This window comes from Medicago truncatula, chromosome 6 (assembly GCF_003473485.1).
Source record: "Medicago truncatula cultivar Jemalong A17 chromosome 6, MtrunA17r5.0-ANR, whole genome shotgun sequence".
Taxonomy (NCBI): Eukaryota; Viridiplantae; Streptophyta; class Magnoliopsida; order Fabales; family Fabaceae; genus Medicago; species Medicago truncatula.
This window is the reverse complement of record NC_053047.1, coordinates 1,406,707-1,466,461: the sequence shown is the minus strand read 5'-3', so window position 1 is coordinate 1,466,461 and position 59,755 is coordinate 1,406,707. Positions and strand designations below refer to the sequence as shown.

At 30.8% G+C, this 59,755-nt stretch overlaps 6 protein-coding genes across 7 annotated transcripts; 1 reads left to right on the top strand and 5 right to left on the bottom strand.

Annotated features, from left to right (window-relative positions):
* Nucleotides 1-7,160: 7,160 nt before the first annotated feature.
* LOC25495164 (protein KINESIN LIGHT CHAIN-RELATED 2) lies at nucleotides 7,161-11,117 on the top strand. Of its 2 annotated transcripts, none has more exons than XM_013595343.3 (3): nucleotides 7,161-7,308; nucleotides 8,520-10,426; nucleotides 10,689-11,112. In XM_013595343.3, the coding sequence occupies exons 2-3, from the start codon at nucleotides 8,541-8,543 to the stop codon at nucleotides 10,903-10,905; spliced, it is 2,103 nt and encodes a 700-aa protein (XP_013450797.1). In that variant the 5' UTR covers nucleotides 7,161-7,308; nucleotides 8,520-8,540; the 3' UTR covers nucleotides 10,906-11,112. The 2 variants fall into 2 exon arrangements, with proteins under 2 accessions (XP_013450797.1, XP_039691151.1); XM_039835217.1 differs by lacking the exon at nucleotides 7,161-7,308 and adding an exon at nucleotides 7,882-8,187 and having other exon boundaries at nucleotides 10,689-11,117.
* Nucleotides 11,118-17,977: 6,860 nt separating this feature from the next.
* On the bottom strand, nucleotides 17,978-20,768 carry LOC25495163 (GDSL esterase/lipase At5g14450). Its single transcript, XM_013595341.2, has 5 exons — nucleotides 20,466-20,768; nucleotides 19,641-19,832; nucleotides 19,223-19,395; nucleotides 18,793-19,063; nucleotides 17,978-18,323 (listed from the first exon to the last, which is right to left on the bottom strand). Exons 1-5 carry the CDS (start codon nucleotides 20,701-20,703, stop codon nucleotides 18,109-18,111), a joined length of 1,089 nt encoding a protein of 362 aa, XP_013450795.1. The 5' UTR covers nucleotides 20,704-20,768; the 3' UTR covers nucleotides 17,978-18,108.
* Nucleotides 20,769-22,628: 1,860 nt separating this feature from the next.
* LOC25495162 (GDSL esterase/lipase At3g27950) lies at nucleotides 22,629-26,229 on the bottom strand. Its single transcript, XM_039835304.1, has 6 exons — nucleotides 26,208-26,229; nucleotides 26,011-26,124; nucleotides 24,062-24,262; nucleotides 23,682-23,854; nucleotides 23,281-23,545; nucleotides 22,629-22,831 (listed from the first exon to the last, which is right to left on the bottom strand). The coding sequence occupies exons 1-6, from the start codon at nucleotides 26,227-26,229 to the stop codon at nucleotides 22,629-22,631; spliced, it is 978 nt and encodes a 325-aa protein (XP_039691238.1).
* Nucleotides 26,230-27,146: 917 nt separating this feature from the next.
* Nucleotides 27,147-29,798, bottom strand: LOC112422510 (GDSL esterase/lipase At3g27950). The gene is made up of 5 exons (XM_024785489.2): nucleotides 29,387-29,798; nucleotides 28,997-29,197; nucleotides 28,531-28,703; nucleotides 27,915-28,185; nucleotides 27,147-27,576 (listed from the first exon to the last, which is right to left on the bottom strand). The coding sequence occupies exons 1-5, from the start codon at nucleotides 29,649-29,651 to the stop codon at nucleotides 27,341-27,343; spliced, it is 1,146 nt and encodes a 381-aa protein (XP_024641257.1). The 5' UTR covers nucleotides 29,652-29,798; the 3' UTR covers nucleotides 27,147-27,340.
* Nucleotides 29,799-30,185: 387 nt separating this feature from the next.
* Nucleotides 30,186-32,636, bottom strand: LOC11428434 (GDSL esterase/lipase At3g27950). Its single transcript, XM_003618248.4, has 5 exons — nucleotides 32,269-32,636; nucleotides 31,949-32,149; nucleotides 31,667-31,839; nucleotides 30,961-31,231; nucleotides 30,186-30,678 (listed from the first exon to the last, which is right to left on the bottom strand). Exons 1-5 carry the CDS (start codon nucleotides 32,525-32,527, stop codon nucleotides 30,446-30,448), a joined length of 1,137 nt encoding a protein of 378 aa, XP_003618296.1. The 5' UTR covers nucleotides 32,528-32,636; the 3' UTR covers nucleotides 30,186-30,445.
* A 3,345-nt stretch (nucleotides 32,637-35,981) lies between these two features.
* LOC11421070 (L-aspartate oxidase, chloroplastic) lies at nucleotides 35,982-41,585 on the bottom strand. Its single transcript, XM_003618245.4, has 8 exons — nucleotides 41,421-41,585; nucleotides 40,184-40,327; nucleotides 39,607-39,952; nucleotides 38,868-39,110; nucleotides 38,656-38,712; nucleotides 38,481-38,561; nucleotides 37,707-37,768; nucleotides 35,982-37,320 (listed from the first exon to the last, which is right to left on the bottom strand). The coding sequence occupies exons 1-8, from the start codon at nucleotides 41,579-41,581 to the stop codon at nucleotides 36,306-36,308; spliced, it is 2,109 nt and encodes a 702-aa protein (XP_003618293.3). The 5' UTR covers nucleotides 41,582-41,585; the 3' UTR covers nucleotides 35,982-36,305.
* Nucleotides 41,586-59,755: the final 18,170 nt, after the last annotated feature.

Sequence of the window (59,755 nt, the reverse complement as noted above, 5' to 3'; positions counted from 1 at the left end):
ATTCAACGCGCATGTTTCGGATTTTGAACTCTCCTGTTTGGCTAATAGAATTCTGATGTCCTATACTTTAGCCAGAACAGAAACATAAACCATAAAGGTAAATATAAAAAACAACAAACATGTCTCGTAAGTGATTTATTACTACACAATCACACAAACAAACTTTCAAAAGCCATAGGAATTGATGTGCCTGATTAATCAAGCTCATGAAATGATTTGTGTACAACTATTTTCCCAATAGCTCTATTAGTACTGAGATATGAAAATGCTTCCACTGTCTGAGGAAATGGAAATGGACTCTTATTGAAATAAAATGGAAATGGACTCTTATTTTCCCAATAGCTCTATATTAGTATTGAGATAAAGCTCATGTTGAGATAAAAATTAAAGAATGACGCTCACCTCTACATTTTACATGAGCCGTCTATTTTGCCATCATATAAACTAAAATCCTTCACATCTTTTACTTTTTTCCTTAGATTTTTTCAAAGTTGCCTCTTTTCCAGGAAAAACATAAGGATGAAAGTTAATACTTCAACATTATGGTCCTCGGTTTGAGAATTGGCATCGATGTTTGTTTAAGGTGTCCGAGAGAACACAGAGTGAGTAAGTGTTTGCATACAAGTTTTTCGATACACAATTTCCGCTTTGTCTTTTTTTTATTTATTACTTTTTATTATTCTTTTCAAACCGGAAACATTTTCCAAAAAATTTCAAATCGAGAAGCTTTTAAATACCAGAAAACTCGAACTTATGTGAAAATATGAGGGTGTAAAATGTTAAATTGTAAAAAAGATAACATTGGTTTACTAATTTGTAAGGTTTAAGGTATAAGTATAGGGATACAAGGTAAAATTTTTCTAACTGGTAAAAAAATTCAACTATTACTTTTCTCATTTTATTACCATCTTATACGCCCTATTTTATTACAAAAATGTATGAAGTTTCAAATTATATAATTCAAACACAGTTTGAATGTATTCGAATATGTAATCTGAAATATGCTTCTACATAAGTAGCAATCAGAATCTCTCTCATTAATGTAAAAAACGATAAAACATGTCAAATAAAATCATAAACATATACAAATACCACCAATAAATATTATAAATCAAATAGAAATAATGCAAATTTTTTCGGATTTTTCTAAAAATAAATTTCAAAAAAAAAATTAAAAATGGGTCTAAACAATTGAATTTTGTATTTTGAGGGACGGATTCCATAAGAGAGTCTTCATCCTTCATTTTTTTCCCAGATTTTCTGGGAAAGTTTCGGAGCAATATGATCAAATATCCCGAAAATCGGGTTTTTTTACTGAAAACAACTAACAATGATCTGATACATAAGGATGAGAGTTAGGAAGATTAATATGGTCGTTAAACTAGTTATTCATGCTACATGTTCATAATTTATGCTGAAATAATTTAGATTATATAATCCAAATTGTTTTTTCCTGAATAAGCTTGTTTAATGAGTGTTTGGATTCTATAATTCGAAAAAAAAAAAAAAAAAAAAAAAAACAAAGAAGGCGCCCTATTTTCTGGGGCGTTCGGACTTTTACAATCTTAATTGGTGAAAAACTCATTTTTCCACCCAAAACAAAGGGATAACTCAATTCGGATTATAAAATCTTAAAATCGCATACACATTTTCGCAAAAATAAAATAGGACGCGCGAGAAATGCATAGGATTGAAATAGTAATAGTAAAAATTTCTCAATGATATCTTAGTGATCCACAAAATTTTCCCACCATTTGGGCCTCTCAACAACTCTCTTGGAAAGGCTCACATTTCAGTGTTGTTTCTACCCTCTTGGCCCTATTTCTTAAAAAAAAAAAAATATATATTAAAAATTTATCTTTAATTATATGGTTAATAGGTTTTTACCCCTCTGTAATATAAGTCACTTTTTGTTTTGCCCTCTAAAAAAAAAAATTGGATTTGGTCCTGGTAAAATTTTTTTTGTTTTAGAATACCCCCTTAGGCCAGTTGACTGTACATTTTCACTGAGGTGGCAAGCTAAGTCACCTTTTTCTGATAACGTGGCATGCTGACTGTATAATTATTATTTTTTATGGGGTACACGTGGCATTTTTTATTTTTTAAATAAAAAAAAATCTGTAAAAATTCAATAAAAATGAAAAAAGATTTAAAAAATTAATAAAAATGAAAAAAAAATCTTGCAAAATGAAAAATAATGAAATAAATCTGGAAAAATTTTGAAATATGAAAAAATTCTGGAAAAATTTAATATATTTCCAAATTTTCGAAAAAATTTATGAAAAAAATATGAATTAAATTAAAATTATAAAAAAATTTGAAAATACAATATTACCTAATTATTTTTATTTTGAAAATTAATTTCCAGAATTTTATTTTATTCGAAAATATTTATATTTTTTGTAATATAGGGGGGTAAAGGCCTATTAATTCTGGAAATAAATTTTCAAAATCAAAATAATTAGATAATATTGTATTTTCGAATTTTTTTAAAATTTTAATTTAATTCATATTTTTTTCATAAATTTGGATATATATTAATTTTTTTCAGAATTTTTTCATATTTTAAAATTTTTCCTGATTTATTTCATTATTTTTCATTTTGCAAGATATTTTTTTCATTTTTATTGATATTTTCCAGAATTTTTTTAAATTTTTTTATTTTTATTTAAAAAAATCACAAATGACACATGTACCCCATAAAAAAAAAAATTTGTACAGTCAGTGTATCACGTCATCAGAAAAAAGTGACTCAGCGTGCCACCTCAGCGAAAAATGTACAATCAGCTGACCTAAGAGGTATTCTAAAACAAAACAAAAAAGTTACAAGGACCAAATCCAAAAAAAAAATTTGCTGGGAGCAAAACCAAAAATATCATATATTACTGATGGATAAAGGCCTATTAACCCTTAATTATATATGGTTTGTTTTGACCAAAAAAAAGTTATACATGATTTTCTCTCAAACGTTATGAATTGACCAAAATACCTATAACAACAATTAATCACTTTTCTCTTTCAAACGTTATTTAATTGTCGTTTCAAACTTATCTATACAAAAAGGACCCAGACAGTGACCAAGCTATGCAATTTTTTATTTTTTTTTTCACTTAGAAAGAAGAAAATGAAAGTGAGTGGGAGGGAGATAAAGGAAGAGGTGGAAAAAAGATGAGAGGATAGACAAATGAAGATAAATTAAAATGAGTAATAGTTGAAAATTAATAAAGGGACTCAAATATTTTTATCAGTTAGAGGTATAACCTAATATCCATGAGGTGTAAATAGAGAATATCAATATCCTTCTATAAATACGACTTCAATTTCCTTTGGACAAAGTTAGTGGGTATGGGCATTATTGTTGTTTACTAGTGGTTAGGGATGAGACATCCCATTAATTCCAATATAGGTTTTTAGGTAAACATAACATACACAAAAGAAATGAAATTGTCGTTGGTGTATCATTTTTAAGAGATTCCCTATCATGGAATTGGTGAATCGTCTACTTCTTATATGAAAAATTATACATCACCTGATTAAGATAGTGTCTGCTTCTTTATAGGACTTGTTTATTTCTTTAAGAACACAACTCATTCAAAGAAAATATTAAACAAAAAAGTAGCTTCTTATTCCTATCAAGTCTTGTTTATATGTGTTTTCATTATCTTTAGGAAACTTCAAATAGCATTATCATCATTGATTAATTAAAGTTATACATTAATTAGATTCTTACCTACCTTTTAGTTCTAACAACTGGAGGAGGTTTGCACCGTCACACATGTACACATTTTTTTTATGCTAGAGAATACACATTTCAATGATTATATCATATAGAAAAATAATAATTTCATGTTAATTTGTCTTCTAGTGAAGGTTACAAAGTTGTTATTGTTTCCTCAACAATACTTGTGATTTGATTTGTGTCTTGATTTGGTTTCTTTGACTGATTTCATTGAATTTGTTAGGAACGAAAGAAGACTCTACATGGAATTATTTTTCCTTGCATTATAACCAACTAATTCATTGAAATAATAAATTGGTTATTGGCTGTCTATAATTGACACAAGAAGCTTGTATATTTGGTTTGAGAAGGGATAAGAGGTATACATAGAGTGAATTAGGATATACCCATTCATATTTTGGAGAGGGACATTTTATTTGGGTAATGTATAAGTAATTAGCTTCAATAACAAACAATTGTGTTTCTTTCTAAGGGAACAGTTGTCTTTTTTTTTTTCTTTCTTTTTTTTGCACAAATTGTGTAATTTTTTTTTAGTAAAAATAAACAATTGTGTTTTTTTTTTTTACAATCGCAAGATTGCGATACTTAGGGGTCAAAACTGCAATTAATCCTAATAAATAATGTGATATGGGTACCACGTATGCATTGAACAAATCAAAATTGGTTTGAGGCCAAAAGTGCAAAAGGGGTAAACTTAGGCGGCTTATTTGTTATTATTTTTTATAGGAGGTCAAAATTGCAAGATTGTGATATTTAGGGGGACAAAACTGCAATTAACCTGGTAAAAATTGTGTTATTTTTAAACATGAAAATTTATATAAACACCATATATAACATTGTTTGTGTAGAAATATGTTTATTTCTTTTTTAAGTAGTCTGGTGGCTAGAGCTCACACAATTAAATGTGGAGAAGTGGAATGTCCGGGGTTCGAACCCTGGCCCCTGCATATAATATGTAATATCCCTACCTACTGAGTTAAGCTCACGAGGATTATATTTATAATTGAAGTGAGTTATGCATGCTTCGTGTAAATTGGGCATTGTACGCAAAGATCTTCATAGATTAATCTCTTTAGTCTTGTCTGATTCAAATAGACAGTAAACTCTTCTTAAAAGTTTTAGTTGTATGTTCAAATTCTTAGACGAACTTCAAATATTGCTAAACTAAAAGCGAAATTTGTCATCTCATCTTTGATCAGTCTTTTCAAATGTTTCATTACATCCGTTTGTCAAAAAAACTAAGTGAATGCTTTATTTAAATTGTTATTAATTTTAATTTTATATGTATACATTATTTTAAACATATATCATTTTGTTTGTCAAAAATCATATTTCACATACAATACTTAGAACTCCATAAAACATTTATAAATGAAGAAAGTTTTCGCATTATCGATGTTCATAGATCTAAACACATATAGATTAAATTAAATGATGAATTTATATAAACACATATACTCTTTTTATAAGTATAAAACCAAATACTTCAAAGCATTTGAATGAGAAAATTTAAATCTCATTAAATATAACTAAAAGTCATGAGTTCAACTTCAACTTCGAAAATTTCAACATTTTTAAGTTAAACATGGAAAGAGATATAAAAAAAATTGATTCAATGTACTCATATTTAATTCGGAAAATTAGTCCCTAGTTCGAGAAGTTGGTCCCTACATTTACACACAAAAAATACTATAAGAAAAACACAAAACATATTGATCTACCTAAATCAAACCCAATCTCATGACTACCTTCATCATTTCCACAATTTCCCCATTAATATTCTTTTCCTCCTTATCTTCTTAAGCATATAAATAGAATCATATTCGTACCGATGGAGGAATATGTAATGTAACTTTTAACAAGTGGGTCCTACTACCCTAGCAGGCCCACATAAATGGCTTGGTATGAGGGGTCCATCATGTCTGCTAACCAGTTACCAGCTTCATTGCAGCTGGATGTGGCCCACTTCTTGGATAAATTCTAACCAATCATTGCTATCATTTTGTGCTACGTGGCAACTTCTTACTTGTACTTTCACATTCACCAACACGGTTATGTTGAAGATAAATGATATTTGTACAATTAATTTGTGATAATTTTTTGACAATTTTTTCTCTCATATTCATATTATTCTCTTATTTTCTCTTCCTTTTGACAACTTTTCATTGTTTTTGATCAATGAAAAGAAAAAGAAAAAAAATTGTATCAAATAGTTGTTCAAATATCACTACTCTATCTTAAAAGTGCCACCAGTCTTTTTGCTTTTTTTTTTTTTTTTTTTTTTTAGGAATAGTCTTTTTGCTTCTAAAAGCCGTTAATCCCGCCACATGATACTTCTTACGTTTCAACTGCTAGTTTGAGATTTAATTAATCTTCTCTAACTTATACAAACATTTTAATTGATACTGTATTTGTTTTTAGAGAAATTTAATTGATATTTTTGAATTATTAATTATACTATAATGCATATTTAATACAGGACTCGGTAGTTTTACTATTCATTGTTGCCATATCCCACTCGTGTCACCAATTTATGTAGTTACGCGTAGAAGATAGTCATTTACTACACAAAATGCATTGAGAGAGAGAGGGGAAGGAGGGAGGGAGAGAGTCTTGAGTCATTTAGAATCTCGCTCAACAGATTTACGATGAAACATTTTTAAAGTTGGATTTAAATCTTAGAGCTCTAGTTAAACTCTACGAGATCTCGTACCATCTCAAATACTCTTGGATAATTATGAATTTGTTTGAAATGAGGATTATTAAATGATTTTACAATTTTTTTTTGTGATAAGTTGAGTCTTGAAGCTCACTAGAATGCTTTCTGAAATATGAATCAAATAGTTTTTTAATTTTTTATTTGTGATAAAATCATCTAATACTTTTTTTGACAAAATCATCTAATATTTAACAGTTAGTTATTGTCACAAATAATATTTGGAGTTCTATCAAATAAATATATTTGAAATTCTTAAAATTTTATCAATAATATAGTCGACTTTATTGTTCTTATGATAATCGATTTTAGCTTATGAAACATGTTTATATCTTTTTTTTCCAGATAGGCTTTAGGTCCTGCTAATGTAACTACTTATTTTTAGCCATAAAAGTTTATCTAAATATGATAAAATTTCCTCAAAAAAATCCAAAATTGTTACTTAAGAAAATTCACTATTATTTTTCTTTAAAAAAATACAGTGAAAGAAGAGGAATGGAGTGGGAGAGACGTCACCTTCCTAAGTTTTTGCTTCAAAATTCCAACTCTATGCTTCCACACTCACACACATGCATATTTATCTAGAAAATCTCAATAAATCCATTAAAATTCCCATTCTACCCTTATCATTTCATCAAAATTCCATTATCTACCATAAACAAGTCTTGTAACACAGCTCACATGTGCATGTATATATATAGATAGATATAAATGAATATCAATACAAATTATACATATATATGCATTGACTCATATCTCTTCATCTAAATTCATTTTTAACATAACATATACAAAAATTATAAACAACCTTGTAAAGTTTTGAGTTTCATTCTTTGGAGAACACTAGTAAAAGGTAACATTTATTGTCTTTCTTATGTTGTTTCTGTTATTATGATTATGTTTCAGTTCATGTTTTTTTTTAGTTCAGTTTCATTTGTTTCATGTTCTTTATGAATTTATGTCTTCATTGATTTTCTTGTGTTCACATTGTTTTTTTTCTTTCTTTTCTGTTTTCAATGAGTTTGATCATGGTTTTAAATTGCGGTCCGCAATATAAATGATTTTGATGTCTCCGCAACAGCACCATAACCGCATTTTTTGCATTTTGCCGCAATATAAAGGTTTGCAACGTAACTGCGTTCGCGGCCACAGTTTGAAACCATGAGTTTGATCACTGACAAAAATGGAATTTCAGAAGAAAAGTTTTTTTGTGTTGTGTAATAGGAAAGATAGAATCTGTGAAGAAGCTATGTCAAGCAATCAAACCAGGTGGAATAATTTGCTTTTTATCTTTTTGTTTTTTGTTTGCTGTGATGAGTTATAAAGTTTGATTCATTTCTCTTTTACTTTTTGTTTTCTTTTCTGTTTCTTCTTATTGAATTTTTTGCTTTTTTTTTATTGAAATGAAATTTGCATAACAGTGAAGTTATCAATGGTTTTGAGTTTTGACTTTTATGTTTGAGGCTTGTTTCTGTAAAGTGAAATTTGGCTTTTGATTCTGTTATTGAGACAACTTATAGACATGTTCATAAGCTCTTTAGGATAACTTATAAAGCACTTATGCTATAAGCACTTAATTAAGCTAGTTATCCAAACATGGCCTAAATGTATAGTGTACTATGAATCTTTTCTTACGTGTTTGGTTCTTGTTTTCCAAGTAAGAAGAATATCAGAATCAAAATTGGCTTTTGATTTTGTTATTGAAAGTTGAGACCTTAAACAAGCATTGAATGTATGGTGTATTCTGATTCTTTGCTTAAGTTTTCAGTTCTGGTTTTCCTATTTAGAGCTTGTTTGGATTGGTTTATTTTAGCTTATCTACTCACATAAGCAATTGTTAGACTGTTTGAGAGAGTTTATAGGAATAGCTTATGATCATGTCTAGAAGTTGTTTTCGGCTTATTTCCATAATCTATACGGAATAGCTTATGAAAACAACTTATAACATGTATGAAAACAATTTGACTCTTTTTTTATCATTCATTATAGAAATTCCAAACAAGGCCTTAGAAGAATTTCAAAGTTTTTATTCCTTCTTTTTATTGTTTCCTTGATTAATTGTAGGTGACTATATTATTGAATTCAATGCCTACAATAGCTATGGAAGAATTCAACATGAATAATGCAACAGAAGAAGCTAGTGAAAGCTATACACCTCATAAGGATAACTTTACTGCTCAACAAGCATCACCAAGGAGTACGCTAAGTCCAAGAAGTATTCAAAGTGATTCAATTGATTTAGCCATCGACGGTGTTGTAGATACTTCAATTGAACAATTGTATACCAATGTTTATGAAATGAGAAGTTCTGATCAATCACCTTCAAGGGCTAGTCTTTACTCATATGGCGAAGAATCAAGGATTGATTCAGAATTGGGTCATCTTGTTGGATATATTGGTGATTTGGAGATTAGAAAAGAGATTGTGACAACAGAAAATAAAGAGGAACCGAATGTTGATGCTATTGAGAAAGTTATTGTTTCTTCAAGCACAAGGATCGGTGAAGGATCATCGAAATCAGCTGCGAAAAGTCGAAGTTTACATAAGAGGAATGAGAAGGGAACTAGAAAAGGAAATGGTTTTTACAATATGATGAGGAAGCATAAGAGGCTTGGTTTGAAGGACGGTATTGTTGACGAGTTAGATAATCCTGATCTTGGACCGTTCTTGTTGAAGATAACGAGAGATATGATATCTTCGGGTGAGAATCCGAACAAGGCTCTCAATTTTGGTCTTAGAGCTTTGAAATCATTTGAGATATGTAATGAAGATGGTAAACCAAGTTTGGAATTGGTGATGTGTCTTCATGTATTGGCCACAATATACTGTAATTTAGGACAGTACAACGAGGCTATACCGATTCTCGAGCGTTCGATCGAAGTTCCTGTGTTAGAGGATGGTCAAGATCATGCACTAGCTAAGTTTGCAGGGTGTATGCAATTAGGTGATACTTATGCAATGATGGGAAATATTGAGAATTCTCTACTGTTTTATACAGCAGGTCTTGAAATTCAAGGGCAGGTCCTAGGGGAAACCGATCCTCGATTCGGTGAGACATGTCGGTATGTAGCCGAAGCACATGTTCAAGCCCTACAATTTGATGAAGCGAAGAAGCTGTGTCAAATGGCTCTTGATATTCATAAGGGAAATGGTTTGCCTGCATCGTTTGAAGAAGCAGCTGATCGGAGATTGATGGGACTAATCTGTGACTCAAAAGGTGATTATGAAAGTGCTTTAGAGCATTATGTTCTGGCAAGCGTGGTTATGGCAGAAAACGGTCAGGAACTAGACGTTGCTTCGGTTGATTGTAGCATAGGTGATGCTTATTTATCATTGGCGCGCTATGATGAAGCGATTTTTTCTTATCAGAAAGCTTTAACTGTTTTCAAATCAACCAAAGGAGAGAATCATCCAACAGTTGCTTCTGTTTTTGTAAGGTTAGCGGATCTATACAACAAAATAGGAAAGTTCAAGGACTCAAAAACTTATTGTGAAAACGCGCTTCGGATTTTCGGGAAGAAAAAACCTGGAATCTCTCTGGAAGAGATTGCTAATGGATTGATAGATGTTGCTGCAATTTATCAATCCATGAATGATTTGGAAAAGGGTTTGAAGTTACTCAAAAAAGCATTGAAGATATACAACAATGTTCCTGGTCAACACAGTACTATTGCTGGAATTGAAGCACAAATGGGAGTTATGTATTATATGTTAGGAAACTATTCTGATTCTTATAACATCTTTAAAAGTGCTGTCACGAAATTTCGTGCTAGCGGAGAGAAAAAATCGGCTTTGTTCGGAATTGCATTGAACCAAATGGGACTTGCTTGTGTCCAAAGGTATGCTATAAATGAAGCTGCAGATTTGTTTGAAGAGGCTAGGACTATTTTGGAAAAAGAGTATGGTCCTTATCATCCAGATACCTTAGGAGTTTATAGCAATCTTGCAGGAACCTACGACGCAATGGGAAGGTAACATCGTCATTGACCCTTAAATCTCGTTACATTTTATTGTTCTGATCTCGACATAGTACAGTACTATCTCGGTCTCATGTGCAGTTTCGATTATATCGGTTCATCAGTGTTTTACCAATGCATTGTTTTATATTTATACCATGTCAAATAAAATATTACAAGCTGAATAACATCGACATACATAACATAGTTTTGTCGAGTACTAGAATTTTTGTGGTTTTAATTGCTAACATTTCTTGGTAATTATAATGATTTGCAGAGTGGATGATGCCATTGAAATGTTGGAATATGTAGTTGGAATGAGAGAAGAGAAGCTAGGAACAGCGAACCCTGATGTCGATGATGAGAAACGTAGGTTAGCCGAGCTGTTAAAAGAAGCGGGGCGAGCTAGGAACAGGAAATCAAAAAGATCATTGGAAACTCTTCTTGATTCCAACTCTCAAATTATAAAAGACAATGGCATTAAAGTTCTATGAATCTGAGTCTGTATATATAAAATACTATAACAAAGAGTGAATTTTTTTACTTTCAATATTTTTCCTTGTTTAAGGGTGTTCACAAAAGTTACCATGTCTATAGGAAATTTATATATTATTCATATTCTTATTTGTATAATTGAATGTATAAATGGTTGAAATACAATTTTCTAAGTAAATATATGGATGTTAAAAGTTGAAACTTCACTTTCTATGATGGTGCTGCTACACCAAAACACATATTGGAAAATTCAGTTGCTTATTTGTTATAGTCAAGGATGTTATGAACATTACAAGCATGAATATGACACTAACTATCTCTCTCTTTCTATGCTTACATTGTAATGCAAGATAAAAAGCAAACATCTAAGCTGCAAACAAATCAGGAAATTCATTTTGTTTTATTTGGATGTCAACATCTTCACTTGGCTTTAGATAATTATAATAGAGGAGTGCTAGAAACACAGTCTCTAGCAAACACATTCAAACATATTGTTCTATTGGTTGAAAGTTAGACGGACCCCACCAAATTTACATGGGCCCACATAATGAATTTTAGTCTATAAAAGAAAGTCTTAGCTTTATTCATTATAATATTAAGGGTTAAATAAGTTTTTCGTCTCTAAAAAATAGCAAAAAATTAAACATAATATTTTCGTCCTCACAAAAAAAAAAAAAATTGTTTTTGGTCTCTAATGACCAATTTATGTTAATATGAATGTCAAGATTATGAGTCTTTTATGTTCAAAATGTGTTTTTTTTTTTTGTGGTGGCCGGGGTTTAAACCCCAAACATTGCATATTTTATGCATTGTCCAAACCAACTGATGTGTTCATGTTATGTTCAATTTTTATATGTTCATATTATGTTCAAAAAATGTCAAGAACACGTCAAAATTATTTTCGTTAGGGACTGATGTAGTATTTTTGCATCAAACAATAGTAAGTATTTATATCGTCTCCTCAGGGACTAGTGCGATATCGCGGACCGTTCGACACCAAATATCATTTCAAGTTAAACGATAGTTGATTGTTTGTTTTAGTAACTGAATTGCAAATGATAAAATTGAGATTAATAAGGCGTAAAACTTGTTAGGATTAGAGTTCCTTGATCGAGCGTTGCACGTAACCTAATGATCATACATGGATTCTAGCTTTTCTTTGATATTATCACGTATCCCTCGACAACACCATTCGTGTCCAAACAATATTGTGAAATCAATTGTATCATTCAATGGTCGATGTCTCAAACTATTGAATGATTCAAGAGTCGATCTTATCGTTCAATCGATGATTTCTCAATCTATTAAATGATAAGAAAGCTTTAGGTTTGGATACTCAAGGTGATTATCAAAACATCGATTCCATGTCTAGAAACTATGTTTTGATAGATGGTTATTCTAAACCTAGATTCAAAAGTATTTCTCAATCACAATTAAATCAAAGATAAAGATTAAAGTGCAAGAATAACCTCAATATCAATTCAAATGCTAGAACCATATATTTATAGATCAAACGATTACATGTTAAACTATGATCAAGTACCTCTAATCCCAACAAAGGAGATTTAGCTACTCATTGTCATGGAAGCCTTGCAAGAATGAATTGAAGAAGCAAGATTCATTACAACTTGTGATGTCTCAACAAAGGATGAAGAATCCACTCTCTATCACTCTCACTCTATAAAGCACAAGCCCTATCTCTCTCTCTCTAAGAATATTACAAGTGAAAAACTCAGAGAAAAAACTAAGTAAAAAACTATGTAAAAACTATATCTCTCTGAAATGGTTGAGTGGGCTATTTATAGAATTCTGAGTCTGCCTTCACTCGCCTCGCGAGCTGCTTCATTCGCCATGGCGAGTTGAAGTTTCTTCCCCATTGGGTTTGTGCCACGTCAGCATTTATAGGCTAAACCGCCCTTACTCGCCTCGCGAGTCCTTCCATTCGCCATGGCGAGTAAGCTCGCCTTCTACTCGCCATTGCGAGTTGGTGGCGTGTGATCTTTGTTGCATTCTGGAATTGCTCGCCTTTGCTGCTTGCCATGGCGAGTTGGAGGCGAGTGATCTCCTTTTTCTGCCTTTTTGTACTTTTCTCGATTTTCTTCTCTTTGCTTGATGTCTTGAGTTCGAATCCTGCACAAATGGGTGAAGTAAGATAGATAAAGCGTAAAAGGGCAATAATCACTTATTTCTCGGCTTTTCCCTTAATAACTTGCAAAACAAGTAACAAAAGTGCCTAAAATATATCACTTAAATTACAACTTTCTAGCACTTATCAGGGACCAAAAACAAAACAAAAAAATTGTGAGGATGAAAATACCTCGTTTTATTTTACAAGGACTAAAATCAAAATTAACTATAAGGAGTATATAAATGAAATTATGGACTAACACTTCCAATTTTTCTTTCCGGTCTCTTAACCGTCTGGTTCCCAGAGGATGTAGTCCTATGTAATATGGAGTTCGTCCAGTAGATAAATAAAACTTGCCCAATGATTATTTCAGGCACAATTCGAATTTGGGTTATCCTGAACAATTCATTTTTAACTAGAGTTGATCATTAACCATTTGAGTTCAATCACTTAGTTAAACAATAATATGCAACCTAAGTTAATTGAGCTTAATTTACTATAAACTAAAAATGACTAAAGAAAGGATCACCATAGAATATCTTTCATTCATCATTGGTAGTGAAGCTAACTTATTTCACTGATTTTGTTTCCTTTTATTGACTTTCATGTTTTGAACTTGACTTACTAATTAACAAAGCATAGGATTATCCCTTTGTTGGTGTAGACACATGAAAGCCTTTTGAGGAAGACTGATTAAGCTCTCTTGGTGCTTGCAGCTCACGGTCTTTTCCAGAAGTTTATACATTATAATGCAAAAATTATGCATGCCCTACAAATAAACAATGATGATCCCGTAAACAGAAAGCTTGTATTATTATTGTCCTCGGGAGTGAGACAATGACCCAATCAGTGTCGTTTTCTCTATAAAAAAAGAAAACAAATATTAGTGTCTTAAAACTCAACTTATGTTAATTTCACTTCTTTTCGTCGAAGCAACATAGGTTAGGTCAATGTTTTAGTCGTAAAAGCATGGAGGACTCTAAACTTCTACTTGGAGGTAGTGACATCCATTATCGAAGTTTTGAATGGTTTTTAAATATCGGTCAACCATAGATCACATGAGACACTGCTCCGCCCTTGCAATTGCCCTATATTATTACCTTTAAAGCAAACATTCATTTATGTTGTTGAAAAACATGCATCTTATTTAAATGTGCCAAATGACTAGCAATTTGTAAAAATTCTGGTGCGTTTAACATTCTTTAATATTTATATTAATATTAAATAGGTATCGTTTTAAATGTATTATCGTAGCAATTTGTAAAAATTCTGGTGCGTTTTAATATTCTTTAATATTTTTAAGACATGTATTATCGTATTTATATTAATATTTGTATAATATTTGATAATTTTAAATAGGTATCGTTTTAAACGTATTTTTTTTGGAGAGTATGGTGAGCAGCTGAACTCTTTTCCTTCGTCCGGTGAATCTCAAAATGTTGTTGTAGAAATTATGTTGGCAAAAGTTAAATTGTAACACTCTAATTGTTTAAAATAATTTTTGTGGGCATTAGTTTAATTAATGTAATACAAAATTGTGATTTTTATTATTTGTATATATGTTTAAACAAATAGGATGATTTAGTTGAACCTAATATTCATAGTCGGTATGCTTCGAAAACACTTGGTCTGGAGAAAGATAATGTTGTCATGGTATTTAATGACTTTTTGAAGTTTATTTTATTTTATTTTTAAACAAATTACGGCGATTGTGATTATTATATATACTTATTTTAATCTAATTGACATTTTTTTTATGATAAAATTTAATGGATAAGTTTTCTGAAACAAGTTCTGCGACTGCACAAGGTGTGAACTCAAAAGATGTTGATTCAGATTGTGAATCATTTGCACCTCATAAAAAGAGAATGTTGTCAATAAATGAAGTTTTTGGGACATCTAACGCAATTGTTCAACCGATCAAAAAGATTGTGAGGATTGAAAAATAGTGTTTTCAAGTGACTTTGTTACATTTAAATTGTTTCTCCATTACGTCAATGTTAAGTGTCTATTTTTAATGTACCAAAATAAAGTATATGTCATAGAAAATGTAATTTCAATTTTCAATTGAACAAATCGTTTTTGTTGCATGTATTGACACTTCAATAAAAAAAAATATTCAGTTTTCATATATTCAATTTACAATTTACTTGTGTCTTAAACTTTACATAAATTCTAAAGTAAATACAAAAATTAAGTTTCCCTAAGTGTGAATAATTAGCGACAACCTATTATTATAAAAATATTGTTTTTGTGTTTTAAACTTATTTTTTGTTCACAAATATAAAACCAAACATGATTTGTTAATGCTTTTTTTTTTTATATTCAAAGTTTAACATAAAATTTCATTTTTTTTTAATGAAATACAAAATATACATATATTTATGGGGTAAATTTTATTCAAAAATGTGCTTATTTTGATAAATTAAAAAAATAATGTCAATGAATATTAATTATGAAACCAAGAAAAATAATAGATATAACTAAAATTTTGAATTTAGGTTTTTTTTTTTATAATTGCGATCATATAGATCATTGTGATTAAGTAAAAAATTAATATTTTTATTAAGAGTGAAAAATTAAAACATAGGTAATCATATCCATTTGATATATTGAATGACTGAAAAGCCAAAGCTAATACAAACTCTTACTAATTAGTTAAATTTTTTAGAAATATATTAATTATTTGTAGTGTTTTTATCTTTTGGGCTTAATTGTACTTTTGTTGATTGTTTTATCACTCTCACAAAAATAGTCATCTATAAAATTTAACTTTTTGATCTCAATAAATGATTATTTATTCTTTAATTTTAAATATGAAGATAAAATACCACATAACGCCAAAATTATGTATGAAAAGAAATAAAAACAATGATATTTAAAAAATCTGTTAAAATTTAAATAAAATATATCCCGTGCTTGGCACGGGGCGTTACATTAGTTTAACAACATGATTAAGGTCGTAAAGTGTTACGTGATACATGTGGAATATGTTTTGTTGATTTATTATAAATGATTAGATTCTTATATATAGTTCTAAATGACTTATGATCTGATTGACTTTATTAAGTTGTTTTATTGAACTTTTTAATATATTAATTGACTCTACTTTGTTGAACGTTGTGGTATTTAGGATGACTCTAATATATATTTTGATCAACTTAAAAAAGTATTATGTCAAATCATTCTTATGTGCATGTGTGAAAGTCATAATGTGAATGTGTTGTCAAATTATTTTTTTGTGAAAATAATTTTATTTTTCAATGTTACAGTTTATTTTTAGACGTTATATAATTATCTTAACGGTTGAATTAATAAAATATTTTTTTTAATATGATTCAATTATACATTATATTCTTATAATAATAAATTGCAATTTGATTGATATATTAATCTATGTTATATATGCAGATGTAATTGGAGTCATGACTGGAGTTGTTGTTGAAAGAGAGTTCGAAAGAGAAGGTGTAAAAACTAAGATGAATGTTATTGAATTGGATTCAAATGGGTAGTTTGATTTTTTTTGTAATTGTAATTTTTTAAGACATGTATTATCGTATTTATATTAATATTTGTATAATCTTTGATAATTTTAAATAGGTATCGTTTTAAATGTACTCATTTTGGAGAGTATGTTGAGGAGCTTGAGAATAGGTTTGGTTGCCATTGAAATACATTTGTGGATTTCGAAAGGAAACATAAAATACATTCGATAAACTTGTCTTTAGAAAACAAATCTAAAATAGGGTGAAAACATAGGCTTGGATTGTTAGTAATTTGTCATTACGACGAACCAATTATCCCTAGACTCTTTTATAATATAAATTTAAACCAAAATCTGTTGAACTTCTAAACTCTAATTATTTCAGCAAATCATAATTGAAAAATAAATCGGTAATTACATATAGCTCCTTATGGGCGATATTTTTAATACTCGATAAGAACCGTACGCTTGCGGTTTCGTGTCACTGAGGTCCTCCATAGTTGTTGGCCTCACATCTTTGAAGTGAAGCTCTTATTAATTTTATAGAGTTGGGTGTTGAATACATTTTTCATATATATTTGCATAATCCAATTTTTGAAATCAAACTTGTATTTGATAGCTTTTGTATGTGATTGTTGAAAGTGATAAAAGTAAACAACTAAGGTGCACAAAAATCAGTTTTTTTATTTATATTTTTTGGTAATTTTGTTCAGGGCCGTTCCTAGAGTTTTACGAGCCTTAGGCATAATATGAAAAAGGGCCCTTACATAATACATCATAACTAATTTTAACTCATTGTTGTGTTTTTTGTAGCTCGTCATTTCGTTTTTTTATTTCGCTTTTCACTACCAAATAAATATTTTTTAGACAACATCTGAAAATAAATTAAATACTCTATATACACCAAAACAAAATAAAATATCGTAGGAGTAGAGAAAAATAACACATGAGAACTAGACTGAAATTTTAGTACCCAATTTTCAACTAAAATAGAATTTGCTTTGTTATGAAAATTATCCCAATTTCTTGGATAATAAATATCATCAATATTTTTAATATTAGTGAAACACGTTATCAGGAACAAAGGGCCCAAAAAAATATCACCAATTTCTTCGATAATAAATTTTCGAGCATATTATTAAGAACAACCAAAAAAATTTATAGGAGGGTGTATATAGAAAGTTTTGTGCTGCATGGGATATATATAGCAAATCTCACTAAAAAGGCCAAAAACATTAACAGATTTCAGCCAATTCCTATATCATGTCAAAGTTTGGGCCTTTTCAGAGAATTTTGCTATATATTATCCCCAAAATCCAAATATTTCTAAATACACCCCCCACCTTAGAAAAAATAACAGTCTTTGGATTTTTTTTTTTTTGTTATTTTAATTTTTTAATTATAATACCAAAAGTGACAATGAAAAATGTTCCTTTATGCGCTTCAACACATGTGTCGCTGTCATATCAGTGTCGGATAGTGGCTATGCATTCAATAAAAATGTTGGCGAGTTAACTTGAAAATTAACCAGTATAACATCTCATATTAAGTGACAATCTAATAGCATGTATGCCCACTGGATTATACAACTTAGAAACATGCATTCCCAATTGGAACTGGTGGATCAGAGAAGGATCCATGGATGATTTTTTCAGCAATCAATTGGTTTGCCCTTTGGGAGTAGTGTATGCCATCCCAACTAATATGTTGAGAAGGATTTCTACATGGATTTGTATTCATCCCACAGTTTACGCCGTAATTACCGGTGTAACTTCCACAACAGAAGTCTATTAGACTCACAAATCCTGTCACAAATCAAGGCTAAGTATTTAATTTATATGCACAGTTAGTACGAAAAGAAAATATACCATCAACTAATCATAAATTGTCACGTCGCTAAAAATATTGACTTTAATCAGAACTAACACAAAAGTTGTGTAGATGTTCCGTGATGGCTTGAAATATTAACATTGACGGTGTATCAAAATTGAACTCGTAAGTTAACGATGCATTGGTTTATTTTAGGATTAGGGTTGTGTGTAGTCATAATTTCGTTACCGCACTAAGTCAGCCACATTTGTGGTCGTTCGATCAAGAACGGAAGATTCAAATTTCAAGCTTGTATTTTATATTATTTTTTAAAACAAAATCTGCATTGAAATTTAAACCGTCCAATCTTTGATCTAATCGTCGACATAGTTGGCTGCATGCAGTTATGCGTTACGAAATTGTGACTGCACACGACTCACATAATTTGATGATAATGAAGATCACCTTGGCTCTTTGCATTGCTGATTAGTTCATATTTAGCTTTGTACATATCAACATATGTAAATTTGGCATGTACGAGTTCTTTCCTTAGTTGACACAATTGGTCCTTTAGCTTGTTGTTCAATTCCTGAGTTATTTTGTTCTGAGATTCCACACAGCCATTGGCATCTAGGATACCCTTCTTGTTCTGATTAGTGTAATAATTGAAGGGCAAACATCCAACTGGACCGACGTTGTGTATCCAGAACACTCTTGCACCTACGTTGTATAGTTGCTAAAACATAGCCATGACAAGTATTTTAGTTCTATAGTCTCTAAACGTACAATTTTGTCCTTAAACTATCACTTGCTCTCCAATTTGGTCGCTGAACTATATAAATATGATAAATATAGTCTCTAAATGACTCTAAAATATGATAATGTTACCAATTACCTTAACTGCTTTGGAGAAATGGCCCAATATTTCAGGAAATGACATTTGAACTTGTTCTTCTGAAGCGTGTAGAAAACCAGAGGCAAGATCATTTAGTCCAATATCAATTGTGTAAAGGGCCGTACAGAAGTCCTCAGGCCTTGGAAGACCACTTTTGAGAGATGGTTCTGTCCCTGGATTATCATTCATCAGGGGAATCACCATTTATTACATTTTCATGTCTCAACTATGATATAAATTGTAGCAAATTATTAAATTCGGAGGATACTGCATAATTTTTCAATGTTTTTGTTGTAAACAGGTGATATTTTGACACATAATAGAAACAAAATTTAAATATGGTGTCAAGACTCATTAATCGTTTGTTGAAAGGCATAATAGAAACAAGCAAGAAAATGCAAAGATGCGGAAAACTAACCGTTATTAAACAGAATCCTTGTGTGTGACTTGAACTGTATGAATTGGTCTACTTGAAGTCCAAGATGGAATGGACTAAAACCACTACCAGGACGAATCGATGCACCGCCTGCAGCAAAGTTGGCACCATACCTGTAATTTGATCCAACTGAGTTCAAATATGCACTTAGATACGGTACCTTCAGTTCTTCAGCTGCATATGTCCACACAAACACACAAAATTGAACAAAGGTATGAGGTACCATATATCCACAAAAAATAATTCAACTTTTAATTAACGAGTATTACGATTGTGTGATTTTGGTCCCCACTTTCATGAGAGGAATTTTAGTCCCTAATATTTCCATCAATATTGAAAATCATCTCTCCCAATTTCCACCCCGTTTCCCCTATGTTAGAACTCGTCATTGTGTAATTTTTGTCTCTCACTTTGACATTAAGCATAATTTTTGTCTTTCAATTTTTGTTCAATTAGGACTAATCAGGAGACTAAAATTATATAAGTGAAATTAAGCAATGTATAACATTTTTTTTGACCGAATTAAGTAATGCATAACATAAGCTACAACCTTTAAGCTAAGGGTTAACGGAGTTGGAGAAAATAAAGAACCATTATTCTAACATTTTCCCATAAAAATACGTCAATACTGTCCAAATGACTTAGTTAAAGATGAGTGGAAAAAGAACCATTATTCTAACATTTTTCGATAAAAATACGTCAATACGGTCCAAATGACTTAGTTAAAGATGAGTGAAAAAATTGATTATTTCATTGATGCATGCAAAAACAATTGATAGAGGTAAGATAATGTTTCTTTCTACTTACTTATATAATCAATTATGAGACGGCCATCAGAAGCTCTCCCTGATATGTTTCCAAAGCTTATGCCATTAGGAGGTTGATTACATAAGAAAGTTGCATATGCAGTTCCAGTATCTGAATTTGAGTCACCAAAGTTATAAATTGCAGGGTACACACATTCATGACTTGAAACTTGAATAAATGTACATGTCACATACAGGTTGAAACACCAAAGTACATGAATTAACCTCATAGAATTCATGAGGCTAATTCATGAAACTTTAGGTTACAATGACAATTTTGTCACAAGTTAAATGGGATGGAGTTGAAAGACATGAAAGGAAATCTAATCTAAATAGAGTAAATGGAATTTGTTTCATGCTGTATTTACGGGTTACGATTGAATCAATGCTTTTGGACCAAACACCTGTGAGAAAAAAAAAGCCTAATAATAGCTAAAAAAATAAAACAACAAAATGTGCATATGAATATCTACCTTTATTAGTTACCACCCAAACGAACTCTAAATTATTAAGGTATCTTTCCCACTCTAAAAGTTTTTGGGTTAACACAAAATGTTTAAAGGTGGTGAATCAACGGTTCAAAGCAATTTTGCATAGACAACCAATGAAAACATCCAGAATCGCCACATCGAAATAATAAAGTATTAATAGAAAACAAATGTAACTACCTTCTCTGACTTCTAAGTGTTTTCATTAGTTATCCGTGCGAAATTGATTTGAGCCGTCGGTCACAATTTGAATTGATTTATAAGTTGCAAATATTCAATTGTTTATTTAGCAAGTTCCAACCGATAAACAAGGTGGTGTAGTGCATATACCATGAAAAAGAGATAGTAAGGAGTGCATAGAAATACAAAAGCATATTATTAGATTTCATAAAAGTGCTCTCTCTTCTCTTCTCCAAACCTAGCCGTTGCCACTTTTCTCTCTTTTTTAGTTAAATAAGTGATTTTCACATATTTTCAATATTATTTCATTTGATTTTGTTATTTACGTTTTTGGCGGTGTGTTTTTTATTCCTCGTCTCAATACGGTGTTTATTTGATTTAGATTGAAAGATTAGATTTAAGCAAGTGTAGATTCGATCAATGACTTCGGCGTCGTCAACGCTGCAAATCCGAAGACATGATTATTTCGGATACTTGAATATAGTCATATTTGTAGGCATGTATAATATATTGTTTGATGCTATTAACATTTGTGAGTTTGTTCGCAGATTCATCCTTTATTGTTTTTAGCGACTTTGAATTTATATTTTATCGATGTAGCTTATAAAATTGAAAGAAAAAAAAAAAGCATGGGCGATACTAATTTTATTCTCGTCTTCCTTCCACTTTGTATCAATTTGTTGGCCTCACTTTGTACTATTAACGCAGCTATTGTTATCTTGCTTTACAAGTAATCTTAAATGGATGAATATTGAGAATAGAAGAAGAATAGAGAATGATAGTTTGTCATGGAGAGAAAAGAAAGTGTTGGAAAGTTTGTTATGATTTTAATTGATAGATGAAAAGAGTTTACAACTTATTTATATAGATGACTTGGAGAGTAAGTCACCATGTAACAAAACTAACAAACTTACCACAAGTAAAACTAATCAAAACTAACTCTACTAAACTTGATTATGGATTAATCACAAGTAATAGTTGTATCGGTGCTACTAAACTTATCCACCTTTGACTTGAAACAATTGCTAGTTTAAAAGAGCTGGTGTTGAATACATTTTTCCTAATACATTTTCATTTATAACCCTCTAAATTTAGGAAATCAAATTTGTATTTGACAACTTTTGTATGTGATTGTTGAAATTCAATGTCAATGTTTTTGGATTTAGATAATTATAATATCAATATCAAAATTAACAAGGAGGAATATATGAAAAAAGTTTGTTTATGAACTGCTATTTTTAATGATAAAGATTATGCCGGGAAGTTGACCTTGCAATTTTCAAAGTGAAGTAACACATGTGTCGATGTCATATCAGTGATATGCATTTAATATAATCAAAAATGTTGGTGTTGTAGAGTCTGTTCTTACACAAATTTCTGGTTTATTAATTCAAATACTTGAAAATTAACAACCATAACTTATGGACATGCATCTCATATTAATCTCATATTAAGTGACAAGCTAATAAATGTATGTTCGCTGAATTATATACAACTTAGAAACATGCATTCCCAATTGGAACTTGTGGATGAGAGAAGGATCCATGGATGATTTTTTCAGCAATCAATTGGTTTGCTCTTTGGGAGTAGTGTATACCATCCCAACTAATATATTGAGAAGGATTTGTACATGGATATCTATTCACAGTTCCATTTATGCCGTAAAGGTTGTGACAGAAGTCCAAACGACTAACAAAACCTGTCACAAATCAAAGTTAAGCATTTAATTGATAACATTGTTAGTATGAAAAGAAAATATACTATCAACCAATCATAAATTGTTACGTCGTTAAAAATATTGACTGTAATCGTAACTAACCCAAATGTCGCATATGATGTTTCGAGATGTTGCTTGATATATTAAGACAGACAGTGTAGTCACAATCTCATGACTGCACTAAGTCAGCCACATTTGTGGTTGACCGATCAAGAACGGCCGATTCAAATTTCAAGCTCGTATTTTATATATTTTTTAATTGGCATTAAAATTTTAACCATTCAATCTTTAATCTAATCATCAACGAGGTTGACTGCATGCAGTTATGCGTTACGAAATTATGACTGCACACGACTTGCATTCCTAATTTAATGATAATGAGAACATTGCATTCTACTCAATGGTGTTTTCTTTTAAAGACTTAAAATCACCTTGGCTCTTTGCATTGCTGATTAGTTCATGTTTGGCTTTGTACATATCAACATATGTAAATTTGGCCTGTAGGAGTTCTTTCCTTAGTTGAGACACTTGATCCTTAAGCTTCTTGTTAAATTCCTTAGCTATTTTGTTTTGAGATTTTACACAGTCATTGGCATCTACCTTCTTGTGCTTATAAGTGTAGTAATTGAAAGGCAAACATCCAATTGGACCTGTGTTGTGTATCCAGAACACTCTTGCACCTTCATTGTATAGTTGCTAAAATATAGCCATCACAAGTGTTTTAGTTCTTGGAGTAAATAAAAAATAGTGTAATAGTTCAAGGACAGGGTATTTACTATTGATCAAATTTTTGTATGATAATGTAAATTTGAAATTGGTGGTGGCTAATTACCTTCACTGATTGGGAGAAATTGCTCAATATTTCAGGAATTGACCTTTGAACTTGTTCCTCTGAAGTGTATTGAAAACCATGAGCAAGATCATTTTGTCCAATATCAATTGTGTAAAGGGCCTTAGAGAAATCCTCAGGCCTTGGAAGACCACTTTTGAGAGATGGTTCTGTCCCTGGATCAGGAATCACCATTTATTACATTTTCATGTCTCAATTATGATATAATTCGTAGCAAAATTCAAAAAAAAAAAAACACGATAACAATTTAGATGGTTAACCAAGTTTAAATATGTGTTTAAATATAACAAGGTGTCAAAACTCATTCGCAGTTCACTGATAGGCATAATAGAAACAAGTCCAAGACGAGGAAAAAAACTAACTGTTGTTAGAGAGTTGATTAAACAGAATCTTGGTGTGTGACTTGAACAATATGAATTGAGATACTTGAAGTCCAAGATTGAATAGATGATAACCACGGGGACGAATAGATGCGCCGCTTACTGCAAAGTTGGCACCATGCCTGTAGTTTGATCCAACTGAGTTCAAATATGCACTTAGATATGGTAGTTTAAGTTCTTCAGCTGCATTTGTCCACAAAAACACACAAAATTGAACAAAGATATGAGGTAGCTTCAATTCTTCAGTTGTATATATCCACAAAAAATAAATAAACACACATAATTACATAAAGAGCATTGCTATATCTCGCGAGAGATTTTCTCACGAGAATTTCACAAATTCTACTTTTTGTTATCTTTCATTATTTATTTTTCTTTTTCGGATAGGTTATATTTCTTTCTTTCTACCCTGCACTGCACTACTAATAAATAGCAAAGGGAAAAAAAGAGACCACGTCTGCCTCAAAACAAAGCCAGTTATATGTAGTTTCAAAAGCATGAATGAAGCCTTGGATAGGAGAAAACGCGAGGTGGTACATCATTCGCGATCGCTCGGGACAAAAAATATCGCTATGTAGCATTATTCTTACATAAATAACTAGAAGGTTTAATTCACGAGTATTATGATTTTGTGATTTTGGTCCCCACTTTCATGAGAGAAATTTTAGTCCTTAATATTTTAATCGTTATTGAAAATCGCATTATCATGCTCTCCTAGTTTTCACCCCATTTTCCCCTACTTTAAGACTCACGATTGCGTAATTTGGTCTCTCTGTTAGAACAAAAACTAATAACAAAAGATTAATAAGAGAACGAAAGAGAAAAGACAATAAATACACGATACTTGTTAACGCAGTTCGGCCAATTGTGGCTACCTCTACGATTATAGAGCAGCTATAGTTCTGTTTCTATTATTGTGATAAGAATTAGGGTTTCAATGTTACAAGTTGTATATATAGTACTACTATGATTCAGTTTACAACACTCTATGTATGAGCCATACTTCAACACTCTCGTTCTTACTTCAAGCACAATTACAACGCAAACACATCGGTCTCTTGAAGTGTAACTCGTTATCATATTGGTTGTGAATCTACCAAAACTGCAAACACATTCAGAAATGTCTCTTTTAATAATAATTTTGGTCCTCAAATCTATTTTTAGATAGTTAATTTAATCGTCTAATGTCGTCGGTCGATTTAGTTCATAAACCTACTAACTAAAAAGGCACAGGAGACTATAAATGTGTTTTCAAATTTGATGCATTTAGGGGACTAGAGTTGCAACTGGCAACGCTTCCTAAATTCAAAGACCAAAAATGACTATTTGCTCTTAATCGAGCGAAAATTATACAAGAACACGATAATGATAATGATAATTTATTGATTATTAGTGAAATTAAGCAATGCATACCAATTTTTTAACTCAATTAAGTAATGCATAACATATGCTACAACCTCTAAGCTAAGGGTTAACGGAGTTCGAGAAGAAAAAGAACCATTATGCCAACATTTTCCGATAAAAATACGTCAATACGGTCCAAATGACTCAATTAAAGATTAGTGAAAAAATTGATTATTTCATGGTTAATAGTGCTTTTCACCCCTGTAATATATGTCATTTCCAGTTTTCGCCCTTATAAAATTTTCGGTTTGATTTGCATCCTCGTAAAAATTTTATTTTCCGGAAAACACCCTTAATAGGCCATTCAAAAACCAAAATTTTTTGAAAAAAAATTCCGAAAATGGCCTATTATGGGTGTTTTCCGGAATTATTATTATTTTTTTTACGAGGGTGCAAATCAAACCGAAAATTTTATAAGGACGAAAACCGGAAATGACATATATTACAGGGTGAAAAGCACTATTAACCCTTATTTCATTGATGCATGCAAAAACAGTTTAAAAAGTTGGATATTCGTTTCTACTTACTTATAGAATCAATTATGAGACGGCCATCAGAAGCTCTTCCTGATATGTTTCCAAAGAAGCTTATTCCATTAGGAGGTTGAACACTTGTATATGTTGCATATATAGTTCCAGTATCTGAATTTGAGTCACCAAAGTTATAAATTGCAGGGTACACACATTTGTCACTTGAAACTTGAATAAATTTACATGTCACATACAGGTTGAAACACCAAAGTACATGAATTAACCTCATGAAATTCATGAGGCTAATTCATAGAAATTTTAAGTTGTACACTAATATATAAACAATGACAATTTTGTCAAAACGTAAATTTGACATAATGTGTTTCATGCTGTATTTACGGATCATGCTAGAATGCTTTGGGACACCATGCTTTTGGATCAAACACTTGTGAGAAAAAAATGCCTAACAATAGCTTTGAGACACGTGTTGGATAAAAAGACAGAGAGATGGGATTGACACAAACATTAGACAATGGTAATCTTTTTTACGGTACTAATGATGTTTAGCTATATTCTAATTTGTGTGGAAAAATATGTAAATGTCACTTGTTTTGATCATTTTCATTAGTGTGAATGTTTGTTTATTATCATTTTTAGTTATGTTTATACATTGTGCACTTATATTATTAATTTTAAAATTTTAATTTTTTAATAACGTATTGAGGCCGTATCGTATCGTATCGGGAATTTTGAAAAAATTCTCGTATTGTTGTATCGATATTGTATGCGTTTGGTGTTAGGTATCGGGGTTTCATAGATAATAATATTATTATTATTTTGATAAATTGAGTTGTTAATAATATGAATGATTACTTAGTTGATTAAGAAAAATGAAACCAACAAATAAACTACCTGTGCATCAATGGTGGTTCCAGAAATATGAGGAGTCATGGCATGATCAGGCATGTAACGCCATGGATGATCTTTTGGAGCCAAACATCACCACTGTAACCTAAAGATGAAACTCAGCTGTTACATTACTTCATATAGTTTCATGTTTTGTTTAGAAACACAATATAACTGTTGGCCTCGCATCTTTCAATACATTTTTCTTAAACATTTGCATTTCTCAATTTCTGATAGCTTTTGTATGTGATTGTTGAACACATGTGTCAGATGTCGTATCAGTGTCGGATACTCGATTTGCACTCAATCAAAAATGTTGTTGTTGTAGAGTTTGTTGTTACTAATGTGCATAGTTCCATGATTCTTTCACAATTTTCTGGTTTATTGAAACAAAAACTTGAAAATTAACCACCATAACTTATGGAAATACATCATATTAAGTGACAATCTAATAGCATGTATGCCCACTGGATTATACAACTTAGAAACATGCATTCCCAATTGGAACTGGTGGATCAGAGAAGGATCCATGGATGATTTTTTCAGCAATCAATTGGTTTGCCCTTTGGGAGTAGTGTATGCCATCCCAAATAATATGTTGAGAAGGATTTGTACATGGATTTCTATTTACAGTTCCATTTATTATTTCTTTCGTCCCACAGTTTATGCGATAACCAGTGTAACTGCCGCAGCAGAAGTCCAATAGACTCACAAAACCTGTCACAAATCAAACTTAATTATTTAATTGATAGCATTGTTAGTATCAAAATAAAATATACCGTCAACCAATCATAAATTATTATGCGATCGTTAAAAATATTGACTTCATGACTGCACTAAGTCAGCCACATTTGTGGTGGACCGATCAAGAACAGCTGATTCAAATTTCAAGCTTGTATTTTATTTTATTTTTTAAAATCAAAATCTGCATTGTAATAATAACCATCCAATCTTTGATCCAATCATCAACGTGGTTGGCCGCATGCAGTTATGCGTTACGAAATTGTGACTGCACATGACTCACATTCCTAATTTAATAATAATAAAAACATCACCTCGGCTCCTTGCATTGCTGATTAGTTCATATTTGGCTTTGTACATATCAACATATGTAAATTTGGCCTGTAGGAGTTTTCTCCTTAGATAAGACACTTGGTCCTTTAGCTTCTTGTTAAATTCTTGAGCTATTTTGTTCTGAGGTTTCACACAGCCATTGGCGTCTAGGTTACCCTTCTTGTGCTCATAAGAGAAGTAATTGAAGGGCAAGCATCCAATTGGACCTGTATTGTGTATCCAGAACACTCTTGCACCTTCGTTGTATAGTTGCTAAAACATAGCCATGACAAATATTTTAGTTCCATAGTCTCTAAACGTTCAATTTTGTCCCTCTCTCCAATTTGATCCCTGAACTTTATAAATATGATAAATGACCTAAACTATTCTCAATCCATCAAATGAATCCCTAAATGGCTCTAAAATATGATAAATGAGAGTGATTGTTCAAAGACTAACTTGATAGATTAAGAATAATTGAAGTACTATTCATTACATTTTTATAGTACATGGACCAAATAGCAGATAGTCTAATACTTCAAGGACCGAGTTCAAGATTTACTCATAATCAAATTTATATATGATAATGTAAACAAGGATTTGGTGGTTACCAATTACCTTCACTGCTTGGGACAATTGGCTCAATATTTCAGGAATTGACCTTTGAACTTGTTCTTCTGAAGTGTGTCGAAAACCATAGGCAAGATCATTTTGTCCAATATCAATTGTGTAAAGGGCCTTAGAGAAGTCCTCAGGCCCTGGAAGACCACTTTTGAGAGGCGGTTCCGTCCCTGGATTATTATTTATCAGAAATTACCATTTACTCATTTTCATGTCTCAACTATGATATAAATTGTAGCAAATCCATAATGTTTCATTGTTATTGTAAACAGAAGTTTAAATGTAAAATACTTTGACACAAAATTCACAACAAAAATCAACAATAGTTAAGAAAATTTAAAATGTGATTAACTATGTTTAGTGAAGGTTAATAAATATAACAAGGTGTCAAAACTCATTTACCGTCCGCTGAAAGGCATAATAGAAACAAGTAAGGAAATGCAAAGATGCGGGAAAAACTAACTGTTATTAGAGAGTTGATTAAACAGAATCTTGGTATGTGACTTGAAAAGTATGAACTGAGATACTTGAAGTCCAAGATGGAATGGACTATAACCACCGGGACGAATAGATGCGCCGCCTACTGCAAAGTTGGCGCCATACCTGTAATTTGATCCAACTGAGTTCAAATATGCACTTAGATATGGTAGCTTCAGTTCTTCAGCTGCACATTTCCACACAAACACACAAAATTGAACAAAGATATGAGGTAGCTTCAATTAAAGATGAGTGAAAAATTTGCATATTTCATTGATGCATGCAAAAAGAACTTAAAAAATGTTTCATAAATTTTATATGTGGATGTAAATAATTGAAATAAAGTAGAGATAAGATAATGTTTATTTCTACTTACTTATAAAATCAATTATGAGACGGCCATCAGAAGCTCTTCCTGATATGTTTCCAAAGAAGCTTATTCCGTTAGGAGATTGAACACCTGTAAATGTTGCATATACAGTTCCGGTATCCGAATTTGAATCACCAAAGTTATAAATTGCAGGGTACACACATTTGCTAGAGTTACTATTGCCATTCTTCTCACTTGAGACTTGAATAAATGTACATGCCACATAAAGATTGAAACACCAAAGTATATGAATTAGCCTCATAGAATTCATGATTGAGATTGAAGCTTTCTCTCAATGTGTATGAATCTGAAATGGTATTATCAGACTTCTACCACAGTCAAGTAGAGTGACCATTTTAATTTCATAGAAACTTTAAATATCAAAGTTGTATACTAATGTGTATACACTGACAATTTTGTCACAAGTTAAATTATTTAAGGTTACATGTGATAAGATTTTGTCTTCACTCTCATTATCATGATTTATTTTTCTTGTTTTTAGTTCTATTTTTTAAATATTAGTTTTTATTAATTAAATTTGTTTATTTGTCACCGTTAAGTCTCCGACAGAGATTAGTCATTGATCAACCGAGATGGAAACTTTCATGCAGTGGTGAAAAAATTATGCTTTTTCCCATTTGGAATGGTACTTTTCACGGGGTGAGAGGGGTAAACACAGCTTCCAAAATATTTGTAAGTATTTATGTTAACAGTCTCTAAGCCTAAGGTTTTGCCTTGTTGGACCATCGAGACCCAATTCACCGAAACTTTTTATCATGAGCGTCTTTAATATAAATTCTAAAAAAAGGTCCAAATTTAGGCTCTTACCTGCCAATAAATATTTGTGTATGATAATATTGTATAATACTTCTGAAATAGAGTACACTTTTTCTAAGTGTGTTTTTAGCACATCAACATATATATGTTCTTTCTTACTCATTGAAACAAAAACTTGAAAACCTAGCTACATAATTTATGGTAATCCCTTTCAAATTAAACAAGTGACTAGCTTATATAATCCATCATATATGTCCACTTAATCATGGCATCATGCATGCTCAGAAACTAGCATGCCTTCCCAACTGAAACTGGTGGATCAGAGAAGGAACCATAGAGAATTTGTTTAGCAACCCATTGATTTGCAGCTTGAGAGTAGTGTATACCATCCCAACTAATATGTTTAGAAGGATTATCACATGGATTGCCATAAACTGTTCCATTTATTATGGCCTTCAACCCACAATTTATGTGGTAACCATAGTAACTTCCACAGCAAAATTCCAATGGATTCACAAAACCTGCCACAAATCAAGCATGAGAGTTAAAACCTAATTGTGCACTGGCTACGTTTAAGAAAAAGGTTAGCGATTGTTATACGAGCTGCAAAAACAAAGTTTTTGATGCCTTTGTGACCACAACACGATCGCAATTGAGGTCGTATCAAGTGAAGCTCAGCGCAATTTTCGGCAGTAACAAAGATCACGACGTGAACATAATCGTGACTTGATCGCAATACAAAACCTTGGCCAAGACATTATATTCTAGTCAATGATGTGTGCTTTTTGAGTCTTGAACATTACCTTGGCTCTTTGCATTGCTAATAAGTTTATATTTGGCTGTGTACACATCAACATATGTAAACTTGGCTAATGGAAACTTTCGCCTTAGCTGAAACACTTTGTCTTTTAGCTGCCTGTTATATTCTTGAGCAAGCTCATTGTGAGGTATAACACAGCCATAGACATCCAAGTTACCCTTCTTGTGTGGATAATAGATGTTATTATAGGGCAAGCATCCAATTGGACCTACATTGTGAATCCAAAACACTCTTGCCCCTTCATTGTAGAGTTGCTAAAACATAGTAATGACAAGTATTAGTTCTAAAACCAAATTGCTATATAATAGTCGGACTGAAGATTGAACGGTTAAACCTCCGAGTCTTGGTTCAATTGGTTTTATCAGTTGAACCACGATTGAACCAGATGACAAGTATTACAAAAGGAAAACAAAAAAAAGTTAGAAATTGGTTAAACCCTAGCGGTTCAACTTGGTTCAATCATACTGCAATATAATCGGAATCAAACCAGTCACCGAACTAAATCCACCCCTCAAGAGTCCTATCTATCCGATGTGGGACTAAATCCACCCCCTCAAAGCCAACACAATGAAGGTGTTGGAGGCTGCAATGAAAGCTAACCAAAGGTCGCAATTTAGGCGACAAGGGGCGGACCGCAATTAAGGCGGAATTTCCAACAAGGCTTAATATCTTTGGTGGTTACAAATTACCTGCACTGCTTGGGAGAATTGGCTCAAGATATCAGGAATTGACCTTTTAACTTGTTCCTCTGAAGTGTTCTGTAAACCAATGGCAAGATCATTTTGTCCAATATCAATTGTGTAAAGGGCCTTAGAGAATTCCTCATTCCTTGGAAGACCACTTTTGAAAGGTGATTCTGTCCCTATAAATCAAATCATATAGGTTCAATTTTCTCTATCATAGGTTCTTTTTCATGTCACAAAGATTGCAAATAATAAACAAAGAGAATGCAAATATGATGAGAAACTAACTATTGTCAGAAAGTTGATTGAAGAGAATCTTGGTGTGTGATTTGAACAAAATGAACTGAGATACTTGAAGACCAAGAAAGATTGGACTATAACCACCAGGACGAATCGATGCACCTCCTACTGCAAAGTTAGCACCATGCCTATAATTTGATCCAATTGAGTTCAAATATGCACTTAGATATGGTAGCTTCAATTCTTCACCTGCATAATTCACACACACAGCAACAAAAAAGTTAAAACAAAGATATAACAGTGCTTCACTTACATAAGTTATCATATAGAGCTTATGGAAATAAGCTGAAAACAAGTTATTAACTTACTGATAAAATCTATGATAAGACGGCCATCAGAAGCTCTTCCTGTGGTGCTTCCAAAGTAGCTTATACCATTAGGAGGCGTAACAGCTGTGTATATTGCATTTGCTGCTCCAGTATCTGAATTTGAGTCACCAAAATTGTAAATTGCAGGGTACTCACATTTCTTTGAGTTATAGACATTCTCACTTAGGACTTGAATGAATGTAAATGTCACACACAGATTGAAAAACCAAAGTACATGAATTAATCTCATAGAATTCATTGTTGAGGAGGTTGTAGAATTCAATCACTATGTGTTTTTGTTGCATAAATTTTTTGTTGATCAAAGTGGTCCTATATATTTATTACTCAATTGTAAGGATAGCAGTGACTATTTCATAGTATCTTTAGAGGATATAGTTTTGTACTTTATAATATAAATAATTTATACACCGACAATTTTGTTGCAAGTAGTTGTTTACAATTATACACTTTTATAACATTACTCATTACCTTAATTTTCTTTTTTGATTACTCATTACCTTAATTTACTTTCGAGTAGATAGACAAATTAATCATAGAAATTATGATTGTTGGTCAAAATAATCTCTAAACTTTTCTTTTTTGACAAATAATCTCTAAACTTTGTAAATTGCCAAATACACCCTTGAAATTATATTATCTATTAATTTCGACTTGTTTCCTTTAAAATGAACAACTCAGTTAAAGTGTAAAATGAATAATTTAAACCACTAATTAACAAATCAAATATAAATAATCCCTAAAAAAAATCAAATATAAATATTATAGGTACATTTTAATGAAGAAGAATGTTAACCATTGTTCTTGTAGTATCGATTAAAGTACTAAAATAAGTAAGTTTGCATCGAAAAGTGATGTAATTATTACTAAGAAAAAATAAAGACATGTATTTTTAAGACAGTTTCTAATAATGAAATCATTAACCATTGCCCTTAGGATATCGATTAGTAAAACCCTTTAATAAATCATGAATTTGTTAAACCAACTATAGTTGCTTTTCTCACTTTAATATCCAAATCCTATTAATTTCTACTATTAGAGTATAAAATTATGTATGTTAAATGAATATTTTAGTTTTTTTTTTTGAAAGACAATGTCACTTCATCATAAGTTAAATTACACATCAAATTTATAAAAGGACCATTATTTAAGTTAAGGTGTTTAAAAACTTGATTTTACTTCTAACTGATATTACAATCTTATATAGAGATTTGGACATACGATTTTACTTTTAATTGATATTACAATCTCATGTAGAAATTTGGATGAGGTAATCGAAAACTTTAGAGAAATTATAATATTAAGTAATTCAAATGATTTAATTAAATCTTCTTATATATTAAAGTTAACAAGTAAGCTTTAATTTTAACCTAAATCCTATTGCATAATTTTACTGTTTTAACCCTAATGCTCATCTTCTTATAATTAAAGTTAACATGTAAGCCCTAATTTTAACCTAAACCCTATTGCATAATTTTACTGTTTTAATCCTAATGCTCATCTTCTTATATATCTTCTTCTTCTTATATATATTAAAGTTAACATGTAAGTCCTAAGTTTAACCTAAACTCTATTGCATAATTTTACTGTTTTAACCCTAATGCTCACACCTAATCTCCTATTTTCATGATCAACCCTAATGCTCACACCTAATCTTCTTATCTTCTTATATATTAAAGTTAACATGTAAGCCCTAATTTTAACCTAAACCCTATTGCATAATTTTACTGTTTTAACCCTAATGCTCATCTTCTTATATATTAAAGTTAACATGTAAGCCCTAAGTTTAACCTAAACCCTATTGCATAATTTTACTGTTTTAACCCTAATGCTCACACCTAATCTCCTATTTTCATGAACAACCCTAATGCTCACACCTAATCTTCTTATATATTAAAGTTAACCCGTAAGCCCTAATTTTAACCTAAACCCTATTGCATAATTTTACTGTTTTAACTCTAATGCTCACACCTAATCTCCTATTTTCATGAACAACCCTAATGCTCTTACCTAATCTTCTTATCTTCTTATATATTAAAGTTAACCCGTAAGCCCTAATTTTAACCTAAACCCTTTTGCATAATTTTACTCTTTTAACCCTAATGTTCACACCTAATCTCCTATTTTCATGAACAACCCTAATGTTCATACCTAATCTCCTATTTCATGAACAAAACAAATCGGCATCGCTTTATTTCCCCTATTTCTTCAAAAAAAATCGCCCTATTTCTTCAACAAAACAAATCGCCCTATTGGAATAAAAGGGTTTTGAAATATTACATCAATATTTTTTTTTGTTAATATTACACTTTTCATCCAAATTAGAACTGAACTCTCTTTGTTAAATATCTAGCACAAAATGCACTAGAATATTGCAATCTATATAAACAGGTGGAAGAAACATTTTAACAAACAGTTAAAATGTATCATTTACGGTAAAGGCCAAATATTCGATAAAAGAAAAATTATTTAAATAAAACATTTTACATGTTGAGGTTAAGAATGAGCTATTTTTAGGTACATAAAATTATATTTAAATAATTATATATCAATGTATAACATTCTTTTGACAATGAATAACATTCCAACATCTGCATATATTTGGGATCACATATTTCATTCTCTTTAATATACATTGAGATTTGTTTTTATCTACTACATCTACAATGTATATGACCCGTGCGGCAGCACGGGTGGAAAATCTAGTTGTCTTTATTTTTGAATATTTTTTTAATTGATTAATAAATAATTTCATTGTTATTAATTTTGAGCTACTTTTATAAGTTTTGAAATTTTTGGGACAAAATTGAAATTGAATAACAGGGGTTAATTTGCACTCTAAAGTTAAACACCAGTTAATTTGGACATACGATTTCATGATAATATTTCAAGATTTTAAGCTATTTTTTTATGCAATCTTTTTTTTTTTGGTCAATTTTTTTTATGCAATCTAATCCAAAGATAATTATTCAAACGCATTCAGTTTATTGTCCCCCTATTCTTTTCATAATTTGATGATATGGCACTAAATCACAACTTAAGAGTAATGAATAATGATTGTCATTGGAGGGTCAGACATTAGCCAAGACTAATGCTCAGTGACGAAATGAGTTATAATGAGCGATAAATCAATGTAGCTTCCTTCTTAAGCTATTCACAAAAAATAATGTTGCATATGTTAGACAAACTCTTTACTACCCAACAAAATATTTTCTAAAATATTCTAAATTAATATCATCGAGTCTTGTGCAAGTGATTGGAATGCAGTGTGTGTGATTTAGAGATCACCAAATAGACCAAACAACCGCAAATGATATAGATTGGCAAGTTTCATGGTAACTTTTACCGTACACATACAAATTCTGAAATTGAAGAAAGTGATTTTTGCGGTCATTGTGCAAAATTGGAGAAATAGCCAACCATCTAAGACATGGATTTGACTCTTCTAAAATGAGAAAACCAATAATTGATATTATAGTCACTCATTATTTGTTATGCATGTGCGTATAATGACATAATATCGATCATTGATTTCCTAATCATCGGTTATTATTGACCATTTTATTCACTAAAAACTTTAGACAAGTCCTGTGACATATCCTAGACTGAGCAAGAAACATGCCTGCTTCAGAGTTAGGTTCTAACAATACTAGAGACTTGCATCAATTGGTAAAGTGCATTCAATAACTAGAATGTTGATGACATAAGTACCAATATATATAAATTTATAACTTGAGATTTGATCACAATCTGAAACTGATACATCATACAGCTGTTAGAAAGGGATACTAACCCAAATTACCTATATATATATATATTGCTATATTAGAACTATATGTCTCGAGGTTACAAGGTCGAACTCTTACCACAAAGTTGACACCTCATCGACAAAATAATCAGTTAACTATAAGGGAGAGGAAAGACAATCCGAATACATAATTCGAGCCAATGACTATTCCCTTCCCTTTTGGTATTTATTTTGCTGAATTTCATATATATTATTTGCAGAAATTGATGCCTTATTGATACATAGGCTGCTTCTGTAATTGTCTAGAACTCCATGTACTGATTAAAGGTGAACTTGGAAAAATAATTGTTGGAAGTCTCTCACTTTCTTCGAGGTTTGGAAAATCAATGGTGTAATGTAAACCGCGGCTCTCGTGCCTCGAAAGCGCACTACTAACAACCAACTTAGCACAACAAAAGAGGTTTCTCATTTCACAAATCTCAGGCACCACCATTGTTGGTTTCCATCCATGCCTAAACAAATACTCCTCCCATTTCGCCTCAAGATTGCCGATTTTTCTCTCGGCTGTCTCTAGCCACATTGTTGACCTCACAATTCCGACGTAGTTAAACATGATAGATTGCAGTTCTTTCCTCAATTCTTCGGTCGCGGATAAAATTTTGTCATTGGCATTACTTCCAAGTGAAAACGGCACCGTAGGTCTTGGCCACAAATTTGATGCATTCAGGTCGAGGCTAGAGCTCTTCATTTGATCAACTGACGGCTGAACTGCTCTTTCCGCAAAAACGAGTGCCTCGAGCAATGAGTTGCTAGCTAGTCTATTTGCTCCATGTAGACCGGTACATGCTACCTCACCCGCTACATACAGACCTTTCACATTTGTCTCTCCTTGGAGCCCGGCATGAACTCCTCCACACATGTAATGAGCAGCTGGAACAACGGGGATTGGATGACGTGTTATGTCCAAACCATACTGAAGGCACGTTGAAGCAATGTTGGGAAAATGTGAGAGAATTTCATTCTTTGGCTTGTGGCTAATGTCAAGGAGCACATACTTTTCGTTGCGCTTTTTAAGTTGGTCATCTATACTTCTTGCGACTACATCCCTAGGAGCAAGCTCTCCTCTTTTATCATACAAAGGCATAAACCTTTCCATGGCTAAATTATAAAGGATGCCACCATCACCCCTTACAGCTTCAGATATCAGAAATGCATTATCCCTAGGCTCGGTTGGTTTAACAGGAAGCCCTTCATCAGCTAAGGCAGTCGGGTGGAACTGCACAAACCTGCGCCAACAATGATTTTTAGAAAAAAGAAAAAAAATCACAACGGTCGTAAAATACGATAAACTTTATCATGAAAAACACTACAAGACTTAACACAGGTATCCTTATTCCGTCACTAATGGAATAAGCACTTGTGAGACTGTGTGGGAGAGTTTATCGAAACAACTTATGACATATCTATAAACTATATTCAGCTAATTTCTATAAGATCTCCATGATAGCTTATGAAAACAATTTATAGCTTATATGAAAATAGTTTAACTTTATTTTATCTTTTGTTATAGAAATAGCTTAAGTAAGATTTTTATCCAAACGGGGCACCTATGACTGGTAATGAGAAATTCATTGAACAGTAAATATTCGAGGTTTCAATACAATCCACTTACTCCATGTTGGAAATCACAGCTTGAGCTCGGTATGCCATTGCAATCCCATCTCCGGTAGCAACCTGTGATAGTAAAGCATGTCAAGTTAACATGCAATACAAGAGATACAGCATATACAAATCAACATATTAAGCATGCAACAACCAGAACGAGATGGTTCATTTTTCAGCACTATCATATCAAGCATATATGGTTAACAAATCGAGATTCAAATCACGAATCAAAAGACCTATGAATTGTAAGATACAATGACCAATACAAATATAGCATTTTTAAGTAAAAATAAGTGACAGAGAAATTAGAAGCATTATAAGTTAATTTATCATCTACGAACCTCTATAGTTCAAGATTCAAGCCATAAATCAAATGACAAAATAAAAGTGTTTGGCTATACAAAATTGACAACAACAAAAAAGTGGCTGGCTATACTAAGATGAGATACACACTTGAGATTAACATCGATTGAATTTAGTTTTGTATCTAAGCGAGATACGACTAGCATGTATAGTAAGATACCGACAACCATGCTACCAAGTATCGACACTACAAAGGGAAAACTAGACCACTTGATGACTATTCAATAATTCCAGAATGCAATCAAACTGCATTATAAATCATCTAGATTTTTTATTTTTTATTTTTGAGAGGAAAATCATGCTAGATTATTCTATTTTTCATCATGATTCGTGTTATTAAATACCTAAAAATAGAAAACAAACCAAGCAAAAAAATAGGAAAAAGGGATTCATTCAAACTCTAGAAAAAGAGAACTACCAACGGATTCGTAGTTTTAGGATAAATATGTCCAGCACCCCCTGACGCTAGTAAAGTCGCCTTCGAAAGAAATCTTACCACCTAAAAAAGCTAAAAAAGATTAAAGATTAGAAAATATATTCAATGATGGCCGTAATTTAGGTCTCAAACAATCACACATAATTGCTTTTCCCACCTCTAGAGTTTCAGTATTAAGTGTGTCAACACCAAGACAGGTTATATCAGATCCATCCTGCAACACCAGCAACATGTTTCAGTTAGCAAATGCATCAAAACTTTCAAAATGTTCGTCAAATTTTTCTGAGATGTCAAAACAATTTTATGCCATCAACATTATGTGCTAAGAAAATCTTAGGAATACTAAAAGGAAAGAAAAAGAGAACATACCTGACAAGTGAGAAGATCTATAGCAAAATGGTGTTCAAACACAAAAATATGAGGATTGTTGATAACTGCCTTCAAAAGAGCGCGCTCAATCTCTTTTCCTGTCATATCAGCAGCATGAACGATTCTGTTATGTGAATGACCTCCCTCCCTCGCTAGATGCAAGTTACCATCTTCCCCATGATCAAACGATGTGCCCATAGCAATCAGTTCTCTGACTCGGTCAGGTCCTTCAGTACAAACAACCTGAAAAAAGTACAAAACTTAATGCAACAGTCAAAGGTTTAGTAAGAGAAACTAGCTGTGTTGCCAATTGCGGATCACAGAAAACAAGGGTTCATCAAATTCTATCGCACTACAGCATCGTAGTGCCACTATAGCCACGTTTATTATTAAATCATGTGTCGCAAAACAGCCGCAGTTTGTCCAAATTCCGCTACATTATGGTGCTATAGCCGCTATTTAACAACATTGGAAACTAGTAGTTAATCACATATTTCCTAAAGGTACATTGACAAGTATATAACTTGTTCTCAGCTTATCTCCATAAGCTCTCCATGATAGCTTATGAAAACAGCTTATAGCTTATACTAAAGCAGTTTGATTTTATTTATCTTTTGTCATAGTAGTAACTTATACATGTAAAACTTATATGATAAGCACTTAACTACATTGTTTATACAGATAGGAACAAAGTTCTTAGAATGACTTATATGGTAAAACTAATAGGCCAAGAACATACCCGGACACTCTCTTCATCACAAAGATAAGCACCAGCTACAATGGTGTCCTTCATGTGACTCTCCACGGAATCTAAAGGGCTAAGCACAGCACTTACACCACCTTGAGCATAATTTGTATTACATTCATGAGGTTCAGCCTTTGTTATCACTGCAACGGTTCCGTATTTTGCAACTTCGAGCGCATATCGAAGGCCAGCAATTCCACTCCCAATGACGGCAAAGTCGAAGTATTTTGTAGGACCATCTTTTTTACATGAGGAAATGAAGAGTTTCCGATTCTTACGAAGTGGAGACCTAGAAAGCTCACATTTGTGTATCTGCAGTACCTTGGATACCCTTTTAGACCTAACAATATACACCCCAAAACATCCGAGAATCATACACTGAGAATACCATGTGTGAAGGTTTCAACAGAAAAATAACAATAATAACTAACAAAATCATGATATTAGACAAACAAGTAAAACTCCATTCAGAAATGACTCTTGTGAAGCAAAGAAAATTTAATTTTTAGATCAAAACAGATATTGATATACAACATAACTCTTAATATGATTCCTGGTTTAAAATGTTTACCATGAAAGATCTTTTTGTAAATATCTTTTGATAGACACGTCAGAAACACATGCAGTTTTTTTACAGCTTTGTCCCTTATAGTCTGTCACTTTGTAATGCAATGTGCCCCTTCCAGCAGGTATACAAGTTGCCATTGCTATGTCTCTGCACAAAAAGCAGAAAGAGACTAGACTTTAGAAAATAGTGATATTTGTCATTCTAAATCAATGCAAAGAAACAGGTTTTCATTCCATTCTCAAAATAGTAATAATATTAATAACAACCATGAACTATGTAGAACCAATTTCAAAGCTTAGCATAAACAACCTTTCAATCAACAAATGAGCATTATAAGTTCATTTGAAATGGATTTAGCTCTTTAAAGTGGACAGTTCACGTAATAGAGTAAAGTAAGTAATATCATTCGTTGAGCAGTTTTCAGCGAATGAGGCAGGGACTCCGACAGACACTAGACACGACGCAAATACTTCAACACTGCTAATATAAAAAAATAAAAAATAGGACACCAACACCACTGCATATATATTTTTATTTTGGCATACTTGTCTGAGTTGTTGTATGGATGTTGTACGGATGTCAGACACCGACGCATGTCAACCACAGGAACACGCCCAATCCTAGAGTTGTTGGTGCTTCATAGGTTTTTAATTACTTTGGATCAGTTTGCGGGGGGGTTTATATCGGTTTGGATCTATCTAAACACTCGTACTATGTACTATCAACACTTCAGATTGAATGCATGTGTCAGGTGTCTGACACCAACACGACACTCTTACTATATGCACTATCGACACTTCATAACATAAAACTCCAGCAAATCAAGTCATAATCATAAACATGCTAAAATTCCATATTATTCCATTCTTAGATAGTGGAGGGTTGAAAATGAAGATGAAATGTGACATAATAAGACATCAAACAAACAAGAGAATTTAAATTTTTAAACAAATCCAATACCAAGTACTACTCAAGAGTTCGAAAACATTAAAAAAAAACAAGTTTTTAAACTTTTGAACCAACCAACAAAACATAGCCACTCACCAAATAACAGAACACAAAAAAACACAACATTTAGAATTTTTTATTGTTTATTTCACAGCAGCAAGAGACAACAACTTTGAAACAAACAATTAAATACTAAAATGAAAACAACAGAAACACATGTTTCAGTTTATTTATTTTATATAGAGAAAATGGAATTGAACATAAAAATGGAGAAAAAAGAAGAGTAGCGTACCTGTTATTATGATTGTTGTATGAAGAGTGAAGAAGACGCATGAACACTACAAAAAAGTGGGAGAAAAAGAAGTAGTTACTTGGCGTTGTTTCACAGAACATGAATCTTAACGTAAAGTATGCCTGGGCCCTACTTAGAATATGTGCTCGTACCATTACCATGAAAGAAAAGTCTTCCCCTCAAAAAAAAATAAAAATGAAAGAAAAGTCTTTTTCTATTTTTTGGTAGTGATTAAAGAAAAATTCTAATAATAATGATAGCAACACATTTTTTTACACACATTAGTTAAAAGGAAAATGCTAACATGTTAAACATATTCTTTTTTATTGGTTAAAATCTTCAAGGATATATCAAATTTATATGATACTCATATGATTTATAGATTCGTTTTAATTTTAACGATAAAAAGAGGGTGACAACTAGGCTACCTATGAAAGAATGACGGGTAATTTACTCCAACCAATACATATTAGCCACATAAGCACATATTCATCAACTATCTTGACCTCACAAATAAATTGCTCATTTTCATTGGTTGGTGGGTAAATTATCCACCATTTTTCAAAGATAATTTAGAAAAAACCTAAAAAGAGTGTGTTGAAAAGAATATTAAAAATGTGTTGAAAAGTCAAAGACTAAAACAAACTAGGCTATAAATAAAATTTTAAGTATTTTTTATTTGCATGATATTTACGAATTCGGTCAACTTTATGTAAACGATCACCAAATTGAAAGGTACGTGATCGATCAATTATTGATACCTCATGCCATTTATAGCTACACAAAGTCGCAACAAATACCCGTGAGCTTTCCTAAATCTATAAAGAGGCCGTTTCTTTTTTTATCTTGTTAGGTAATTTTGTTTTATAGGTAAGTAAAAATGCTCCTATAGTATTAAACGCGGAGGTTTTCGGCCGGAAATATTTTAAAAATTAACGATCAGCTTTTATTTTACGAGATTTTATCCAATTTTGTGTTGGTTTTAGATTTAGTTGATCTAAATTTTCGTAAAGTGGTGTTTTGTCCCATTTGAAAAATTTAAATAATTTAATTATAGGTCTATTTTGCGAGTGTTTAAATAATTTTTTAACGGTTATAGTTTTTCACGATTTTAAAAGTGGCATACGTGATTTTTGTGATGCTTATACTTGACATATTGTTATGTCAACTGAAAATTCTCTCATTTAACAATCGAAATGTACAAAAAAGTTTCATAATTTATAATCGTTGTTAAATAAGTAATTTTATAAGTATTCATCCTAACTTTTTAATTAAATTCTGTCATTTCAACTTCGCACATAATACTTATTATAATTTTAATTTGTGTTTATATATTATAATTAATTTTAGTGGTCCATCCAAACTTTTTTTTTTGGCTTTGCCACCGACTAAAAAAAGCACTTTTGCAAATATACTAATATAATAAAAGAATAGAGAAACCTCGTATTTTTAAATCTACTAGTACTATTATTATAATATTTCAACAAAAAATACTAATATTATAATTAAAATTATATATATTTTTATTAACTGTTTGGTCAAGATTTCTGACAACCACTCATAGGGTAGCCACCCAATTATTTGATATATATTTTGGACACTATGTTGGTTGGTGGTGAGAAGGACCACACACACTTTTGAGCGAAAAACGCCAAGCAATTGGAAATGAAAGTGGGATTCGATGGTGAAATAGTGTCCTTTTTTTTCTCTATTCATACTCTCATGTCATAATCTGTTTTTTCATGTACTTTTCCATTAAGACAAATTATTAGTCTTCGTTTTTGGAAATTTTCATTTTTTTTATTAAACCTTTAATTAATTAATGAATCTAAAATATTAATTTTTACTTATCGTAATAACTGGAGGGTGTAATCATTATAACAGTTTTCATCTATCTTGTGTATCGTGTAAAAAATTCTACTAATGTTTTTTACAAAGTCTTGCTAAGTGCTCCATTTGCATTGATTAATGAATCCATAAATATAAATATAAATACAAATACAAATACAAATATAAATATTGTCTTTAAAATATAAGTTTGTTACTTTTGATCAAATAATAATTACATAATTTTTTTTATAAAATTTACTCGTTTTAGTTGTTTATCCAATATCTTTTTAACACTTTTTATTTATAGACGAAGTGACAAACGTCCCCGAAACTTACACATGCAATTGCGAGATTCTATATTAGAAAGTTCAAATTTAAGTAAAGGTATACATTCGAGCAATTTCTTATGGCTGGTTGAGCTTCCTGCAACTCACAAGTAAAGGTATACATTCTAGATTGTGATTTTCTTTTCCTACTAAAGTAGACCAAAGCTGTTTACAAATAAACATGATGTATCAATAAAAGAATAAGCTAAAAAAAGTGCCCATTTAATTGTGTTAAAAATGAGATTGTGATACCTACTCTAACTGAGTTAAATAGACCACATATATCATTTAATAAATAAATATGTTTTTCTATTTATAATAGTGACCGAAAGATGTACTTTTAAAAAAATGTGATTTTTTTACAAAATAAGATTTAACAAACAGATTCTTAATTAATCTAAATTTTTAGAAGTGTATAGACTCTAATTAAGTGTTGCAGTTGAATATTGTTCAATTGACATTTATTTCCTAAGGAATGAAGCTTTTGTTGATTATTGTGTTGATTGTATTAGGTTGTTGATTCAAAAAGTGTATCAATACATCGTTAAGTAAACAAACTTGAGATGTGATATGGGTGGTTAATGGTTATTGTATGATTCACACCTAGAAAATGTTTCAATTTGTGTGAAACATTATAGAGACAGAAATTGACATATATAGACGATTTGTTAGTTATGAGATTGACATCATGAGTTTCAGAAATCATAAAAATAAAAATAAAATCTTAATTATCAATTATAAAGTGAAACAAATTACCAAATTGTTACTGGCTCATTGAGATGAAAATTTAGTTATGCAGCAAAACTTGTGTGTTTTTATTGGATTAATAGAATATGCATTTCTTTATGACTATGACAAAATTTGTGTGTTTTTATGTGATCAATAGAATATGTATTTCTATGGGACAAAAATGTATTTCTTATGATTATCACATAACATGTGTTCTTTATCATATATATCTTAGTGTGAATCGATTATTCTGTGCTTTTATCATACGTATCTTTTCATCGAGCAACCATATAAATTATTTCCAATTATGTTATTCATATAATAATTCTATAACCTATTATAGCCATTTAATTGTTATTCGAGTTTGTTTATAGTGTGTTTGGATGAAGGGCTTCGGAGAGGAATGAAGGTGGGACTTTACTTTTCATTTTTAAATTACTAACACTGTAGAATGTTTTTTAAAAAATTAACATATTAGCATGATAAATGATCATGTATTATTTCAATCACACTTAATTTATTTTATAAAAAACATGTTACATAGTCCGTAATTAAAAAATAAATAAAATAGTTCAGTTGGCAAGGAGGGACATGCATTATTACATACAGGGGTCCGGGTTCGATCCCCAGATACCACACTTATTCACCTTGAAAAAGGTGAATTCTAGCCACTCACCTATTCGACAAATAATAATAATAATAATAATAATAATAATAATAAACTCTCTTTTCATTTTCCCTCAAAAATCCTCCATCTAAACACACTCATAAAAATAACACGTCACAAATCTCATTGTTTATCGCAACATAAAGGTCCTCTATAAGATACAAGTAAAAGAGGATAAATATGAATACCTAATTTTAGACAATATAAAATGTAAACTATTACAACATTAAATATAAAATGTAAACTATTACAACATTAACTACACATTTAAATAGCAGATCTGCAAGGCACCTAGGATAGCAACGAACTAAAACTATACTTTTCACCAAAAAAAAAAAAACTAAAACTATACTTTAAATTTCGAGTAAAAATATAAACAAAAATTAAAATGATGTCAACATGCATTTGATAACAGATCACCAAATACACTAACAAACTACCTTAGAAAAATATCAACTAAAAATATGAATAAACTATATAATAATAAATCAGGTTGAAGGATATTCATCATCATTCTCTTCTTAATAAGCTTTGTATCCACATAAATGAACTCTTGCAGCTTGGGAATTGTGAGAAAGCTCACATTAATCAAACCCTAATACACGTGCATAGTTCAAATTAACAATAAAAAACTTCATATTACGATAAATTAATCAAAAATCAAGAGTAGTTCAGTTAATTAAACAAGCTGTTATAATAAAAAAAAAAAAAAAAAAAACTCAAAATGAAACAATCAACAAAAACAAAATCAATAAAAACAGTCAAAGTTATCCAGCGAAGGAAGATGGGGCTACCCAAAAACTCCATTGGAAGCGCGGGTGTGTGTAGTGATTGAGGAAGAGGAAATGAAAGATTTTTGTGATTACACAGATCCATAGAAATAGGATTTTTTTGCAAAAGCTAGGGTTTGCGGTTTTCTATGATGTAATGAATCGGACTTTCTATTTGGGTCTCTAACTCGGCTGATATTCAGAGTGGGCTTTGAAAGAAGCACTTGCTTGTTTGTGTGTCTGAAGGAATTGAAATAAATATTTTAATAAGTTATTGAATATAATTTTTTGTGGTTAAGATGAAACAATTCACTCACAATTTCTCTTTTAATATATAAAATGACCTTACATGTTGAATTTACAACTAAATTTTTGACCCGTGCTCCTCTCAGGTTTATTGTAAAGGGATTGACATACGAATAATAAAATGCAATATATAATTGGTAACGGTGAAAAAAATAACACGTGATAATCCATAGTAGATAAAATAAAACACTTCATAAAATGTATGAAATCTGAAAATATTATAAAAGAAAATTCGGTAATCCTATCAATAATTCGGTAAAAGAGATATGAAATTTTTAGTATATTGGCATGTAGTTTCATAACACATTGTGAAATACTTCTTCATATATGACATTAGACGTTACATTGGTATCTTCACCATCTTCATCAGTGATCAATATATTTAGTCCTTCTCTAGATGTAACTCTTGAAACAATAACATACAACTGTCCGTGAGAAAATATAGGTGTTGGTAGATATACACCAACATGTTTAAGTGACTGCTCTTGACTTTTTGTTAATCGTTGAAACTTAAATAGGTGTAGAAAATATTGTAAAAAAAAAAAAAAAGGCAACATGATAGGAATGAAATAAAGGCATGAAATTGGTTTAAAAAAAAAGTGTACAAAATATTGTCAAAAAAATGTATGACATTAGTGCGATTAATTTTTCTAGTATTGTGTACAAAATATTGTAAAAAAAAATAAATAAATAAATAAATAAATAAAAAAAAATATAAGATTGAAGGCATCAAACGTGATCATTGATATGCTCATAGTTTCTAAAACAAACGTGCAACATCAAATAAATGTAGAAAATATTTCCTTAAAAAAAAAAATAAGAGGATAGAAAAAAAAAACATATCAATAGTTTAAATTAGTTTATAAAGCAAATGACCGAAAAAAAATTAGTTTAAATTGCTGCAGACTTAACAAAATTAATAAATGTGATAGAGAAAATGTGGGTCTTGGGTGATAAAAAAAAACATATCAATAGCATTCGTTATCTATTCGGGATGAAATCGCTCGCGATACTTCCAAACAACAAATATCTATGAAGATTGCATAGCTACCTTGTATAAAGAGATGATATATATTCAATTTCCACTGAACTTTTGGTGGAAATACTTCTACGAGATAAAACTAAAAAGAACGATTCTATGAAAAACTTAGAAATGTCAGTCCATATAAATTTAACTCGGTTTAAAAGTATAGTGCATAATATATAATGTATGTAAAGTTCGGGTTCAAAGACCGACCATAAAAAAAAAAAAAAAAAAAAAAAAAACCTAAAAAATTCAAGTTAACAAGATAAAACGGAATTAAAATGATAGAGATGCGGTGTAGGTACCACTATCCCATTTTTAACACAGTTAGTTAAATGAACACTATTTTAGCTTATTCTTGTATTTATACATGATGTTTATTTGTAAACGGCTTTGGTCTAGTTTAATAGGAAAAGAAAATCACGTTTAAATTCTTTTCCATGTTTCTCCTTGTGAGTTGCAGGAAGCTTAACCAGTTATAAGAAATTGCTAAAATGTATACTTTACTTGAATTTGAACTTTCGAATCTAGAATCTTATAATTGCATGAGTAAGTTTCTGCGATCTTTTTCACTTCGTTTACAAATAAAAAGTGTTACATGGACATCGGTTAAACAACCAAAACAACGGACTTTTATAAAATTAAAAAAAAAAAAAAAATTTGATCAAAAGAGTAATGCTAGCAACACTCTCTTTTGAACACCCTATCTAATACTCACTCTCTTATTGGTTTAAATCATTGTGGGCTACATTTTAAAAATTGAACACATACAAAGTAGTGAGACATACATTGATTTCATCCAATAAAAAATAGAGTGCTAGAGAGTGTTAAAAAGTGAGTGTTACTAACATTCTTCTTGATAAAAAATAACAACTTATATTTTTAAGATAATGTTTTTACTCTCTCTTATCACATTTATAAGCAAAAACAATTTGTTAAATACATCGAATAACTAATGTATCTGACATATAAATGTGATTGGATATATTAATTATTCAGTAAACCTAAAAAATTATTTTTTTATATAAATGTGGCCGGAAGTATTTGTGGATTCCTTAATCAATGCACATTTAAGGAACTATGTAGTGAGCGAAAGATGAAAACTTCCATAATATTATTAAATGACGTGATCTTTTTTACAACATAAGATTTAACAAAGAGGCTCTTAATTAATCTAAATTTTAGATGTGTAAAAAAGACTCTAAGGAGGGTGTATTGGATTAGGATTTTAAATGACGATTTTTGTTTAAAAAAGTCTTGAGGATTTTAAAAGACTTTGGAGTATTTTGATGATTTTAAAAGACTATTAAGGATTTCAATAGATTTAATTCATAAGATTTTAAAGGATTTGAAATGATTTTATGGATTTCAAGATATTTCAATAGATTTTATGAATTTTAAGAAACAATTGAAAAAAATATCATAACACACTCTCTTTCACAAAATCTCAATAAAGATTTTTTTATTTATTTTACTTTATTTTTTATGGAAGAGCTAGAGAGAGAAAGAGAGAAGGAAGGAGAGTGAGAGAGAGAGAGAGAGAGAGAGAGGAAGAGAGAGAGAGAGAGAGAGAGAGAGAGAGAAGAGGAAAAGAGAGAGTAAGAGATAAGGGAGGAGAGAGAGGTAGAGATAGTAAAATCTTAAAAAGAAAAAACAATCCTAAGGAATCTCATGTTTTCATGAAAGACTTTTTCATGCCAAAATTTCACTAGAAAATCCCACAAAATCCATCAAAATCTGATTTATTAAACAATCCTTCCAAATTTGAATGATTTTGAATACCACTAGACTTTTTTTAAGTGATTAAGAGTCTTGATTGAATACCACAAGACTTTATTTAAATGACAATGAATCTTGATTGAATAACACAAGACTTTTTTTAAATTGGAAAGAGTCTTGATTGAATACCACAAGACTTTTTCATGATAAAAAAGTCATTTAAAATCCTTTAGAATCATGATCCAATACACCCACCTAAGTGTTGCAGTTGAATATTCTTCGATTAACTTTTTTCTGTGGAATGAAGTTTTTGTTGAGTATTGTGTTGATTATATTTGTTTGTTGATCCAAAAAGTATATCAATAAATCGTCAAGTAAATAAACTTGTTTGCTAAAAAAGAAGGGAAATGCTAACCGGTGCTCCGGGGTACTGATTAAGGATATGAAAAAGGAAATTATATAGTAGTTAATGCATTGAAATTGTATAATTAATTTATAATAAAGTCAAAAACAGTTTTCTTTTATGATAATAATTCCCTTTTATGGTATGCTTAACCAGTGTTCCAGGAACACCGGTTAGCAGGACCCAAAAAAGAAAGTAAACAAACTTGACATGTGAAATATGTTGGGTGGTTAATGGTTATTGTATGATTCACACCTAAAAATTGTTTCAATTTATGTGAAACATTATAGAGATTGAAATTGACATATATAGACGATTTGTAAGTTATGAGATTGACATCATGAGTTTTGAATGTTCAAAAATCATTGTTTTTCAGAAAGCATAAAAAAAAAAAAAAATCTTAGTTATCAACTATACAGTGACACAAATTACCAAATTGTTACCAGCTCATTAAGATGAAAATTTAGCTATGCAGCAAAACTTGTGTGTTTTTATGGGTTCAATAGAATACATATTTTTATGACTATGACAAAATTTGTGAGTTTTTATGTGATCAATAGAATATGTACTTCTTCTGAAAAGAAAAAAAAAAACAAAGTATTTCTTATGATTATCACATAACATGTGTGTTCTTTATCATATATATCTTAGGGTGAATCGGGTATTCTTTATATGTTTTTATCATACGTATCTTTTCATAGAACAACCATATAAATTATTTCCAATTTTTAATTGTTATTCATATAATAATTTTTATAACCTACTATTATAGCCATTTAATTGTTATTTGAGTTTGTTTAAGGTGTGTTTGGATGAAGGGTTTAGGAGGGGAATGGAGGAGGGGTTTTACTTTTCATTTTTAAATTACTGACACTATGAAATATTTTTTAAAAAGTTAACATATTAACATGATAAATGATCAATAATATTTCAATCAAACTTAATTTATTTTAGAATAAACATGTTACATAGTCCGTAATTTTAAAAAGAAAATTAAATTCTCTCTGCTCTTCCCCTCATAAACCCTCCATCCAAACACACCCTTAAGGCTTTGTTTGCGAGTTTTGAGGGGAAGGAAAAGAAAGGTTGAGGAGGGGAAGGGAGGGGAGGGGAGGGGGAAAGGAGGGAAAATTATTCCCTTGTTTGGGAGTTAAGAAACCAACAAGAAAGGGAAAATGAGGGCTTATGTGATAATTTTACTATTTTACCCTTTTTTTATTCTTAAAATCAATAATTTGTGTTAAACTTTATAATTATAATATAAAAATAATTTTTTTTTTACCAATCTTATAAAAAATCTTGAAAACATTTTTTAAACAAGTGATAAATTAATTTCATTATAAATACAAAAATTATATTTCCTTTTATTTCATAATTATTAATTTTTGGTACAAATTTCATTAATAATTTAAAAAAAAATAAAACAATGATCAAATAATTGAAATTTTGAATCATTGTGAGGATAAATTAACCCCCCCCCCCCCCCAAAACCCCAAATACGGAGGAACTATGAAATTGGACCAAATAAGCCCTTCCCAACCTTTCTTTGTTTTTTGTTAACTCCCAAACAAAGGTTTATCTCCCTACAAGCCTTCTCCTCCCATCCCCTCCAAAACCCAACTCCCAAACAAAGGTTAAGGATACAACACATCACAAATCTCATTGTTTATCGCAACATAGGTGTCCTCTATAAGATATAAGTAAAAGAGGATAAATATGAATACCTAATTTTTTATGCTCATCGATTCTATCTAATTAACTCATTAATCTTTATACCATTTTTGATAAATAAATAAAAAATTATAGTTTTTCTAAGTCTCTCCCTTTGGCTCTTATAAGTTGACTACCTTTTACCTATGTAGTTGATCACCAAACATTCAAGATAAAATCTCCCATGATACTTTATAGTTCCTTACAAAGATAATTAAAATATATCTCATTCTAATATAATGACATGAAATTGGTATCTATTTACTTGTAATCTAATGTTTAAAAAGAGAAAACTCGGGTCATGCCTAGAACTTGATCGTTGATTTATTAGGCCGGAATCAGTTTTTCGAGCCCATGTGGGATGTTGTCAGAACTATGAACTGAGAAGGTGTGTTTCCTTTTCCCACCTTAATTTCAGTTTTTCAGAGTTATAGTATGGTTGGTAGGATTAATGAGGTTGTTATGAGTTTTGATGTGATGGATATCTATGACGTGGAGAAGAATGTTGTCGTGATTAATTGGTTCTACGTGGCGCTTTTCCCAACTCTTTGACACATAATATGCATTTTGAGTGCTTGGTGAATAACAAAAAAGTTCGTGAAAAAAAAGAGGTTCTTTGCCAAGATGATAAAAAATGAGTGGCTACCACCCACATCTTCTAATTGTGTTGTCGCCTGACACAACACTTGATATTTGGAGTTACATGGCTGAAACTCGTGTTGAGGTGTTTGATGTGAGTGCAAATATGTTGCTCATTGGTCATGTTGCTTGATTTGATCCATCGCTTCCTTCTACGAGAAAATGATGCACAATGAGAGTGATGATAAAATTTGCATATATATATACTTGAGAGTCAAGAAATAGAGTGAAAACATATTGTTATATCAATATTATACCTGTTTATTTTGAGTTTTAAAAAAAGAAGCTTAATTGCAATTTCGATCCCTTTTTCAAAATTTGTGTCCCTCTAATTTTCAACATCGATAAAATTATGACAAAAATCTTTAGTCAAAATATTCTATGGAAGAACCAAAACTGTTAAATTTTAAAATTGGGCAACCAATTTCGCAAAATGGTAAAACAAATCAGATTGAACAAAACTACAACTAACAAAGATTTCTTTATTATTTTATAAAAAGATGTTTTATGTTGATAAAAATAAGTATTGTGTTTAAATAAATTCTTAGTTTTTGTTTTGTGGAAGAATTTTTCCAATTTTTTTATAAACTAATGTAGACTTCCGATGATGTCCGGGTTAGAAATATATTAATTTTTGAAATCTTAGTTTCTTCTTCTTTTACATTAAATGCTTTGTGCACATGACACACATTTTTGGAGAGTTCGGGGTCACGGGTGAAACAATGGTCAATGCTTCAGGATCATAAGAGATGAAGACTCTACATCTCTATCTAAAATCTTTAAGATGTTAGGTATATGGATCACCTCTCTTTTATACATTTAAAATTTTATTCATTCATGGGTTATGTGAGACTTAACTGCTCACACATGAACTCGACAATCTTTCCCTCAAGTGTGCGTTCCCACCTCCTATATCACGATCCAACACATGACCCACTCCACCAAACTTAACCACTTACACTTAAACCCCATAATCTCTTTCTAAAGTGTGAGTTCTCACCCCAATGCAAACCAAATGTTCCACGATTGTGCGTGTTTCAAATGCTCCATGACGTGTGCGCCTAAATAAATAAATTAGATTAGCACCCGGATGATTGTACTGTTGCAAATGTAACACATAAACAATATATTGTTAAGGGAAAATATTTTCGAAGAGATAACACCTGGATGATGAGGAGTACTAACAACAAAATAGGACATTCGTACTTGATCAATTGATTTTCCTTATGGGATCTTAAGGCCTACGTTAATTTTATTGGGTTCTACGATGGACGTAAAAAAGCCACCTCCATAAGGTTAGTTTAAGAGTAAATAGTCAATTACCCCCCTGAAATTGTAACTTTCGTCAAAAACCCCCCTGAATTTTGCAAAATGTCAAAAACCCCCTTGAAATTGTCAAGCGTCTGTCAATTACCCTCCTCCGTTAATTTCCTCCATCCAACATGCTGATGTGGCCGTTAACTGCCACGTGGCACTGACACATGGTCAAAAAAGTCATGCCACGTCATAGGGGGGTAATTGACTATATTTTTTTTTTTTTGAAAAACATCTGATTTTTTATTTTTTTTAAAAATCTGATATTTTTTTTTCTTTTCATAATTAACATTTGTGCCACCCACTGAACATGCAAATACCCCCTGAAATTAAACATTTATGTGCAAATACCACCCTCAAATTTAAAATTTATGTAGCATATATCCCCTCAAATTTATAACTTATATGCAAACATCCTCTCCAAATGTAAAACTTATATGCAAATTACACCTTGAATCGTAAAACTTTAATGGTTAAGTAAAACTTATTCTTAATCTATAATATACTATATCTCTAATAACAATAAAAAAGAAAAAAAATCACATCTTTAAAATAAAACAAAGGGGGAGAGGTTATTGGTGCATGAATGGATGGTTGTGTGTAGGCTCACGTAGAATTGTTTTTTGGCCAAGAGCTTGGAAATATTTCTAGCTATGCTCCTTCAGGGGTTCCCACGGAACACACCACTAGTTCTCTATCTGTTAAGGCCTAAGGGTGTTGCTCGAAATGATGACAAATTATTGCCATTACACTTTTGCTGTTGGAGAAAATTTAACTTCCCGCTGTAATTACACTTTGCCATAACTACCAAATTTACCTTCATATATTATATATATGTCTTGGTCAAATCCTTGTTAATTTTTTTTTTCTGTAGGATTTGCATTATTTGCTCTCAAAACACAACATTTTGATGCATATGCATCTCTGTTTCCATGTTATTTTAAAGATATGATTTTTTTCCTTTTTTTATTGTTATTAGAGATATAGTAAATTATAGATTAAAAATAAGTTTTACTTAACCATTAAAGTTTTATGATTCAAGGTGTAATTTGCATATAAGTTTTACATTTGGAGAGGATGTTTGCATATAAGTTATAAATTTGAGAGGATATTTGCTACATAAATTTTAAATTTGAGGGTGGTATTTGCACATAAATGTTTAATTTCAGGGGGTATTTGCATGTTCAGTGGGTGACACAAATGTTAATTATGAAAAGAAAAAAAATCAGATTTAAAAAAAAAAAAAAATCAGATTTTTTTCAAAAAAAAAATAATATAGTCAATTACCCCCCTATGACGTGGCATGACTTTTTTGACCATGTGTCAGTGCCACGTGACAGTTAACGGCCACATCAGCATGTTGGATGGAGGAAATTAACGGAGGGGGGTAATTGACAGACGCTTGACAATTTCAGGGGGTTTTTGACATTTTGCAAAATTCAAGGGGGTTTTTGACGAAAGTTACAATTTCAGAAGGGTAATTGACTATTTACTCGTTAGTTTAATCACATCTACAAATAGTTCTGCCTCCAAAGAGTTTGAAGAGAAGGTGGTCCCATTTCTCACTTTCAAGATCTTCCAAAATGTTGCATGTCAAATTAGATTCTCGGAAAAAATGACTCATGTTCCCACCCATCTCAGTATATTATACTAAAGGATCCACACAAGACGATGCTAAATTAGACCCATCACGCTGATGAGGCTATTTATTTGAAGAGACAAAGCAAATAATCTCCAAAAAGCCAACAAAAGAGGTGTTGGTTTTAACAAAGTATGATGCCAAAAGTATGTTGAGTCTCAATTTCAAATACTTTCCTTTGCAAACTCAGAGAGGTTTGTTAAAGTCAAATTATTTGCATTTCGACGGAATGCTCACATCATTGGAAGGATTAATTATTATTTTTTAAGGAAAGAAGATTAATTATTGACTTCTTTATTTTGGAGAATGATGGTAATTATTTTTGAGAGATGATAGTAATTAAGAGTCAAAACGTAATGGTTTGTTGGCATATTATAGGCGCAATATAATATTATAGCATATATGTTAGATAATCATATTATTTGCTAAATGCATCGTTTTTTACATAAAAAAACAATTTCATTAATGAAAGTCTAGCAATAAATTAAATGTCAAGACCGTAGAAATATAAGGTGGAATTTCTTCGATCCATATGCAATATGTCATTGTGGGCTTAGCTCAGTTAGTAGAGACAATGCATAACATATGCAAAATCCGGGGTTGAAACCCCAACCACCACAAAAAACTAAAAATATGCAATCTAAATTTTTAAGAGTATATTTGCCAAATGCATCGTAGAAGAGAAGAAAGTTAATGTGAGAAAGACATTTGAAAAATTTGATTGATATTATCTCCGTTTTCAATTATGGGGTTAAATATGTTTTTGAATGGTCTCTATTAATAAAAAAAAGGTTTAATATCAGTTTTCGTCCCCTAACTTTCACGAAGTTGCGATTTTGGCCCCTAAGAAAAAAACTACAAAACTGTTCCCTAAGTTTTGCAACTGTAACAGTTTTGGCCCCCCCATAGCCAATTTTTGGTAAAAAAAATGACATGTGGCACCTCACTTAGGGTGCGACATCAGCATAGACCGAGTCAAAATAAGCCTTGAGGGCCAAAACAGCCACAAATGCAAAATTTAGGGGGCGATTTTGTAATTTTCTTCTTAGAGGGTCAAAATCACAAGGGGATTAAAACTGCTATTAAGCCTAAAAAAAATGTCATGTTTTTTGATTGAGAGAGTTAATGTGAGAAAGACTTTTAGTTCTTTAAAAAAAATTGTCTTAGTCCTTGCTTTTAAATCAGTCAATGTCTACCTTTCAAATTTTTGAATGAATTTTTCAGGAATATTTAAGATATTATAAAAATTTATCATATAAATAATTAGAATTTTTTAATAAAACATAAATTAAATCTGAATTATTAAACGCCAACAACATAAAAATTAATATTCAATTTATGTTTTGTTAAAATGTTCAATATTTTTTTTTAGAGATTCTTATAATATTTTAAACAAGAATGAGAAAAAAAATTCAAAATTGCGAACGTGTACATGAGTTGACTTAAAAGTAAAGATCAAATGTGATGATAAAATACTTTTGGGAGACCAAATGTCAAAGAAATTCTTTATAGAGGCTCAAAGAAAAGGTTGAATATTTATACGGCCAAAAATTTTATTTAACCATAAATTATAAGTCATTTTGGTGATTTTACACAAATTAAAAATAAAGAATTAATTATGTATAGTCGCAAAAAGAAAATCTATAAAATTATCATTTGTTAATGATATGGAAAAAGAAAATAAAAAAAAAGAATAATAAATAGTAAATAATATGATAGAAAGTTTAATATTATATTAATGCCTCACTGATATTGTAAAAGAGTAGTGTTATTTGAACATCAATTTGCTTGACAACTAAATGGACAACCACATTTTTACAAAGAAAAATATGTATTGACACAAATATAAAAGTAATAGAGAGAGATAAAGTAAAAATATAATGTGAGTATAAGAGAGAAAGTTGTCACAAAAGTTGTTAGAAAATGGTTGTACAAATATAATTTCTCATTGTAAAATGACTTAAGTTTGGACAATTTTTTTTTCTTGCAAAGTGACTTATGATTTGGGAACGAGGTAGAAAAATCATTCTCGTTTGTCTATTGTATATTGATACTTGGTTGTACTTAGTTCATATAATAAATAAATGAAAAATTACATTTTTGGTCCTTTAACTTAATTTCAGGTAACGATTTGATGATTTATTATTATTTTTTCAAGAAGTCAAATTCTAACCCACCAAAATTGACAGTATGGAGAATCGAGCATGAGACCTTGAGATGAGAACAGTCCAAGTTTTCAAGTCAACACCACCATGTCAACCCAAGTGGGATAGTCCTTTATTTTATTTTATTTTTTAATTTCATTTTTGCCGATTTTCTCCATTTGCATACGGATTTCAAGCTTTACATCTATGGCTTTACTTTCATGTGACCTCTCAATCTTCAAATCTATGTTCTTTCATTCATGTTTGCCTATGAACCTTAGATTTAAAACTTGAAAATACATATGCAAATATGGACCAAAATGGCAAAAATAAAAAGAATAAAAATAAATAAATGACCAAATCATTATCTTAAATTAAGTTAGAGGACGAAATATATAATTTGACCAAAACAAATTAGTTCACAAATAACATTTTTGTCATTTTATTATTTTCCTATTCGCCAAAAAATTCTAAAATAATATTCTCACAACCAAATTACTAAATTGCAATAACATAGACCAATTGTGTGGTTGTTGTTATTTAATCCATATACTATATATATAATAAAAATATAACATTTCATTAATAATATTTTGATAGGAAACCAAAGCAATATTATTTTGAATTAAAATTACAACATTGATTTTTCAACTTATTTTTTTATGAAAATCTTAAAAGACTATTTTGAAATGTCATCCAAAGCAACAACACGCTCTTAAGACTTTTAAACATCCACCACCTTGAGGATGACCCCTTGCCTTACAAGATGTTGCACACAAATCATCACTACCTGGACATGTTTCCATAGGAATGCAGAAAATATATTCGGCTACTCCTCCTGTCACATTCAATAAAATGTTGTTAGAAATGTTATCAAATTAATATGATGGAGAAATTTTTGTCATTTTTTAAACACATATACACTATTACCATGGTGGTTCCTAAAACATCAATTGAAAATTTTGAATTTCAAACACCACTGTCATATTCTATAAGTGTAATAATTAAAAATTAAACAAAGTTGTGTTACCTGGAATCACATACGAAGCAATGCACACAATTGCGAAGGTAAAAAGGAGGAGATTGACATAGGTTGCCATTCTGTTTTAAATTGTTTATCATGAGCACCATAGAAATAGGCTATTTATAAGATTATTAAGGTATCTTTCCTAATAAAATAAATTAATAATTGATTATATTATATTATGATTTCTAGCTTTGTATAATTTTGTGACATTGAACGTGATCCAAATACAAAAAAAAAAAAAAATTATTGTATGGTCAAAATGTAATAGTGGTTGCTGACATATTTGTTTACATATATTTGATATTATGGTATAAAATAAATCAATAAGGGAATGTTGAATATTATTGTAGATTAGTTAATCATATGGAATATTGATCAAATGAACTGTGGAATAGAAGAGCTAATTTGGGAAAGACATTTTTGAAAAGTTTGAATAATAAAATTGTTCATATTTGTATATTATATAAATTTGGCATAAGAATAATGTTTATTCTATCGATATTCAACGTCTTTATGATGTTATTCAAACTTCTTGTTTATGATACTGACTCAAAGAAGATGCTCGAGAAACTGAATAATGTCACCATGCTCGAGAAACTGAACTGAATAATGTAGGCATAACTTTTGCCCTTGTGTAGCAACCATTTTTACTAATTCTTCTTTTCATTTTTACTAATTCTACTTTTACCGTTAGTTAATGATTTTCAAAATATTTCTTTGCCTAATTATAGTACTTAACACCACACCAAGTTATGCCTAATGAAACTATGTTATTCATCATTAAGCATTGTTATTTCTTTTAAACCGTGACTTTAGTTTTTTTTACAAATACACATTAGTTAAGTATGATTGCTAGTTGCTACTCAATATTGAACATAGAAAATGAAAATATAACTAATGCATATTCTTTTTCAATTCTCTTTCTAAGTTTGTAGTTTTTTTTCCTTTCTAAATAAAATAGGGCTTACGTCCAAGAAAGAAAGACTACATGTAATCCTTCAATCTGCGTGACATTCCTTCCAAGTGCAACGAAGTCGCATAATAGTACTATAGTAGTATTTGTTACACATGACAATTGAAATCTAAGACATCCTTTGCTTAAAATAAATCTAAGAAATCCTTCATTCAGAATTTACCAGATACATTAATGAAAATAAGCTTTAACAAATGAGCTCTAAATTCATCTAAATTTTATAAGTGTAAAGACTCTATCGAAGTGTGCTACAAGTGAATATTCTTCAATTGACAAATTTTATTTTCGAGGAATATTTTTTTTAATATTGTATTAATTATATAGTTAGTTGAACAAAAAGTGTATTAATCCGTCTTTTTAAGTAAACAACAAACTTGAGATGTGAAATATGTTGGGTGGTTATTGTGTGATTCACACCTCAAAAATATTTCAATTTGTGTGAATATTATGCGTATTTTATAGAGATGATTTGTTAGTTATGAGACTGACATCACAAGCTTTAAATGTTTAAAAATTGATTGTGTTTCATAAAGAAGAAAAAAAATATTAGTTCTCAATTATAGAGTGACACAAATTATCAAATTGTCACCGGCTGACTAAGATGAAATGAGTTATGCAGTAAAACTTGGGGATCAATAGTTTTTTTTCTTGCAAAGTGATTTATATTTTGGGACGGAGGTAGAAAAATCATTCTCATTTGTCTATTGTATATTGATACTTGATTCTAGTTAGTTCATATAAAAATCAAATAGAAAAATTACATTTTTGATCCCTTAATTTAATTTCAGGTGACGATTTGATGATTTATTATTATTTATTCAAGAAGTCAAATTCTTTTTTTTGAACAAGCCAAAATGAAATTATATTACCATAAGCGATAGCAATCTCTTAGCACAAGGTGTGCCAAAAGACCACTAACAACAAAACAAAGAGAACACACGGTAACAAAGTCAAGAGGAAACAACCTCTGGTGATTAGAAGTCAAATTCTAACCCACCAAAATTGGCACTAGGGAGAATGAAACATAAGACCTTGAGAGAAGAACACTCCAAGTTTTCAAACCAACACCTCCATATCAACACAAGTGGGTTAGTCCCTTATTTTATATTTTTAAT

Bases quoted from the DNA above. Each gene is read 5' to 3' on its own strand.
- LOC25495164 (XM_039835217.1), top strand. From the start codon at position 8,541: ATGCCTACAATAGCTATGGAAGAATTCAACATGAATAATGCAACAGAA. The intron at 10,427-10,688 runs GTAACATCGTCA...AATGATTTGCAG, and splicing joins ACCTACGACGCAATGGGAAG to AGTGGATGATGCCATTGAAA.
- LOC112422510 (XM_024785489.2), bottom strand. From the start codon at position 29,651: ATGAATTCTATGAGGCTAATTCATATACTTTGGTGTTTCAATCTTTAT. The intron at 29,198-29,386 runs GTAAGTAGAAAT...GGAAATGTGCAG, and splicing joins TCTCATAATTGATTTTATAA to CTGAAGAACTGAAGCTACCA. The intron at 28,704-28,996 runs GTTAGTTTTTCC...ATAATAATCCAG, and splicing joins TAATCAACTCTCTAATAACA to GGACGGAACCGCCTCTCAAA.
- LOC25495162 (XM_039835304.1), bottom strand. From the start codon at position 26,229: ATGTACTTTGGTGTTTCAACCT. The intron at 26,125-26,207 runs GTATGTGACATG...ACTCAAATTCAG, and splicing joins GTACTTTGGTGTTTCAACCT to ATACTGGAACTATATATGCA. The intron at 23,546-23,681 runs GTAATTAGCCAC...GCTATATTTTAG, and splicing joins ATTTCTCCCAATCAGTGAAG to CAACTATACAATGAAGGTGC.
- LOC11421070 (XM_003618245.4), bottom strand. From the start codon at position 41,581: ATGGTAATGGTACGAGCACATATTCTAAGTAGGGCCCAGGCATACTTT. The intron at 40,328-41,420 runs GTACGCTACTCT...CTTTTTGTGCAG, and splicing joins TACAACAATCATAATAACAG to AGACATAGCAATGGCAACTT. The intron at 39,111-39,606 runs GTATGTTCTTGG...TACTTTTTTCAG, and splicing joins GTGATGAAGAGAGTGTCCGG to GTTGTTTGTACTGAAGGACC.
- LOC25495163 (XM_013595341.2), bottom strand. From the start codon at position 20,703: ATGAATTCTATGAGGTTAATTCATGTACTTTGGTGTTTCAACCTGTAT. The intron at 19,833-20,465 runs GTAAGTAGAAAG...GGACATATGCAG, and splicing joins TCTCATAATTGATTATATAA to CTGAAGAACTGAAGGTACCG. The intron at 18,324-18,792 runs GTGATCTTCATT...GATTTGTGACAG, and splicing joins CAGCAATGCAAAGAGCCAAG to GATTTGTGAGTCTAATAGAC.
- LOC11428434 (XM_003618248.4), bottom strand. From the start codon at position 32,527: ATGAATTCTATGAGATTAATTCATGTACTTTGGTTTTTCAATCTGTGT. The intron at 31,840-31,948 runs GTTAGTTTCTCA...TTTGATTTATAG, and splicing joins CAATCAACTTTCTGACAATA to GGACAGAATCACCTTTCAAA. The intron at 30,679-30,960 runs GTAATGTTCAAG...GATTTGTGGCAG, and splicing joins TAGCAATGCAAAGAGCCAAG to GTTTTGTGAATCCATTGGAA.